Source organism: Theropithecus gelada, chromosome 2 (assembly GCF_003255815.1).
Source record: "Theropithecus gelada isolate Dixy chromosome 2, Tgel_1.0, whole genome shotgun sequence".
Taxonomy (NCBI): domain Eukaryota; kingdom Metazoa; phylum Chordata; class Mammalia; order Primates; family Cercopithecidae; genus Theropithecus; species Theropithecus gelada.
In genome coordinates, this window is record NC_037669.1 from 98,027,778 (window position 1) to 98,099,866 (window position 72,089).

The 72,089-nt window shown below is 41.2% G+C and overlaps 2 pseudogenes; both read right to left on the reverse strand.

The window, feature by feature from the left end:
* Positions 1–779: 779 nt before the first annotated feature.
* LOC112619349 lies at positions 780–2,581 on the reverse strand (annotated as a pseudogene).
* Positions 2,582–22,891: 20,310 nt separating this feature from the next.
* Positions 22,892–46,671, reverse strand: LOC112619350 (annotated as a pseudogene).
* Positions 46,672–72,089: the final 25,418 nt, after the last annotated feature.

Consider the following 72,089-nt stretch of genomic DNA (forward strand, 5'->3'; position numbering starts at 1 on the left):
ACTAATTCTTAAACATCCCATTTCCTCAGTGATTTGAGACACCTTTAATATGTACTGAATTGACACACACACTGGGTTTACTGTAGTTCTTTTTATTTTGTTTTATTGATCTGCCTGTTTTTAAGTACGTCAGTTTAATTACTGAGGACTTTTAGTATGTTTTAGTATTTGGCAGAGCTGGACACAATATTTCCCAGCATTTTTAAAATTTTTGTTTCAGAATTCTCCTGGCCAATTTTGCCTTTTTATTTCTCCACGAGAACTTCATATTCATCTCGTCATGTTCTTGCAGGGCACGGGTGGGTGGGGGCGGGGGCAGGGATTTTGGTACTTTTATAGGGATCGCATTCTATCTTTTAAATAATTTGAGGAGTGTTAAAATCTTTATGATTCTATCTTCCTATCTAAGAATACTTCATATCTTCCATTGGTTCAGGTCCACTTTTTGGACTTTCAGGGAGTGTTGTAGAGTTTTATAAATAAACATTTACATTCTTGTTATTTAATTTATTCAGATATTGTATCTTTCTGATGCTAAAGAGTGGTGGCAATAGTTACTTCCTCACATTGTTTATTTCTCTGGCAGAAATGTCTTCCGCATTTCCAAATTAAATAGGAAGCTTGCCTTTGGGTTGAGACGTATCTATTTGATCAGAACTTGACCCTGATTTTTTCCTCCCCCAGGAGGTGGTGATGTTATTTTGTCTTGTCTGGATAGAGGTTTGCTTTGCTCTTGAACGCTCCAGGGTGGAGAGAGACTAGGAGAAAGCACAGGAGGTCTATTTGGTGTAATGTGCTCCTTCCTTTTCATCTTCACCATCAGCAGAGACAGCAGCACACTTGCTTGCAGAACTGAACTTGGAGGCTGGATTTTCCTCAGGTTTCTTTCACTCAGGTGCAGATCTGCAGACTTGATCTTTTTTGTCATCTTTCCTGTCTGACTCCTTCCAGCTGTCTTTGTTCCCTTCATCTCCTGGACCATGGCCCGAGTTCCCAGGTTGGACTTTTGGACATTCATTCCATCTACTTTATTTTCATCTTTCTTTGCTGGTCCTTTCTCTGAGGGTTGAACTGGAGGTACTTTTCCTTCACTACCTGTAGGGAATTGCTGCTCTGTGTCTGGGTTCTGGGATGGAATACGAGGATTAGAACTTCTTTTCACCGAAGCAGTTTCCTTTGGTGGAGGGTCTGGCATCACCTTTAGGAGTTGATCAGGTTTGGGAGGCTTAGAAATTGGAGAGTGGCAGTGTTTCTCTTTATTGAGTGTTTCATTTTCTAGACACTTCTCACTCTCTCTTCTTCATGCATCCTGGTCTGACGTGCTTCTGCCTGATGCGGCTGGGTCCCAGTCTGCACTGGCTTTCTTCCTGTCCTCCACCATTCCCATTACTGAGTTTCTTCACTTTGCCAGCTTGGATGTCTCTCCAGAGGCCACTGTTCTAGGTTTGGCTCATCCAGCTGCCACTATAGTTTCTCTTGTTTCTTCTGTAGCTGTTCTGCTTCTCTTTTTCTAGCAACTGTGTCAATGGACTTTCCTCCTCCAAAGATAGAAGCTGCTCAACTGGGGTGGAGGGTGCTAGAAGAGGAATCGTCTTCCTTATGAGTGCTCTGAGGCTTTAGATTCAGTTCTGATCTTTGGGAGGGACCCCTATCCTATGCCTATAGTCACCCCAAGAGTAATCATCTCTGGAGCTCCATGATCAATTGTCCTGTCTGTCTTACTGGTCTTCACCTGCCTCTTCAGTAGTCATCATCTCTGAGGTACCCACTACCAAATACTCTTCTACGACTGACTGTTGCAGAATCACAGCCTCTATCATAGTCGCTGTTGCCTCAGTCATCATCTTAACCCTGGCCCCCACGTAGATCCATATCATGGTGTGAGCCATCTCTAAACCCATCCTGATACCCATCAGGATACTGGTCTGAACCGCATGATCTTGATACTTGTCTCCAAAGCTATCATCACCTCTTCTAGGCAGGTAGTCATCAAAGCTGTCTATGGCAGGATGGGCCTCCAGTATATCTGTTTTGTCAGTATCCTGATTTCTATCCTGACCAAGAGAACAGTCATCCCTATCTTTATCCTGTGCTTGGTCAGCAATATCCACTCTAATTATCCTGTTACCTAGAGACTCTCCATTGAGACCCAGGGAACTGAACAGGGAATCCAGGTCCTCAAATAACTAAAACTTTTCAGCCTCTCTGGATTGCTGGGTTCATGTGGTCAGTGCGCTGTACCAACATTTAATCCTCTAAATAATTCCTTAATTGAGTCTTCTATCACATCATAGAGCAGGTTCCCTAGAAGAGCATTGTAGGATGGTGATTTGGGAAGATGGCTCCAATCAATATGGGGTTCCCCAGCAACCTGTGGAACAGCGGGAAGAATGGAATGGTCAATTGGAGATGTCCTACACACATTGTCATCATTACTGTGCCAAGTGGTTGAAGCATTTCCTCTGGCTCATCTGTTTCATCAGCCCTGTCTGGGGATATAGGTGCTTCCTCCACCAGTCTGCCCATCCTCAGCCAAAAAGTCTATTAGGAAAATTGTCTTCTCCTTCTCCTTCTCCTCCTCCTCCCCCTCCTCCACCTTCCCCTCCCCCTCCTCCCCCTCTCCCTCCTCCTCCCCCTCCTCCTCCTCCTCCTCCTTCTCCCCCTCCTCCTTCTCCTCCTTCTCCTCCTTATTCTTCTTTTCTGAGGCCGCCATGTTGGGAGACAGAGAGAGAACACCAAGGCTTGATTTTACTTTTGAGGGTTACTTTTAGCAAGGTGGAGATGTTGGAAAATTATATCCCAGGATTGTGTAAAAGAAAAGCATAATTAGAGAATCATAAGACATTTAATGTGGCTAGAGAGTAGATTGCCTGTTAAGGGAGAGACAGGAAACATAGATGGAGATCATTCAGAGGCATCTCACAAAGACCCCACAGGCTATGCTGTTCAACTTGGACTTTCTCCCATTGATAATAGAAAACCATTGAAAGGTTTTAAGCAAGGGGATGGCATTATTAGATTTATATTTTAGTAAGATTCTGGGGGCAATGACTGATAAATTCCACTGGCAAAGCATTTCAAACATGACTGCAAATCAGACCAGATATCATCCAGCCAAATAAACCGAGAGGAAGAACAAGAACAATCACAGCCATATCACTTTTATTTTTCTTAAAAAATGACTTAAAAATTATAGAGTAAGTAGACTAACAATGAAGACCATATATTAATGTCTCCAAAACCTGAGGGTTCTGCAAGAGATACCGAGCTCCAGATGATGATGCTGGGTCTTTCTCCAACCTCAGCATAAGCCAGGAGTGGGCAAAGCAGGTCTGGGAGAGCTCTGCCTGAAAGAGGACTCCAAGCTCCATGCTAGGGGCCTGGGCACCCTTAGAGCAAGCCACAGAATCACTTTCAGCCAATGAGGATATGCCTCTCTTTTCTCCTTTTCTGTTTTTCTGAGTGGAGTATTGAAGAGTCAGACACAAAGCATAGCATAGTGGACAAAGAAAGTAATGTTTATGTTCATGAAAAATTCAACCCTAATTATACCTCTGGGAGCCAGTGGGAGTAATGAAATAGTGTGCCTGGGGTGTTCATTTTGTTAATAGATGCCAATCACAGGGTACTTATTTTCTGTGCCGTTTATAAAGCCTTTGACGGACAGAGCTGCTTGCGTCATTTCATACAATTATAAGATATAAAGGATATTATGGTAATTCTTTGGGATGATGTTCATTTAGTATCTGGTCATGAGAATGCCGTTCCGCCTGTTAGTGCCATATTGCAGCCAATGCAATAGGCAGCTTAGCAGGGGCTCTCAAAAGTATACACATTAACTTTGGCTCAGACACCAGGGATACATTCTGCTGCCATTTAAGATTAACTATTTGTAATATGTTTGTTAAGAAAATGGTTTTAAAATTTTATTTCTGTCTCTCAATTTAGGAGTAACAGCTCTTAGATTTCAATCACGTGGACTGAATGACATATACAAGGGTTTTTGACCCATCTGAGATGGAGAAAGCTCAAAGTATGTTTTCCAATGGCAAAAGCAGGACTAGATCCACTTTTTCCAAGACGACAGCCAGGTTTCCAAGAGAAAATGACCAGTGAGGTGAGGTGAACAGGGAAAAGTGAAAAGATAAAACTAGCTAGTTGTGTTGTTAGAGGGACAGAGGATATATATAAGCAAGGTTCTTTGGCCCAAAACCAAATTCAGCAACTCAACCAAATTGACTTTTGCCCATATTTCTTTAGGTCGAGCCCTATAAAAATTCCTGATGTTATACTGGTTTTGACCAACAACATCAATGATTGCATATGCTTCAACCTAATGCTTCAGGAACAAAATCATGGCCACCTAGAACTTGGCATAACCTGCAACTGCCTTAACTCCAAAGCCTTAAATGCCATGGCTGCAGCCTCCTGTCCTCTAAACCTCTCATTTCCTCACCTCTATCACAAATCTATGTAAAGCCAGATTGGTTTACAGCTCTTCAGGCCCAGTGAGCCACAAGTCCCCTCGGCATCTTTACAAGCAACTCCCACAGATACCTCAGTATAATTATTTTAAAAATATGTTTCAGGAAATTTTTTACTTAAGCCACAAGGCTTGCCAAAATACTTCTCAGAAAATACTATTTTGATAGTATTAGAATTTTACCAATGACCTTAAGCAAGAGGCACAAAAGTGGAATGACCTCCAGCTATGAGTTTTGATGAAACTGAAAAATGCTACCTAAGCCAAACCACGGGTTCACGCATTCAGCTTTCACCATAAAATCCCAACCCCATTTTAATCTAGGGTCAGCTGTCCTCTAGTTGCTCTCTGATATGTATCAGTTGAACAAAGTCTTTAATCTCTCTGATGTGTATCAGTTGAATAAAGCCTTTAATCTCTATTTAAGTCACTTAAATAACTTTCTTTTGGCATTCGATACCCAGAAAAATGGATTTGGAATGCTGTTTGGGTTGTCTGTCCTCAAAGCTGTCTACTGGTATGTGTCCAGTGGTGTTAGGGTGGGTAGAATGGGATCAGCCTCTCTCTACCATGGTATTGAATTTTGCCTAATGTTGCTTTACTAAGAACACTGCTGTACAGGACAGAGCAAGTTTGAGGATGGACACTGTATGAGTTAGATGGAGCGCCAAGGTGCTGATTTGTTTATGCTGTCTTTAAAACCATTTGCAAAGAAAGAAGGTAGAATGAAATAGGGCAGAAGGGAATTTAAATATCCTTGGGTGTGTGATGAGTGTACATTTCAGCTCATGAACTAAGGAGTCCAATAACTAGAACTTGCTTTATAGTCCATGACTCTACTTAATTTCTGACTCAAGCCCTAGGCCCTCAGGCTGAGCAACCGGGTGAAACTCTGTCTCTACAAATAATACAAATATTGCCCTGCTGGGCTACAGGAAAAACAACCTCAGCTTTTCTTGGGAACCGCACACAAGCCTAGGGTCTTGCTAAGGCATTGGGGATAGGGGAAAGCTATTTGGTCTTCAGTCATCAGTGCCTATGGGAAGTCACAATGACATCTGTTATCCTGTCCTCCTGACTCCTTCAAGGCTAGGCAGGCCTCAACTATTCCTGTGCTGGAAGCCTTTCTGAAATGTGTCTTTCTCTGGATTCTTGCTCTAACAGGGCTACCAAAAAAACAGGGTAACGCACCTCTACTCCTGCCACATCTACTCCGGCTGCCATAGTACTCTTCTCTTCTTCCCAGCCTGGAAAAATCTTTTTTTTTTTCTTTTTTCTTTTTTTTTTCTTTTTTTTTTTTTTGAGAGGGAGTCTCGCTCTGTCGCCCAGGCTGGAGTGCAGTGGCCGGATCTCAGCTCACTGCAAGCTCCGCCTCCCGGGTTTACGCCATTCTCCTGCCTCAGCCTCCCGAGTAGCTGGGACTACAGGCGCCCGCCACCTCGCCCGGCTAGGTTTTTTGGTATTTTTTTTTAGTAGAGATGGGGTTTCACCGTGTTAGCCAGGATGGTCTTGATCTCCTGACCTCGTGATCCACCCGTCTCGGCCTCCCAAAGTGCTGGGATTACAGGCTTGAGCCACCGCGCCCGACCGCTTTTTTTCTTTTTTCTTTTCTTTTTTTTTTTTTTGAGACGGAGTTTCGTCTCACTCTGCCACCCAGGTTGGAGTGCAGTGACACGATCTCGGCTCACTGCAACCTCTGCCTCCCGTGTCCAAGCGATTCTCCTGCCTCAGCCTCCTGAGTAGCTGGGATTACAGGCGCCCGCCACTACACCCAGCCAATTTATTTTTATTATTTTTATTTTTTTTTAGTAGAAACAGGGTTTCGCCATGTTGGCTGGGCTGGTCTCGAACTCCTGGTCTTGTGGTTTGCCCACCTTGGCCTCCCAAAGTGCTGTAATTATAGGCATGAGCCACCACATCTGACCAGAGCGATCTATTTTTAGTCCGGGGGAAATCCTTCTCCTTTCATGTTTATTCAACTAAATTATTCTCAGGAATTCACTTCTTCTAAGTATAAAAAGCCAGCAAGACTTCTAGGGTAGTTCTGTTTTCTGACTTGCCACATACCTCCCATGAAGCAATGACCACCAAGCTGACTTAAATGAGGTGAAGAGAAGGGGGAAACAGAGGGAATAAAGAACACATACATTGATGTATCTTTTGATTTTTACTTCCCTTCCATGATGTCTTTTCCATGCTGAGTCTGGCAACTTGGGCTTTGGAATTTACTGATTGGGTAATGCTCCCTGGAGCTGAGAGTGGGTGCCCCTGCCCAAAGGCTTAGATAGCAATCAGGAAAGGGTGGCTCTCCAAAGTGACTGTTACCACAAAGGAGGCAGAGAGAATTAGGGCAGCAGTAAATACCTGGTAGAAAACTAAGCAGTAAAGCCTGGTAGTCTTTTGTGACCTTCTGCCATCCCATAATGATTGGATGTTTCTCCTGTGCCCCCAGAACACTTTCTTCTATTGCCATAGACCACATTCTACTGGGATGGCCATCTTCATTCCTGCCTCCTTCTATACAGAAGGGAAGCTCCTGAGCTGAGGACCTATATTTGTTCATCTGCACACCATAAGCCCCTAAAAGATGGAGACTGAATGAGCAGAGATTGAATGAGTAACTCCTTGGAACATCATGGACTCTGTACCAGCCACAGGTGACTTGCATACCCTGGGTGAGCAAGGCCTGCAGATGGAAATTGTGGGTAACAGCAAACTGTGCTGCTCAACAAAAGGAAGATCAATAGATAGGAAGCGCAGGCCAAAGCACACCAGACAATATTTAAAGCTCACAAATATAAAATCATGGACTTGAATTGTAAAATTCAGCTGGAATAGAGGTGATATGACTAAAGAGCAGTGCACATAAGGAAGACACAAAGATTTTAGTTGTTTCCCAAGTTACTATGAGTAAATGGCTCAATGTAACTGACAAAAGAAAAACAGCAACAACAAAAATGAGTAACCTGACAAATAGCTGCATCTGGAGAGGTACACAATCTAAAACAAATGGGTTCACAGTTTTGCTGGCCATACAGAAAGCATAATGCTGGCCTCTGCTCAGCTTCTGGGGAGGCCTCAGGAAGCTTTCAGTCATGGCAGAAGGTTAAAGGGAAGCAGGCACATCTTACATGGCCGCAGCAGGAGTAAGAGGGTTGGTGGGAGGTGCCACACACTTTTAAACAACCAGATCTCACTAGAGCTCACTCATTATCAGAACACCTCCCAGGGAATGGTGCTGCCCCATTCATGAGAACTCCACCCTCATGAGCCAATCATCTCCCACCAGGCCCCATCTCCAACACTGGGGATTACAATTCAACATGAGATTTGGTGGAGACACAGATTCAAACCATATCATGTCTTTATCTGCAATTTCAGTTTCCATGGTTTCAGCTACAGCTACCCATGATCAACTGAGGTTTGAAAATAGGTGAGTACAGTACAATAATATATGTTGAGAGAGAGAGACCACAGTCACACAACTTTTATTACAGTATATTGTTATAATTGTTCTATTTTGTTATTGTTCTTGTTAATCTACTTCTTGCCTGATTTATAAATTAAACAATACCATAGGTATGCATATATAGGAAAAAAATAGTATATATAGGGTTCAGTACCATTTGTGGTTTCAGGCATCCACCAGGGGTCTTGGAAAGCATTCCCCAATGGATAAAGGGGAACTACTATATAAGAGAAATTATGCAAATCCTGGAGATAATGTAAAAAAGAATCACAGCATAGCCTATCAATGTCATACTAAGAGTATTACCCAACAAACCTAGTGATCATAATTCTCTAGGGGATATAACTTTGACTTTCAGTATTTAGCATAAATATTTAATTAGTATTTCATATTGTAACCAAATGGGGACTTTAGCTCCATGATGAACTGGCTTTGGAACCTGAGACAGGACATCCCATGTTTGTTTCATATTAACTGAACTGTTCTTTCTGCTGTACGCCAGCTGGGGTATTTCAGTATGGTAGTGAATTTCAGCATTCTTAAGAGGAAGTCAGCTCAGGAGAGGAGAAGGGGGTTTGCTCCCAGCGAAGGAAACAGCTTGTGTTAGAGGAGAGAACTCCTGGCATTCACAGCTCACTCCAGGACCTGCAGTGGATCAACACAACTGAAGGGCAGGTGGCATGGGTAGGCTTGGCATCTGAGGCTGAAGCGGTCACAAGGGGTGGTCAGGAGGGGACTAGTGCACAAGCCCAGGGGTTTACCCATGGCAAGCACATTAGAGCAAGTGTCAAGGTGGCCTGGGAAGAAAGACAAATTTGCTGAAGAGGAGGTGATACGGCGCAGAGTGAAGCTGACATGGCAAGTTTCTTCTACATTACTCAGTAACTAAAAACCATATAAACATTTCAAGGTATTAAAAATGGACTTACTGTGAAATAACATGACCTACCAACATAACTTATCCCTTCTAAATGCCTTTTGAAGTTTAAACAGAAATCAATGCGCCAGCTCCCACCCTAAAGACTGAAAGAGATGGGCAGGGACATTGGCTCGCCGGCAGCAGGTGAAGAGGTCTAGAGATGTGAGGAGAAAAAACAGATGTGTTTCCCTCCACTCTCACACCACAGCTATCAACACAGACTTCTGTGGCCAAATGTGTGTGTTGTAGTGCAGGGGGAGTCGGGGGACGTCCCCCATACACCAAGCAAGCAATCAATTCTGCAGCAGACACCAGCTGGGGGTCCTCCAACCCTGTTCAATTCCAAAACTATGCCCCTGGAGATAGTGCCACATCCCACAGGGTGAGGCTCAGTCCCATAAGACTGCTTCCCCTGCTGCGATGCTAATCGCAAGCCCCAGGCTGTTTTACCTGTGCTTCTGACTGTAAATCAAGGATCCTACGACCCCCTCCCCAAGTTCAATTAATTTGCCAGAGTGGCTCACAGAACTCAGGGTAAGACTTACATTTACCAGTTTGTTGTGAAGGATAGTCTAAAGGACACAAATAAACGGCCAGATGAAGGGATACATTGGAGAAGCCCCAGAAGTGTCCTGAGCACAGGAGTGTCTGTCCCCATGGAGTTGAGGTGTGCTTTCCATGGGCTCTCAAAACTCTGTCCTTTTGGGCTTTTGTGGGGGCTTGATTAGCTAATTGGCCATTAGTGAACTTAACCTTCGGCCCCTCTCCTCCCAAGAGGTTATAGGTGGGCTGAAAAGTCTCAACCCTCTTAATTGTGCCTTGGTCTTCCCTGTGATGAGCCCCCATCCTGAAGCTACCTAGGGATTGCCAGCCACCAGTCTCAATAGCATACCTCGCTTTGGAGATTCTAAGGATATTAGGAGTTGTAAGCCAGAGTATGGGGGCAAGGGTCAAATATTTAGTTCTCACTATCACAGATGGGTCCCAGAAACTTCTTAGCAAATTCCCATTTTATCCAATCCATTAAAAGCATCATCATAAACATGAAATTACTTGAAAATTTAGAACAGTAACAGTAGAAAACCCAAATGCAGTGCTAATTAGATATAATAGCAATAAGTATTTTTAAATTGCATATCCAGAAGAGAGGTGGTGGTTAATATGAGAGTGTAATTAATCCATTTGCTGAATTAATTACCACTTTCCTCATCATCTGGGCTAGCAGAGGGTTAGACAAATAAGAGGAACATTGTCAGTCAAAACATAAATATTAGAACCAACCTAAAGTGTAGATGAATAGTTAAATAAATTATTTATAAAATACTTTGTACCTGTTTTTCAAAGTGAGATGGAGTTCCTTGCTGTGCCCTAAGAAGGTATCCAGGGTTCTTAGTCCCTGGCATAGAGACATCACCAAAAAAAAAAAAAAAAAATTAAGAGACAGGGTCTCGCGCCATCACCCAGGATGGAGTACAGTGGCACAATCATAGCTCACTGCAGCCTTGACATCCTGGGCTCAAGTGATTCCCTTGCCTCAGCCTCCCAAGTAGCAAAAATTACAGGTGTCCTCCACCATGCCAACTAACTTTTAAAATTTTTTTTGCAGGGCTGGGTTCTCACTATGTTGCTGAGGCTGAAAAAAAATTATTAAATAACTAAGTAGATACACTGTTTAGTGAACAAAAGTAAACCATACATAGAACATAATTCCAAACAAAAAGGGATACATGTGTTTAAAGTTTTTTTTTTTTGTATCTGTATAAACACAGAAAATATTTGGATGAATACGTGTCAAATTGCTAAAATGGTTACTTCTGAAAAAGGGATTGCAAAGACAGAGAGAGGGTTTTTCACTTCAAAATAAAAATGTCAGGCTTAGAAGAATACATGCTCAAGGTATGTGAAATGAAACATGGAAGATATAAAACTTCATATCAATACAATCACACTTTTATAAGACATCTAGCATATATTCTTTTTAAAAGTAAAAGAATGCACAAAGAACGAAGAGTAGTCATGTTCAGATGGTGAATTATGACTGATCATTGTTTTCTTTGATGCTTTAAAAATTTTTCTAAAATGTCTGCAATAAAAATGTATTATGTTCGTCATAGACAGACCCACACTTTCTAAAGAAAATTTTTAAAGGAAGCATTATCCAAGCTCAGTTTTGTTAATGTGAAGGCATCCCCCCTCCACCTGTAACTAAAGAGGAATTTCTCTGGGTTCCTTGTCTATCAAACAAGAAAAACTTTCCCAGTGGTAGGGATGGAGATCTTCCCAACAGCTTGCAGTCCTTCGTAGCTGATGCTCACAAGTACCTGGATGGCAATGAAACAAGCCTCTATGGCTAAGCTTCCCCAGACTTGCTCACGCCACACTTCATTTATCCATTAAGCCCACATGCTGAGGGCTCTCATGCATTTATGGTGTGTGTCAAGCTGCCCCAGCCAAAGTGATTTCTGGCTCATTATGCTGCTCCCAATGAATTTGGGTATTGGTCAGTTTCAAAACAAAATTGGGCAAGTTATATATATATAGGCAAACAACAAAAATTGAGTTCTGTGTGTTTATGAAGGGGTGGTACCTACCCAGAAGACAGTGTGACAGGACAGAATGCAAGTTCCAAAATCACTAAAGATAGGCCCTGCCAGTTAAGGATCCTCTCCAGGCAGCTTTGCAGGCAGCAACGGGAACAAATAGGAAGAGAAACGAAGACAAAGGCACATGGCACATGGCAGTTTGTGAACAATACGAGACAAAACTTTGAACACCGCCCCCTGCTGCAAAATAAATGGGGCCACTTTCAAGGGGTAAGTTCTGATATATGGCTGATAAACTAATAGGCACTTTATTCATACAGCTAAATCTTCAAACAACAAGAGTAAATAATAGCTGAGTGCGGTGGCTCAAACCTGCAATCCCAGCACTTTGGGAGGTGGAGGTGGGAGGATTGCTTGAGGCAAGAGTAGCCTGAGCAGCATAGCAAGACCCTGTCTGAAAAAAATAAAATAAAATAAAATAAATTATAAGAGACAAAAAGTTCCAACCTCCTCTTTAGAGCACTGCATTCTAGAAAGCAGTAGAATAACATCTGCAGTTCTGCAGTGTCTGGGAGGAAAGTGTTGGGACCAAGGACTCAGCATGCACCAATTTTCTTTCATGAATAAAGAAAATAGATATTATCATAAAAGCTTGACCCTACAACAGATAGAGTGTTGTGGGTTCCCAGACACAGAACACGCAAATGTGGGCAGACAGGGGACATCCATGAGACAGAGGATCCCTACCGTAGAGGTTTTCTAGAGACCTGAGTTTGATTCCTGGGACCTGAGGTAGTGCATCCAATATCCAGTGAGGCTATAAACAGATAAAACCTTTCTAGAGTGTGATTTGTTAAATATAGAATGAAAGCCTTAAAATATATGTATACTTTGATCTAGAAATTCCGCTACCAAGAAGAAAAGAAACCAAGCAATATTTATTTAAAAGGATGCTAATTATCATAAAAGAGAAAGCAGAAATATAATAAATGTGAAAATATGGGGGACTGGTTCAATAAATTACAGCACATGTATTTGTAGTAGTCATTAATGCTGCCCACTGAATATTTCTGGCTGATTTTTCACCTTTGGGATACATCATAGGACTGCATTTCCTGGCCCCTTCTAGTTGGGTAGGGTCATGCAACCTGTTCTAGCTAATGAATTGTAAGCAAAAATAACATGTGTTCATTGCAATCCAAGTGTTTGGTTAGCAGTGCTAGACCTTCAAGCCCTCTGCTCACTCCACTATAGTGACCAGCAATGTTCTAAATATGGTTGCTCTGTAAGCCAGGGTTTAGGAATAATGTTAACAGTGACATACAGCAGCAGAGTCCTCACAAGTAACCTGAAGAAAAATTCACTGTGAGATTTGGGGATTGCTTGTTACTGCAACATAACCTAGCCTATCCTGATGAATACAAAGGAAGTATGATGCAACCACTGATAGATATGATCTAGTATATTTATTCCTGTATTTATTGACAGAAGCACATATTCACAGTGTACTATTACATCAAACAGCAGCTATAAAACATCAAATACAATTTAAATCAGTTTCATATATTATACAATTAAAAATACTGAAGAATATTCCCCAAATTTTGCTGATTAATGAATTGTGAAACCACATAAGCCTCTGTGAGTGTGTATGTGTGTGCGTGTGTGTGTAAGATGAGGCAAATCAATACCTTCTTCCTAAGGTTTTATGTCATATATTCTAAAAGCTAAAAATGCTAAACAAATTCTGTAATTCCATTGCAAATAAATATCTAAACCACCTTTCTTATATTTTACCTTTTTTAAACTATACTCACCCTACTATCAGAATATACACTTGAATACTTTTCAGATGTATATTCTAACTTTCATGTATTTTGTTAGTTTGTTTGTTTAAATACAAGGGCCTCCTCCTATAGCTCTTGAAACACTTTCTGAAAAGTGGGAGGAAATCTTGTGTTATATTTACAAAAGAAATGAGGTGAAACTGTCATCTACTTCTGGCTGGAGGAAACTCCCCCAAAAGTCACATTTCAAAATTTTTCAAGTCTATGGTTTTATTCTCACAACAGTATTTCTCTATATACTTTTTTATTCAAAATTTCAACAATGAATATGCATTATTAATATAATTGGGGAAAAGTTATGTTGAAAATTACTTGGGATGAACCTAGGTCTCTGTATTTTAAAAAGACTCTCAGATGATTCTAATTTATACAAAATTTTGGGAACCATTCTTCTAAACCTATTCTTTAAAACCCCTCATCCTTTTTCAAATTTCAATGATGATGGTCAAAGAAATATAACTGAAAGCTGGGAAATAATACTTCCCAATGCCAGAAACATGCAGGAATATCTTCACGGTGAAATGAGATCAGATCCAGAGATGGGCTGACTGATGCATAACCCACCACAAGTAAAGGAAGCACTTGTGGTGAGAAAACCATGGAAGACCTGCAGCCCAACAGGACTCCACTAACATCCCTTGGCTCCCAGCCTGGGAGCTGGAGAAGAGTGCAGGCCATGAGATGCTTTGGATGCAGTCACTTTCTTTTATGTTTATTTTTACTTATTTTATTTTATTTTATTTTATTTTATTTAGTTTTTCAAGGAGTTTCACTCTTGTTTCTCAGGCTGGTGTGCAGTGGAGTGATCTCGGCTCACTGCAACCTGTGCCTCCTGGGTTCAAGTGATTCTCCTGCCTCAGCCTTCCGAGTGAATGGAATTCCAGGCACGCGCCACCATACGAGGCTAATTTTTGTATTTTTAGTAAAGACAGGGTTTCACCATGTTGGCCAAGCCGTTCTCAAACTCCTGACCTCAAGTGATCCACCCGCCTCAGCCTCCCAAAGTGCTGAGATTACAGTCATCAGCTACCACCACCAGCCCTTATTTTTATTTTTTATTTTTTTTTTGAGACAGGGTTTCACTCTGTCACCCAGGCTGGAGCACAGTGCCTCAATCTCAGCTCACTGCAACCTCATTCTCCTGGGATCAAGCCATTCTCTCACCTCAGCCTCCCAAGCAGCTGGGATCACAGGCATCTACCACCAAGCCTGGCTAGTTTTGTTTTTTTGCATTTTTTTTTTAAATTTTACTTTAAGTTCTGGGATACATGTGCAGAATGTGCAGGTTTGTTACATAGGTATACATGTGCCATGGTGGTTTGCTGCACCCACCAACCCATCATCTAGGTTTTAAGCCCTGAATGTATTAGGTATTTGTCCTAATGCTCTCCCTCCCCTTGCTCCCCACACCTCGACTTTTTGCATTTTTAGTAGAGACAGGATCTCACCATGTTGCCCAGGCTGGTCTCAAACCACTAAGCTCAAGTGATCTGCCTGCCTTGGCTTCCTAAAGTGCTGGGATTACAGGCATGAGCCACCACATCAGCCTGTGCAGTCAATTTCTAACAATACCTTTATATTTTATGAAAGTTCTTTCTATTCCTATTTTGAGTGCTTTCATTTTGCTTTCTGGAATGAGTTGATTTTTATCAAATATTTTTTTCACGATGTATCAAAATGTGCATATGTTTTTCTTCCTTAACATGTTAATACAGTGACTTACATTGAAATTTGCCTAAAGTTAAGTCATGTTTGCATAGCTAGAATGAACCTGATCGTTAATATGTTGCTGGATTTAATCTGCCCTTTTTTCTCCCATAATGCTGCTCTTTATAAAATGAGCTAGGCTTATAGCTTTCTTTCCTTCTTTCTTCCTTTTTCTGATTTTGGTATCATAGTTATGCTAGACTTGCAAAATATATTGGGAAGATTTCCATATTTTTACTTGATTAAGTAAAATAGAAATTTTACTTAAATAATATGAAACTTTTAGTTCCTTGAAAGTCTGGTAGAACTTGCCAGGAGAATTAAGTGGACTTGGTGACATTTTGGTAGATATTAGATCCCTTTCCTGTATGTGTTTTGGTCTCTTTAAATTTCCTATTTCTTTTGCCAATTTGGTCATTTGATTCCTCGAAAATCATGTGAATTTTTTCCTCCAACTATGAAATTTGCTATTATAAAATTGTATATAATATTCTCTTCAATTTTGTGAAATTCCACTGTATTTGCAGTTATGACAGCTTCATCATTCCTAATGTTCTTTATTAGTGTCCTCTCATTTTATCTTGATTAAACTTGTCACCACTTGTCCATTTTATCTGTGTTTCCCCCCAAACGAAAAAGAAAAAAAAAAAGTACCCTTATGGGTTCTATTGTTCCATTTCCTTGGCCTTCGTTTTTATATTTATTGTTTACTTTGAAGATTACTTTGATTTTTTTCCTTAGCTTCTTCAGTTGAAACCTGTTTACTTATTTTAAAAATATCATATTTTCTAATAAATGTATTACGGCTGTACTTATTTTTAGTATGGCTGACTGCATCCCAGAGATTTTTATATGTAATGCCTCTTGTCATTAATTTCTAATTTAGTCTATAAGTTGTTTCATTTTTTTCTTTCTGACATTCAAATATTTTGGAAGGATTATTTCTATTCTAATCCAATAAATCATTTTGGGGAGACTTTAAATTTAGTTCTCCTTTTTTGCTATAATTTGTTTATTATAAATTTGCTTATACAGTTTTTCCTTTTGGAAAAAAATTGAAAAGTGCTATTAAGCCTAAAATATGCTTATTTTTGGTGAATTTTCCACATTTGTTTAAAAAGAATGTTTCTGCTTTGATGTTGGGTACAGATTTCTTTGTATAGCTGTTACATCAAGCTTGTTATTTAAATCCTTTAAAGTCCTACTGATTATTTACCTATTGATTTCTATGTTTGATCTTAGCCAAAAGGCCAAAAAGCAATGCCTATTGATTTCTGGAGATATGTGCTAATCTCTATATCAGTTAGCTATTGCTGCAAAACAAACTGCCTCAAAACTCAAGCACTTAAAATAATCATTTGTTATCACTCATGTACCTGTGGTCAGCTGGGACTCAGTTGATCTGTAATGCACTTGGCTGAGTGCCTCCGATCTAGGCTGTAGTGGCCAGGGGGGCTATTGTGGCTCCTAACTGCATGTCTATGGGTCAACTAAGGTGGCAGTAGTTGATTCTGATCCCTACTGCAAGTCTGTGGGTTAGCTGGAAGAACAGATCAGCAAGGAATAAAACTGCCCTTACCAAGCCAACTTGTTGATCCAACAATCAGGAGAACATGTACTTGTGTCAAGAATTCTGTTATATCCAGTTTTATAATCTGTCCTGAGCCTTACTTAACACTCTAAAGACCTATGTGGTGGGTTACATAGTGGTCCCAAAAATATACGTACAAGTCCTAAGCCCCAAAACCTGTGAATATGGCCTTACTTAGAAATAGTCTTTGCAGATATAATTAAGAATCTCGATATGATGTCATCCTGTATATAGCGTGGGCCCTAAATCCAATGACAAAATGTCTTTTTTCAAAGACAGAGAAAGAGAAGACACAGAGACACACAGAGGAGAACATGATGTGAAGATAAAGGCAGAGATTAGTAATGTATCCACAAGTTGAAAATGCCAAATATGGCTGGAAACCAGCAGAAGCTAGGACAGAGGCATGGAATAGATTCTCCCTCAGAGCCTCTAGAAGGAGCCAACCCTGCTGACACCTTGATTTAGGACCTCTAGCCTCAAGAATTGTGAAATAATAAATTAATGTTGTTGTAGGCTACTGGTTGATGGTAATTTGTCACAGCAGTGTCTTAGTCTGTTTGGGCTACTATAATTGCCATAGATGGAGTGGCTTATAAGCAACATAAATTTATTTCTTAGAGTTCCAGAGGCTGGAAATCTGAGATCAGAGTGCCAACATGGTCAGGTTCTGGTAAGGGCCCTCTTCCAGGTTACAGACTGCTGACTTCTCATCGTGTCTTCTCGTAGTAGAAGGGGCAGAGCATCTCTCTGGGACTTCTTTATAAGGACACTAATTCCATTAATGAGGGCTCCACACACAAGCTCCCCAACAAATGTCCCCTAGGTCTAACTGACACACAGTAAAAAGTTCCGTAAGTTCCCTTGACATTTAGGCTATTTCTTCTCCATCGAGGTTGTGCTGGGGTCTGTCTAGTTTTTGGCCTGGAAGAAATGACAAATAATGGCAGCAAGTCTTGAGAATCAGTACCTCTTTGTGAGGCACTGAGGCACTCAAGTGAGGTTAACATGATTTCCAGGCAAGGGGCAGCTATTCTCTGGCAGAGGGAAGAGATTGCTTTTGCAAACTTGGGGAGTTCAAAGGAATGTTAGGGTTTAAGATAGTTGCATTCAGCTACCAAAATGTTCCCAACTCAGGTCTCAAGCTCTCACAAGACTATGTGACCACCTCTCATAGTCTTTTCTGCTGTGCTGCCATCATAATCAGATTCTGGGTCTGATTTTCAGCACAATCTGACCTGTGACTGCTTCAGACAGTGATCTCCTTAAAAGCTGCCATAGATGTATGAGAAGTCAGGATAATAGTTACTGTTGAAAGAAGGATAAAGTAATTGGAAGATGGCATAAGAGGGCCTTCACAGATGCTGATAATTTCAAATTTATTAATCCAGGGACTGGTCATATGGTTGTGCTTGCTTTGTGAAAATTCATAAAAGTCTGTAGTTATAACATGTGCACTTTTCTATAGGTTATACATCAATAAAAAAAAAATCCTTGTAAAAAAAACCCTTTAAAATAATAAAAGCTGCCATATAAGCTCCCTGGCTTTAAAAGTATGTTGACTGCCTTGATCCAACCATTCTCTTGTATTGTCATAAATAATCAAACTATTATACATTGATTTTAAAAAGCATTATTTCCATAGCAATTAAGAGAAGCTATCCAGCCTCTTAAGATGTTGCCCTATCAGCTGGGCATGGTGGCTCACAGCAGTAATCCCAACACTTTGTGAGGCTGAGGTGGGTAGATCACCTGAGGTCAGGAGTTTGCGACCAGCCTGGCCAACATGGTGAAACTCAGTCTCTATTAAAAATACAAAAATTACCTGGGCATGGTTGTGGAAGCCTGCAATCCCAGCTACTAGGGAGGCTGAGGCAGGAGAATTGCTTGAACCTGGTAGGTAGAGGTTGCAGTAAGCTGAGATCGTGGCACTACACTCCAGCCTGGGCTACAAGAGCTAGACTCCATCTCAAAAAAAAAAAAAAAAAAAAAAAAAAAGGCTTACAATGAGTCCTTGAGAAATCAGAGGCTGGGGCAAGGATTAAAGTGCTAACACTTTACTTTGAAGATACATACCCATAAGAGTGAGGGAGAAGTAAATAGGAAGTGAAACAAGAAAAAATGTGTGAGGCAGTGCAAGGTAATTAATTACTGCACTGACAACTGCTTCACAATGAGGTCACAAAGAGACACAGTAGGTCCATATCTGACAACTTTTATGTTCCACTTCAAATCTCAGCTCTATTTCCTACTGCAATCACTTCTGCAGCAACAGTTCTACACAGGTCTCAATCACTTTTATACAGGTGCAACCTGAGAGTATCTTTCTTCGGTTTCTCTCCTCCCGCTCCAGGGTCACTCTAATGCCAATGTGGGATGCTGGAAGAGCCCACTCAGCACTTACACATGTACAACCTGGAAGTACTCAGATGCATGTACAACCTGGAAGTACCCAGGAGTTAACATCCATGGGGAAATAGGAGCTGATGGATAAGTGTTCCCCTTTCATGTTTCCAGGAGGATAATTCTTAGATGCACTTCACAAAGCTCCTTAGATCACCTGACATCACTGAGCATCAATCACCACCCATAGTGGTGCCTACTTAATAATGTATCTTTGTACCAGCTTTCCCACCTTCTCTGTTTCACTCACAGTGTCTCTCATTCCTACTTCTTGGGATCATTTCCCAAGTAAATTATCTGTTTGCTAGCTTTGTCTCTGGCTCTGCTTCAGGGTGAACAAACAAAGCAAAATCTTTCAACAGGAAGTTTAGTCAGCATGCACAACAGATCACAACCAGCAACTACGCCTTGAAGTGGTCCACAGGAGAGATAGGATCCCTCCTATTTCCCATTTTCACTGGTCAAACCTTACCTCACAAGGAGACAACTCCTAGTCTTTCCAGGTTGTGTCATCTGGTCCATTCTCAATCATTCAGGAAGTCTAATCTCATGTTTGAAGGGTGACCTGATGGGATAGGGTGGGAGGTGGAGAAGGGATGGATCAAAGAGATCCAATAAGGTGCACAAGTTTATTGTCCCATACAACGAAGGAAATTATATTCAGAAAAGCAAGAGAATGGGAAGTTGGCAGAGTTTGAGAGTCTACAGAACAGTCATATGGAGAATCTGTCCAAAAAGCTGTTGAAGCTCAGATCTGGAGCTCAGAAGAGAGGCCAGAGCTGGAGATTTGGATTTGAGAATAGTTAGGACACAAGAGGCTTGGAGGCTGTGGTGAGGATAAAGTCAATCTAAGGAAGAGAACAGAGAAGAGTCCATGTCAGAGCTTAGTATCCGAGTGGGGCAGAGAGTGCAGAGGAAAGGAACCAAGGGGAGAAAACAATCTGAGTGAGGAGAACAGGCAGATGTTCTGTTGGTAGAAGCAAAAGGAGAGAGGGTAAGAGTGAACAAAATGCTGTGAGAGGGTCAAGCAAAAGGAAGACTGAAAAAGAATCTGTCCTGTGTGGCAATTAGAAATCCATCTGTAAATCCTATGAAAATTCTGCTACAGTGGGAATATGGGCATGTAAGCCAGACCACAATGGGCAGGGAGAAAACAGGAGGCAAAGTGGTACCAGCCTCCGTAGATGCTCTCAGAGGAACTTTAGAATGTTGGCCGGGAGGGGAAGCTGCTAAAGTCAGGGAGGGAAAAGAGGAGCTAATATTTACCTGGCAAGAGTCTTCCACAAAAGTCCTCACCAACTGTACTCCACAATCCTGGGAGAAAGGGATCACCCCAGAAGGAGAAAAGAGGAAACCAAGGCTCAGTGACATTGCTGGTCCAAGGTCACAAGACCACGAAGGGGTGAGTTTACACCCAGGAAGTTGCACCTAAGATTGTATGATTCTGATTTTTCTGCTACATTATGCACTGCAGAAGGAAACAAAGATCTGGGAAGGACACTTCAGGCTGGGAGGGACTGGAGTTCATGTACAAGTGAAGAGAATACATGGTGGAAATCGTGCCACAGGCAGTGGGAGGTGAGGGGAGAATGCCGTAGGTACATAATTGGTTGAAAAATTCAACAAATAACAAAACCATGGACATGCTTTTATCCCTGTTTTGGGGGATTCCCTTTAATTTCAATCTCTAAATTAATGGATAGCCCCTAGATTCCTTGCCCAGAAATTAGGTTATGTTGCCTCCAAAAATAGCACTGGACCTGGAAAAGCATAAGCAAGTGGGTGCAAGGAGCCTCTTACTCACAGGCCCAGGCCTAAAATATTTCTCTCTAGGGATGAAAACAATATTATATAATGAACAAGAAATACCAGCATTGCTGTGGAAGTGGCAAAAAATGTAAAAGAAACGGTTTCTTTTCTTGTCTATAATTTTTAAGTTTTAATTTTGAAATAATTACAGATTCACAGGAAGTAAAATAACTAAGTTTTGAAGGGGAAAAATTCAAAATGTGCTTTCCAACAGAGAGACAGCATCAGCAGGTACAACAAAAGGGGTTTCTCCATAGATCATACATTCACAAGGCATTATTAGCTCAACAGTGAGAAAGCCACCGGTGTGTTTTCAGTGACATCCATTTCACAGTCTAAACAGGTACTATTAATGTGTTCACTTACAATTCCAGAAGAAAAGGCACAACTTGGCAGGAATAATGATAATAATAATATCTGGGGAATCCTAAAGTCAGGTGCAATAACTAAGAGACAACACCTTGACTAACAGTCTTGGATCCACTTTTTAGTCAGAGCCTTCTACCTAGAGGGAAAAGACTTTTCTCCCAGAAGCTAGAATCTTTCTTTCTTTCTCCTTTCTTGCTAAACCATGAAAGCAATGTTTCATTTGCTCAATAGTACACTTACAAAAGGAGATTACCAAAAAAGGCATCACAAAAGCCTCTTGGACGTTCAGCTCTTCCAACCAATACAACTCCTAGGTTTCAGACAGGGCCTGGGAATACTTCATCGGTCTTAAAATAGGAAAACAGACACTATGGCTACAAAAGAATTTAAAAATAAATGAGGTAGATAAATTAAAGCTTTCACACCCAGGAATTGCCTATTCCAACTTCATAGCCTTCATGAAATATTCAGGAAGAAAACAAAAAAAACTTCATAATTACTTGGCTTAAGTCCCAATTTTGTTGAACTAAGGAAATTCAACAAAAAAATTAGTATATGAACCTGTGATAGGAAACACACCCTTCCATGAGTTTCTTCTCAAGAATGAAAACCCAGTTATTCAACAGAGTAGGCACTGACAAACTAAATTAAGTCACCTGAAATTCCCTGCTCAGGTGCCCACCTCTTCTGGGGTTCAGGAAGAGGACAGCACCTGGGAAGTGTGGGGAGGACACTGGCACTCTCAGGGCTCCAACTGAACTGCATTTAAGCAGCAACACACAGACTAACTCCCTAAGGACTACCATAAGTCCATCTGAGGGCATCCGACTTATGGTTCTAAAGTTGAAGCAGGATAGGCATGGTGGTTCACGCCTGTAATCCCAGCACTTTGGGAGGCCAAGGTGGGCAGATAATTTGAGGTCAGGATTTTGAAACCAGCCTGACCAACACGGTAAAACCCCATCTCTATTAAAAACACAAAAAAAATTAGCCAGGCATGGTGGCACATGCCTGTAGTCCCAGCTACTCAGGAGGCTGAGGCGGGAGAATCACGTGAACCCAAGAGGTGGAGGTTGCAGTGAGCCGAGATCACGCCACTGCACTCCAGCCTGGGTGAAACAGTAAGACTCCATCTTTAAAAAAAAAAGTTGAAGCAATTTTATAATTCTACAACCTTAGTTTTTTTTTTTTTTTTAAGTACATTCAAAAAAACAAACAGTAAGATGGGGACAGGGTTGGGGTCTATAAATAGGCCCCTAAATAGATGGCAGACCTTGTCCTTTTACCCACATACAGTCATCATGGAAGTATACAGTACCCCTCTCCCCTCAATTAGGCTAAGTCATTGTCTTTTCCATGTTGGTTCAATAAGTTCCAATGGTTCTACCTTGAAATAGGTAACCAGTCTTTGGAAAAAATTCTAGGTTGTACAAAGGCTCTATGTATACAGTTTGTCACAAGTACAAAAGCTACTTTGCAAGACCCATTTCTTTCCAAAAAATTTTTTAATGCTAGTCTTTATTTGTTTTGATATGAATATTTTTTGTTGTTTGATTTTTCAATTTTTTGCAAAGCAGCATAGCAACAGTCGTGATTGTAGGACTTGCCTGAGGTTGCGGTCACAACCTTCAAAAACATCATTTGCATATCAGTAAGAAAAAGAAAACAGGAGATGAGTGTTTACCAAAAAAGCAGCTTCTAGAGATTTCACTGTGTCTGCATTTCTCCTTCCATGCAAGTTCTCCTTTAGCTTAGCTGACTGCAATCTTGTTTTCTTCCAGGAAGTGAGGGAACGCTGTCAGTAACACCTGGTTTTTCCACATCTGCACTGATGTCTGATTGGGAGCCATCCATCTCAAAGATGGTGGTGTTATTCACAGTGGAGCTGGCCCCCAAGGAAACCAGGAGGTTAGGAACACCTCCACTCCGGATCACAGAGATCTCATTGGTCTTCATGGCCAGACTGCCACTGGGCATTCTGGTCTACTGGTTTCACACAACAGGGTCCACGTTCACCAAAGGGGCCAGGATTTCCTTGGGAAACATTTCTGAGACTTTTTTCTGTCTGTACTTAACAGAGCCATGGTATTCTCCATGGCCAGCTTCCTCCCACAGCGGGCTGAGTTATTGTTCGCCCCATGGATCATGTAAAGGACTTTGAAACTGACTTTGGTGGTAAAACTCGCCCACAAATGTTGCATACAAAAGACTTCTCTCCAGTGTGAGTCCACCCGTGAATCTGAAGAGTGCCAGCGGAGGAGAAGTTCTTTCCACACCACATGCAGCCATGTTGCTTGCGCTGTCGGTGTGGCTGGGCCTGTGGGCGTGGCTGGGCTGCTAACAAAGCAGTCATCCTGGGGACAATGTTAAGGGTCCCACAAACATGCCAGGAACTTCAACTTTGACACAGGTTGGCTGGGCTCAGATAAACATGGAAGGGAGACTGCTCTGACACTTGTGCTTGTAAAGGACCGCCTGGTCTTTGGGTTTGACGTTGACTGTGGAGATGCTCGGTGGCTTCCCCTTCCCTTTCTTGGATGAGTCTAGTGCCACAGTGGAGAAAGGACTCTGGAAGAGCACCGAGCCCGGCGTCTGAGGAAGCAAAGCACTTGGGAGAGGAGACATGATGTTTGGGAACAACCTGGTTCCATCTGGCTTCAGCGCAAAGGGCATCAGCCCTGGGGACAGAGAGCTGGCGGTAGAAGGGATGTTGGCAGAAGGGATGTTGGCATGAAGTAGTTTGGCTTGTTTCAACGCATCCGGAGACAGACCTTGGCTTCCAGCTTTCTGGCTGAGCAAAGTCACAGCCATAGAAACCTGCTGGGATATGCGGCTTCCCAGGGTCGTCTCCCACCGCCAAAGTGGAGAGCATGGGAGGTCCACATGTGCACCTGAATGCGATCTGCTGGGTGAGTTGTACCTGCTGTCCCTGCTGCTGCAGACACAGAATCTGCTCAAGCACAAATGGGCACTGGGACAGGCAGCACATCTGCACTCTGCTGATTCATCACCACCTTGGTGCTTCAAGGTCACATTTGTGTTAGCCACTTTGCTTTTGGGTAAATAGCTTATGTCTTGGAGGCGGGCAGCAGGACGGTCTCTGTCTTTAGGTACACCACAAGGTCCATAACTGGTTTCTTCCTGTCCCCTGAGCTGACACCATTCTCCCTGTGCCCATCCTCACTGCTTGATCTGGGTGGTTGGTAACTAAGTACAGCTCTGGAGAAGTCTTCTGAAGACACTGGCCCCTCCCTGTCATTCATGATGAGAACAGGTAGATTTTTAGTGTGATTTTTTTCTTATGTTCCAGAAACTCAGAGATGCTAAAGAACTCTGCAGAGCATTTCTCACAGACACACGTCTCCTCCCGGCAAATCCACTGTACTGTGGCTTCATTCTCACTCACCTCATCATCATTCCCTGGGTGGGTCACTGGAGCACCCGCTTCCCCCGCTGGAGCCACAGGAACTGACCCCGGAGTTTGCAGATGTGGCTCCAGCAGCAGTGATATAGGACATTGTGATATTATTTATTTAATATCAAAACAAGCACAATATAAATTATCTTCCTAGCTGCATTACTGTCAAAGAAAAGAAATGAGAATGAAAGATGAGAATCAATATGGAATCTCATTGTATTGATATTGTTTTACTACTTTGCCATGAGAAAATATTCATGTGTCATTTGTGTGTTTAAATTTTTTTGAGAATGAATGAGAAGTTCTAGCATGATGATAGCTGCATGAGATAACATCTTCCTTCTTTCCCTTATAATCATGTTAAAACTTCATTTTAAGAAAAACTAGACTCCTACTATTCCTACCCAAAGTTCAGCAGTTTTTAATAAATAAATGCTCTTCATTTTGTTGTTTGCCTTTGGTCTATTCCAAGCCCTGAAATGATTTTTTTTACAGTTTTGTTCAGTTTTATAGTTGTTTGTGGAAGAGAGCATTTGCTGACCTTTTCACTCCATAACACTGGAACTCAATCATTTAATTTTTATTTGTGCTTATGGTTTTTTTTCTGAGCCAATGATTTTATTTTTAGTAGAGTCTGTATTCTTTTTCTAAGACTGTTGTAACAAGTAACACGTGGCCGGGTGCGGTGGCTCATGCCTGTAATCCCAGCACTTTGGGAGGCCGAGACGGGCGGATCACGAAGTCAGGAGATGGAGACCACCCTGGCTAACACGGTGAAATCCCGCTCTACTGAAAATACAAAAAAAAAAAAAAAAAAATTAGCCGGGTGCAGTGGAGGGTGCCTGTAGTCCCGGCTACTCGGGAGACTGAGGCAGGAGAATGGCGTGAACCTGGGAGGCAGAGCTTGCACTCCAGCCTGGGCGACAGAGCGAGACTCCGTCTCAAAAAAAAACAAAAACAAAAAACAAAAAACAAGTAACACGCACTGGGTGCCTTGAAACAACAGAAATTTATTTTCTCACAGGAAACTAGAAGTCTGAAATCAAGGTGTGAGTTGGGCCCTCCTCTCTGGGAAGGCTCTAGGGAAGAATCTGTTCCATGCCTTTCTCTTCGCTTCTGGTGTTGCTGGCAATCCTCGGCTTGTGGACACATCACTCCAGTCTCTGCTTCTGTTGTCATATTGCATTCCATTTGTGAATCTTCAGATCATCTTCCCACTGTGTACGTCTGTCTGTCTCTTCTCCTCTTCTTATAAGGACACCAATCACGTTGGACTGGGGCTGTGAAGGTTGTCAAAATAAAAACAAAGTCACTTGTGTTAAAAATCCTCACAAATAGAGCCAAGAAATGCCACGAAGGAAGAGTTCTCAGGCACAAATACCTGATAACAAGAATTATGACAAAAGACTGCAAAAACTAAAGCTGTGCACAAAGGCCATCACAACCTTACACACACAAAAATTCTTCTGCAAGGATATCTGCCCAGCAACTGCCTATCTAATCTTGTACTGGCACCACTCTTATTATTGATTCTTGTAGCTGAGGATAATTATTCCAAAACAATCATGTAATTATCCTCATTTTTTCTTTAAAAAGTTGTCTGTCTTTACCTCCCTAAATATATGCATAGTTTACTACAGCACACATGTTCCCATTGCAGTGCCCTATTCTCAAATAAACATTTTTCTCTTAGAGCCTCCCTGTTTGTTATTTAGATTAATAAAATGATATCTCAGAAGTGGGACCCAAGTGCACCCACCTCAGAGGAATCAGCAGCCCCTGGTATCAAGTGAAGTATCAACTGAGCCCTTTGCGCTCTATGCTGCCGTGAGTTACATTTTCTGCTCTAGTAAATATCCTTTTTATTTCTTGGACTCCCTTCCTTCAGTGAATTCTTTTTTGCTTTCTGAGATAATACAAGATGTGTTGTCTTTTCTGGCAGGTGCTATCCGGAATAAGAACAATGCTTTTCTGATTTGAGTCCTCTGGTTTCTACAGAATTTATATTTTGTCTGGGTCTGCATGTCTGGCATAGTATTTTGTGTGGTCTGCATGCCTGGCTTAAAATTTTTGTGAACACTCTTATTTTTTGTTTCATTTGGGTTTGGTCATGTGCATCTGTAAATCATCTGGCTCCTTTTTCCCCCTTGCTTGTTTCTAAACATTTTCTGAGAGCAAAAATAAACACTCTAAATGGTGGGCACAAGACAGCCAATTAAAAACCACTAGGACAGTCACCACTATCTAAAACATCCGTCCAAACTCCATGACAGGAATTACAGAATTTTCTTCACTCTTGAGAGATTAATATAAAACAAAAATGATATTCTCAAACATTAAGCCATGCCAGGTTTTTGGGGACTCCTGCCAATTACATGATTTTCCTCATGCATTTTTTTATGTTTTTACTTTTTATTTATTTATTTTTGTGTGTGTGGAAATGGGGTTTCACTATGTTACCCGGGATGGTCATGAACTCTTGGCCTCAAGTGATTCTCCTGCCTTGGCTTCCCGAAGCACTGGAATTGCAGGTATGAGTCACCATGCCCGGCCATGTTTTTAAACCAGTGGCCATCATGGGGATCATTCAAACTCCCCAAGCTTGTTTTACTTAAAGTTGAATTAGAAACTGTAACTGCAGAGTTAACGTGTAGAGCCTTCTAAGTTTTCTATGTCTCTATTTTTTTTCTGCCAACTTTGAATCTGCTAATTTTTCTACTTGTATTGAGATAAACACACTGCTTATGGCATTCCAGACAAGATTTTTTTACAGTCTTAAAAGGCTTTCAAACTAATGGCTTTACAACTTACAACAGCTCCATGGCAACCAACAATCTAGACACAAAATGTAAATTCTAGTTTGCCTGAAAAACAATTGCTTAGGGTGAGGAACAGTTAATTAAGGGATTGATATTCTAAAATAAAATAGACTACCTATCAGGGTAAATAACATTTAGCTATATGACCAGACCCCACTTTCTAAGAAATATAATTTGTATCCAACTATCTTTTATAAACCAATAAGTATATATTACAGTGTATTTAAAATTCTAAAGTTATGTTAAATTAAGTGATACTTATAGAATGTCCAAGTCATTTCCAAGTAAAATAAATTCCAAAACATAAATAAATGTTTATAAGTTAGGCTCTCAGATTAAACAGGTCAAAATCTTAAGCTCAGAGCAATAATATGAGGTGTCTCTCTGGCATAAAAATGGCTTTGTCTCCCATGCCCAGAAAAAGCAAACAAAGCAAAACAAAAAACCTGCTAAAGTGCTTTCTTACCCACATTGATTAATCAAACAAACCAGACAAAAAAACAAAGCATACCCTTTGCCCACTTTTTGATGGGGTTGTTTGTTTTTTTCTTGTAAATTTGTTTGAGTTCTTTGTAGGTTCTGGATATTAGCCCTTTGTCTGATGAGTAGATTGCAAAAATTTTCTCCCATTCTGTAGGTTGCCTGTTCACTCTGATGGTAGTTTCTTTTGCTGTGCAGAAGCTCTTTAGTTTAATTAGATCCCATTTGTCAATTTTGGCTTTTGTTGCCATTGCTTTTGGTGTTTTAGACATGAAGTCCTTGCCCATGCCTATGTCCTGAATGGTATTACCTAGGTTTTCTTCTGGAGTTTTTATGGTATTAGGTCTAACATTTAAGTCTCTAATTCATCTTGAATTAATTTTTGTATAAGGAGTAACGAAAGGATCCAGTTTCAGCTTTCTACTTATGGCTAGCCAATTTTCCCAGCACCATTTATTAAATAGGGAATCCTTTCCCCAGTTCTTGTTTTTCTCAGGTTTATCAAAGATCAGATGACTGTAGATGTGTGGTATTATTTCTGAGGACTCTGTTCTGTTCCATTGGTCTATATCTCTGTTTTGGTACCAGTACCATGCTGTTTTGGTTACTGTAGCCTTGTAGTATAGTTTGAAGTCAGGTAGCGTGATGCCTCCAGCTTTGTTCTTTTGACTTAGGATTGTCTTGGAGATGTGGGCTCTTTTTTGGTTCCATATGAACTTTAAAGCAGTTTTTTCCAATTCTGTGAAGAAACTCATTGGTAGCTTGATGGGGATGGCATTGAATCTATAAATTACCTTGGACAGTATGGCCATTTTCACGATATTGATTCTTCCTATCCATGAGCATGGTATGTTCTTCCATTTGTTTATGTCCTCTTTTATTTCACTGAGCAGTGGTTTGTAGTTCTCCTTGAAGAGGTCCTTTACATCCCTTGTAAGGTGGATTCCTCACTTCTCAAAAGAGGACATTCATACAGCCAACAGACACATGAAAAAATGTTCATCATCACTGGCCATCAGAGAAATGAAAATCAAAACCACAATGAGATACCATCTCACACCAGTTAGAATGACAATCATTAAAAAGTCAGGAAACAACAGGGGCTGGAGAGGATGTGGAGAAATAGGAACACTTTTACACTGTTGGTGGGATTGTAAACTAGTTCAACCATTATGGAAAACAGTATGGCGATTCCTCAAGGATCTAGAACTAGATGTACCATATGACCCAGCCATCCCATTACTGGGTATATACCCAAAGGATTATAAATCATGCTGCTATAAAGACACATGCACACGTATGTTTATTGTGGCACTATTCACAATAGCAAAGACTTGGAATCAACCCAAATGTCCATCAGTAACAGACTGTATTAAGAAAATGTGGCACATATACACCATGGAATACTATGCAGCCATAAAAAAGGATGAATTTGTGTCCTTTGTAGGAACATGGATGCAGCTGGAAACCATCATTCTCAGCAAACTATCGCAAGAACAGAAAACCAAACACCGCATATTCTCACTTATAGGTGGGAACTGAACAATGAGATCACCTGGACTCGGGAAGGGGAACATCACACACCGGGGCCTATCATGGGGAGTGGGGAGGGGGGAGGGATTGCATTGGGAGTTATACCTGATGTAAATGACAAGTTGATGGGTGCTGACGAGTTGATGGGTGCAGTACACCAACATGGCACAAGTATACATATGTAACAACCTGCATGTTATGCACATATACCCTAGAACTTAAAGTATAATAAAAAATAAATAAATAAAAAATAAAAAATAAACTTTTCAAAAAAGAATCAGATCTTAGTAGTTTGTAGAGTTCAACAGCCTTTGAAATTCCTTATTATACTTGGTTAGTAAGGTTTACTATATATTTTTTAGTCAATATTTATAAAATATTCTCCTGGAAAATATTTGATTTCCCCCAAGATATAGCAATTTGTAATAATAGAATTCTATTTTTCCTATATTTTAAAACTACTTCTGTTGAATAAATATGGCCATTTTTGTTTAAAAAAAAAAAACAAAAACAAAAACAAAAGCATAGATTTGTTACTAAAAAACCCAAGCCTATTTGGAGATTTGATTTTTCTTACACAATTCAAGCTGAAAATAAGCAATTGAATGTTTCATTCTAAATTCATTTGAAACTGATAAAAAAAAAAAGAGGGGGGTGTAAAGGGGCAAAAGAAATTTAAAAAAAGAAAACCAAACTGTTTTGTTCAAAATTTTGGTCCACAGCCTTCGTTAGACTACCTATCAGGGTAAATAACATTTAGCTATATGAACAGACCCCATTTTCTAAGAAATATAATTTGGATCCAACTATCTTTTATAAACCAATAAGTATATATTACTATGTATTACTATCTCATGACTAAAATTCTAAAATGAAAGCTATAAGATGTTTATTGTGGTATGTGTATCTATATGTGTTTACACATTCTGTATGTTGCGTCTGCATGGCAAAATCTGCCATAGTCAGCTAGAAATCCCTTAGGAATTCTATTCAGATTGGCTTAGATAAATGAGTGCTTATATAAATTATGGAGTAATCAACCCAAATGCCTTTTAGTGCATGTGACGTAATTATTTCTTTAATAAATAAGCTTGTTTTAAATTTGTTGATGAAATAAAAATAAAAATGTCTTCAGAATTTCAGCATACATTTTTGTCTGTGTTTACTAGTCAGATAGGATTATATTTGTCTCTGCTAGGTATTTTAAGATAATAAAACTATAAACCCAGCCTAAAAACATAATGATCTCTGTCTGTGTAACTCTTTGACAAGTAAGACTAATTTAATAGTGTTGGCTTAATAAAAACAGCTATGTCTTTTAAGTTATCAGCAAAATACCCATATAATTAACTTTCAAGTTCTTACTTAGGTGAACACCTGATATTCACAGACTGTACACATGTTTAACAGGGAAATTACTTGAAATGATGAGTAGCTTTATCTCATATCTCAGCTTTCATAAGTAATTTAGGTAATATTGATAAAAATAAATAAATTAGGTAAATGTAAATGGAATAAAGATTTGTAAGTGAATTTTTGTAGGATTTAAAATTCTAAAGTTATGTTAAATTAAGTGATACTCATTGAAAGTCCAGGTCATTTCCAAATAAGATAAATTCCAAAACATAAATTGTTGAACATAAATATGTTTTTCCTTGACTTCTTAAATTTTATAGAAAGACTAAGTATATTTGAGTCTAACAATACACACAAATTACATTATGGGGAAATGTTTCTAAAATAATAAAATTCTCATTTATAAAATACTGATATGTGACAGACAGTTCAAAATTGCTCCCTTTGCTTGGCAAAGAATTTATGACTAAGTCCTCAAAAGCAAGTGAAACAAACATGAAAATACACAAATGGGACTTAATTAAACTAAAACACTTCTGCACAGCAAAAAAAAAATAATCAACAGAGTGAAAGACAACCTACAGAATGGGAGAAAACATTTGCAAACTATGCATCTGACAAGGGGCTAATATTCAGAATCTGCAACGAACTAAAATATCTCAACTACAACAAAAAACAAATAGCCCTGTTGAAAACTGGGCAAAGGACATGAATAGACATTTTTCAAAAGAAGACATAGAAATGACCAAGAAGCAGATGAAAAAATGCTAAACATCACTAATCAGTGGAGAAATGTTCATTATAACCAAGATGAGATGCCATCTTATATCAGTGAGAATGGCTATTATTAAAAATGGCTATTATCAAAATAATTACAGATGTTGGTGAGGATATGGAAAAAAGGGAATTCTTAAACACAGTTGGTGGGGATGTAAATTAGTACAACCTCTATGGGAAACAGTATGGATATTTCTCATAGAACTAAAAATAGAACTACCATTTAATCCACCAAGCCCACTACTGGGTATCTACTCAAAGGAAAATAAATCATTACATAAAAAGGATATCTGCACTCACATGTTTATTGTAGCACTATTCACAAAAGCAAAGATATGGGATCTACTTAAATATCCATCAATGATTGGATAAGGAAAATGTGGTATATATATATCATGAAATACTCCTCAGCTATGGAAAGAATAAAATCATGTCTTTTGCAAAAACACAAATGAAACTAGAGGTTATTAAGTGAAATAACTCAGAAACAGAAAGTCAAATACTGCATGTCCTCAATTAGAAGTGAGAGCTAGGCTGGGTGCAGTGTAATCCCAGCACTTTGGGAGGCTGAGATGAGTAGATCACTTGAGGCCAGGAGTTCAGGACCAGCCTGGCCAACATGGCAAAACCCCACCTCTACTAAAAATACAAAAATTAGTCAGTCTTGGTGGCAGGTGCCTGTAATCCCAGCTACTCAGGAGGCTGAGGTAGAAGAATTGCTTGAACCTGGGTGGCAGAGATTGTAGTGAGCCAAGATCACACCACTGTACTCCAGCATGGGTGATAGAATGAGACTCTGTCTCAAAAACAACAACAACAAACAAACAGTGGGATCTAAATAATGTGCACATATAAACATATTGAGTGGAATAATGGACATTGGAGACTTGGAAGGGTGAGAGGGTGGAAGGAGGGTGAGGGTTGATAAGTTATTTGATGGTTACAATGAACACTATTTGGGTGATGGCTACACTAAAAGCTTGGACTTCAGTGCTATGCAATATATCCATTTAACAAAACTGCACTTGTACCTCCTAAATCTGTTTTTTAAACTGCACTTGCATCTCCAAAATCTATAAAAATAAAAACACTTCAAAAATAAACATGTTGTCATAACATTTTAAAAATTTTCTTGCTTCCTAGGTTTTCACTAGAAATTAAGGTTACTAAGAATTGAAAATTCTAATTAATATATAAAATTCTGTATATAAAGCATGCCAAAGATTTTTATGAGATAAAATGTAAGAAAGGCATAAAAATGTGTTCTTCATTTAGAATTAAAAAAACACGTGTTCTAAGTTCAGAGGTTATTAAAGGTTATTTCAAAATATGAATTTGGGAAGGAAATATAAACAAGATAGAAATAAACCAGTAAGTAGGACAGAGAGAGATGTAAAGAAAGTTGTTAAGTATGAGGATATAGTTTTGGTAAAGAGTTAAAAAGAAAAAAGAATAATTTTGTATGGGAAAGAATTATGTGTGGTAAATTTTTGTCTGAAAGTCAAATGACTGGTTATTTAAGAAAGAGGGAGTATAATTCAAAGCAGAAAGTCTAAGCATGTCGTGGAAGGTATGTGTACATCACAAAATGTTTGTGAAGCATGAATTTATGAAAGACGTTTTTGTGTGTGATCAAGTTGGCTATAATTAGAAGGAAATTATAAGTCCTTCTAAAAATTGAGCTGTGATATTAAAAATACAATGATAGGGCTGGTTGCAGTGGCACATGCCTGTAATCCCAGCACTTTGGGAGGCCAAGGTGGGCAAATCACAAGGTTAGGAGATCGAGACCATCCTGGCTAACACAGTGAAACCCCATCTCTACTAAAAAAAAAATTTTAAAATTAGCCAGGCATAGTGGCAGGCACCTGTAGTCCCAGCTACTCGGAAGGCTGAGGCAGGAGAATGGCATGAACCCAGGAGGCGGAGCTTGCAGTGAGCCGAGATTGTGCCACTGCACTCCAGCCTGGGAGACAGAGCGAGACTCCATCTCAAGAAAAAAAAAAAAAATACAATGATAGAAAACAAAATAATCTGCTCTCCTATGTTAAAACAACAAAGTTTTCTTGAAGTATTGATTTGCTCTTAGTAACACTGCAAGGAGTTTTGATTTTTAATTCTGAAAGCTGTTTAACAGGTGTATTACAAACTGCAGCTTCTTCCTGTTTTACAGTTTCTATTTCTGCTGAGTTTCTTTCTGAGATGCATTTAATTTCTCTACTTTCAGGTTGGAAATGCCTTCTTTGTTTAGAGTGGTTATTTAATTTCTCAAGGTAGAGAAGTTCTCTAAGGCTCTTAAGGCTTCTCAAATTCATGTCTCAGAAATTCAACTTTTACTGCATTTTGCTGCACGTGATTTGCAGGTCACACACACACATCTTCTGGTTTGGCTGGGGTGATAACTCTTTTAACTTTCCTGTCAGCTCTTGTAACTTTTTTCTTCAGTACTAACTCTGCTGTTATGACCTGACACTGAAATGCTCTATTTTGAAGGCCTGGGAAAGCAATGTTTTCCTTCTGCATAACAATTTCTTGATGTGTCCTAATTGCTCCATGTAACAAGGAGACATCTCATGCTTTTCCTAAGAGCCATGCATTTCCCTGTACAAGGTACTAGTTTTCTTGTTTACATTTCTCTCTAATATGATACAATGCTCATCACCTTTGGGCCCACACTCTTACTATATCTGATAAAATGCAAGTACCTTTTCATCAGGTTCAACTTCCAGGTACCTGAATGGGCTTCCTATGAGAAGAGATAATCACATTGAAGGAGGTTTTTCTTTATCTTTTTGGTAACTAGCCTAAGAACAAAATGTATATGCTTTATGAAGACACTTTCCTGTGTTGTCTTTATTAGGTTTTCTGATTACTTGGGAAAACCAGGCTTTGAAAGGGTCAAAGCATTTTTTCTTTTACATCAGTGTAAGTTTCTGTTTTGTGTTTGAATTCTGATTATCACTCTGGTTAAATGACTTACTATTATTCAATTTTATTACTTAATTAACAGTGACCTGTTATCCTGTCTTTCTTTTTTTTTTTTTTTTGAGACAGGGTCTCACTCTGTCACCCGGGCTGAAGTGCAGTGGCATCATCACGGTTCACTGCAGCCTTGACTTCCTGGGCTCAGGTGATTCTCCCACCTGAGCCTCCTAAATAGCTGTGACTGCAGGGGCACACCACCATGCCCAGCTAATTTTTGTATTTTTTATACTGACAGGCTCTCGCTATGTTGCACAGCCTTGTCTCGAACTCCTGGGCTCAAGTGATCTGCCTGCCTTGGCCTCCCAAGAGTGCTAAAATTACAGGCATGAGCCACTGTACTCAGCCTGTTATCCTGTCTTAATCAAGGGTTTTAAACATTTTGTCATCTTTAACAGGCCTCCCCATTATCAAAATTCTAAATTAAGTCTTTTTGACCTATAATCAACTTTGGGATATTACAGCCAGATCCCTGGAGAGCATCAAAGGATGTATCTCTCATCTTTAGAGATATTAAATGATTAGCCTTATTTAGTAAGTTACATGGGAAGCATTGTCAAATAAATGACACTAGATCTTCTTTCAGTTGCATCTATGTGTTATTGATATGAATGTTCCAAAGTGTATAAAACTCTTAAAATCCAATATATCATCAGTTATAATTCTGCTTATTATGTTATATGTCACAGAAATAATCAATTTCCTTATCAATTGCTGATTATAATGAACTTCTATCAGATTTTTAACCATGGTTCTTCTAAGTTTTTGTCATCTGTAGTTATTGTTTTGATTTTTCTCTAACAGTATTTGCAATCAGATTTGTGAAAAAGACTCTGACAAGTACTCTTCAATAGAGGTTTGGGTTTGTTTGTTTGTTTGTTTGTTTCTTGTTTTTTGTTTTGAGATGGACTTTTGCCAGGCTGGAGTGCAGTGGGGAAATCTCAGTTCACTGCAGCCTCTGCCTTCTGGGTTCAAGTGATCCTCCCACCTCAGCCTCTTGAGTAGCTGGGATTACAGGTGTGCACAACAACACCCAGCTAATTTTTGTATTTTTTATAGAGACAGGGTTTCACCATGTTGGCCAGGCTTGTTTCAAACTCCCAACTTCAAGAGATCTGATTGCCTAGGCCTCCCAAAGTGCTGGGATTACAGGCATGAGCCACAGCGCCTGGCCGGAGGTTTTTCTTTGGTTTTTTTTTGTTTTTGTTTTTTTTTTAAATAACTTTAAGAACAATTGACTAAATAAAAAACTTCAGAACTCAGAAACTGGTGACTTGTGAGACAACAAATCAAGGTCAAGCACAACAAAAATTAATTACAGGAGATTAAATAACTGATGAAGATAATGTTTTTATGACTTTTATTTGAAACATTATTGGTTCTTCACTTAAATGTTTTGTTTTCCAGATTTAAGAAAATGTTCTCTCAGCCGGGTGCAGTGGCTCGTGCCTGTAATCCCAGCACTTTGGGAGGCCAAGGCAGGTAGATCCCTTGAGACCAGGAATTTGAGACCAGCCTGGGAAACATGGTGAAACCCAGTCTGTACTAAAAATATAAAAACATTAGCCAGACATGGTGGCACCCGCCTGTAGTCATAGCTACTTAGGAGATTGAGGTGGGAGGATCTTCTGAGCCTGGGAGGCAGGGGTTTAAGTGAGTCGAAATCACACCACTGCAGTCCAGCCTCAGCAACAGAGCAAGACCCTGTCTCAAAAAAAAAAAAAAAAAAAAAAGGAAAAAAAGAAAAAAGAAAATATTCTATCTTAAGCTGTCTGCATTTTTAAGAAATGTGGTAAAGTATATTTTTATGAACAAAGGTAGAAGCATTTACTTCTTTCTCCCTACTTGAATTCTCCAAAAGGTGGAAACTATCTGTGAATATTCATTTAGTTTTCTGCATAATATAGTTATATAGTTGTGTGTGATATAGGCAATATAGTTATTTGCATAAGTTCAATAAAAATTTGCTCTCTTTGTAACAGCATACAACAGGAAACATTTGTTATATTACCAAAGCTCTGACTGGAATATTACGTTTGAGAATGTGTACAGAATGCCTGGTTTCAAGGGTTCCCAGTCTTACAGAGAGTAAGTAAAAATTGTCATTTCCTGGCAGGCTCAGGAACCTTAAGACTGGAAGTAAAATCTGAAGTCTACTTTGGTTTGGCTTCTTAGCCTCAGAATTTCAAATATGAGATTATTATGTGATCAATATAGACAGAAAAAGTTATATTTCTAAGGAAAAGCTATAATACACTTATTTATTAGATTGTAGTCCTATGCATTATTTTGAGTACTTGTTATGTACCTGTAGACTTACATTCTAAATTATTCTAGGTTTCTTCAATCCAACTTCTATAAAATTATGAAAACTGGGAACTGTTCTATTCCTGAAGCCCTACAAGCAGAAACTAGGTAATCTTAAGAAACAAGTCTCATGCCTGATGTATAGGCCACTCTGAAAGTTCAACAAGCCACCCTATAGCATAACCAGAGACATTCAGACTGCGAACTAGGCCAAGAAGTTAACAACTTCATGCTGTGGGCAGCTTGTCCCAAGATGTCAGCACAAGACTGCATACCATAATGAGACTCTTTTTCACTTGGCAGGATAATGTGCTAATTGAAATTTCACAATCAGGAGGGTGGAGCAACATGGCAGAATGGAAGCCTTCACCATTTGTCCTCCCTGCTGGAACACCAGGCTTTAACAACTATCTCCACAGAGAAAAGCACCATCATAGGAAACAAAAATCAGGTAAGCAATCACAGTACCTGGATTTAACTTTGTATCGCCAAAAGAGGCATTGAGGAAGGCAGGAGAGAGTCTTGAATCACCAGGAGAGTGCATTCACTGGGGGACATTACATTGAACTCTGTACTGCCCTGCCATAGAGGAGAATAAAGCCATGCTGGGCTCAGCAAGTGCCTGTGAATGGACCAGACTGAGCCAGAGGGGAATAGCCCATCCCAGCGGTCAGAACTTGAGTTTCTCAGCAAGCCTCACTACTGTGGGCTGAAGTGCTCTGGAGTCGTAGGTGAACTTGAAAGACAGTCTAGGACACAAGGACTGCAATCCCTAGGCAACTCCTAGTGCTAGGCTGGACTTAGAGCCAGTAAACTAGGGTTAGTAGTGACCTAGGGAGACGACACCAGCTGATGTGGCTAAAGGAATATTTGTGCCATCCCTCCTTCCATCCCAGGCAGTGCAGCTTGCAGCAATGAAAGTGATTCTTTCCTTCTGTTGAAAGAGAGGAGAGCAAAGAGTGAAGAGGACTTTGTCTTGCACCTTGGGTACCAGCTTAGCCACAGTAGGATAGGTAATTGGTTAGAGATGTAAGGCCTCCATTCAAGCCCTGGCACCTGGACATTTCTAGACACACTCTGGACCTAAACAGAACCTGCTACCTCGAAGGGAAGGATCCACTCTTGGCAGGATTTATCACCTGTTGATTAAAGAGCCCGTGGGGCCTGAGTAACTACCAGTGATACCCAGGGAGTATACCATGGGCCTTTGGTTCTGACATGTGTTGGCTTTGGGGTGATCCAGCACATTCCCAGCTATAATGGCTACAGGGAAAGACTACATCTGTTTGAGAAAAGCAGAGGGAAAAGTAAAGGGGACTTTGTGTTCCACTTTAAGTGCCAACTCAACCACAGTGGGACAGAGCTCTTAGAGGTCCCAAGTTCAGGCCCCTAGGCCTACTCTTAGACAGCATTTCTGGACCTGCTCTGGGCTAGAGAGAAGCCCACTGCCCTGAAGGGTGAGCCCCAGGCCTGGCAGCATTCACCACAAGCTGATGGAAGAAACTTTGGGCTTTAAGTGGACATTAGTGGTGGCCTGACAGAACCCCGCCATAGACCAGTGGTGGTGGTGGCCACAGGGAGAGACTTCTCTGTCTGTGGAAATGGGAGGGAAGAGCAGGAAGGACTTTGTGTTGTGGTTTGAGCACCAGCTTAGCCATGGAGAATAGAACATCAGATAAATTGCTAAGTTTTTGACTCCAATTCCTGGCTCCCAAATAGCGCCTCCAGATATGCCTGGGACCTGGTGAAACTCACCACCCTGAAGGGAAGGGCCTTAGGCAAGGTCCAGTGTTGTGCTGGCTTCAGATCTGACCCAGAGCAGTCCCTGTGGTGATGGCCACAGATGTGCTTATATCATCACACCCCCAGTTACAGGTAGCTCAGCACACAGAGAGAGACTCTGTTTGTTTGGGGGAAAGTAAGGGGAAAAAAAAAGAGACTCTTGCTTGATAATCTAGAGAAGTCTTCTGGTTCTTATCCAAGACCACAAAGGTGGTACCTCTGAGTCTATAAAAACCACAGTGTTATTGGGCTTGAATCCCAAGTCCCTTTGAATACATAGAAAGCCTTCCCAAGAAAGACAGGTACAAACAAGCCCAGGCTGTGAAGACTACAACAAATACCTAACTCTTCAATGTCCAGACACTGAAGAACATCTTCAAGTATCAATACCATCCAGGAAAACATGATCTCACCAAATGAATTCAATACGTTATCAGGGACCAACCCTGGAGAAACAGAGATATATGACCATTCAGACAAAGAAATCAAAATAGTTTTTTTGAGGCAACTCAAATAAAATGCAGAGAAGGAATTTAGAATTCTATCAGATAAATGTAACAAAGGGATTACAATAATTAAAAAGGATCAAGCAGAAATTCTAGAGTTGAAAATGCAACTGACACATTGAAGAATGCATGAGAGTCTCTTAATAGCAGAATTGATCAAGCAGAAAAAAGAATTAGTGAACTTGAAGACAGACTTTTTGAATATACACAGTCAGAGGAGACAAAAGAAAAAGGATTAAAAAACAATGAAGCATGCCTACAAGATCTAGAAGATAGTCAATAGCCTCAAATGGACCACTCTGAGAGTTATTGGCTTTAAGGAGAAGGTAGCAAAAGAGATAGGGGTAGAAAGTTTACTAAAAGGGGTAATAACAGAGAATTTCTCACACTTAGAGAATATATCAACATTCAAGTACAAGAAGGTTATAGAACACCAGGCAGATTTAACCCAAAGAAGACTACTTCGAGGCATTTTATAATCAAACTCCCAAAGGTCAAAGATAAAAAATTCTAAAAGCAGCAAGAGAAAAGAAACATGTAACATACAATGGAGCTCCAAAATGACTGGCAGCAGACTTTTCAGTGAAACCTTATAGGCCAGGAGAGAGTGGCATGACACGTTTAAAGTGCTGAAGGAAAAACTTTTACCCTAGAGTAATATATCTGGTGAAAATATCCCTTAAGCATGAAGGGAGAAAAAAAGACTTTCCCAGACAAACAAAAGCTGAGGGATTTCAACACCAGACCTGTCCCACAAGAAATGCTAAAGGGATTTCTTCAACCTAAAAGAAAAGCATTGACCAGGCGTGGTGGCTAACACCTGTAATCCCAGCACCTTGAGAGGCCAAGGCAGGCAGATCACTTGAGGTTAGGAGTTTGAGACCAGCTTGGCCAACATGGTGAAACCCTGTCTCTACTAAAAACACAAAAAATTAGCCAGGTGTTGTGGTGTACGCCTGTAGTCCCAGATACTTAGGAGGTTGAGGCAAGAAAATCACTGGAATCCAGGAGGAGGAGGTTCCAGTGAGCTGAGATCATACCACTGCACTCCAGCCTGGGCAACAGACTCAGTCTCAAACAAACAAACAAAAAAAATCCTTTATATTATCTAATATTCATTTTATATTTATATGTTCCCAATTGTCCTCCAAATGACTTTTTAGCTAATTGGTTTGAACAAACATCCAATCAAGGTCCACAGATTGCCTTTGTTGTTGCGTCTTTCAAATCTCTTTTCATCTAGAATATCCTCTTTCCCCCCTTTTTAGTGTTTAATGACACTGACCGGTTGAAGAGACCTGATCAGACAGATGTCTTATAGAACAACCCATCTTCTGAGACTAAAAGTTATTTCTAAATTAAGGTTAAAATATTGGGAAAAAATATGTCATAGCACTGTGTATTTCAAACTGCATTATATTAGGACACACATAAAGTCTATGTGCTATAATAATCGTTGTCCCATTATTGCTGATGTTACAATTATAAATTGATTTTAAAATCAGCTTTAAAAGCAATATTAAATACATTAAAAAGATAAAATATATATTCCTTAATCCAAAAATCAAATTCATGGAATCACACTTTAAGGAAATAATGAACCCATGGGGGGGCGGGGAAATCTATTCATGAATAGTTTAAACACTTACCTATTTTATGAAAAAGCTAGAAAAAATATGAATATTTTTGACAGTAGTAACTCTGGTTCATTCATTCCTTTATTCAATACATGTTTATTTAGTTCTTGCTATGTATTAACACTGGGTTAGCTACTAAGAATTTAAAGACAAATATGGCATGGCCTCTGCCTTGGGGATCAGCTCGGGGAGCAAGCAAGCACACAGACACTGACACCACAAAGTGAGGAAAACCACAAAGGGGAGAATTTTCCACCTTTAATGACTTCAGAGTACTTCCCCCAGTACTCCACCTCCTCCCCAGATAAGGAGACACTCAAGGATTGATTACCAATTCATTTGACATTAATTTCTAACGTAATTGCAATGTGGTTTTATAAAAGATAAACAAAATGATATTTCAGGTAGCAAATAGTGACCACCTGTAGCCCTGAAACACTGAAGAGAGCCAAGATATCAGAGTTGTTATTTGTTCAACAATAGAATTGTATCCATCAATTTTTTTTATTGCTTGAGAGAGAATGTATGGGGGAAGTCTGAGCATGATTTATTTGTACATGTAAATAATATCAGTTTTAATGATGCCTTCTTACAGTTTTAATGATGCTACTTACTGAGCCTAAAATTATGTTTCAAAGGCAGTTTATTGACAGCAATGGTGGGTCATGTTTGCCCTGTCTCTAGTCCCAGGACAGCAGCCGAGTGTGCACACTGCAGCTGGCATGCGGAACAGACCCGTGTCCCACATCACTGCTGATCTTGACACAAAGGTTTTACCACTCAGTCTCAAAATGGACCTTGTCAAGTTAAGTTCAGGCACTTTTAAATGTTCACTCAAGTTGCAGTGAGTTGAGATCGTGCCATAGCATTCCAATCTGGGTGACAGAGCAAGACTGTCACATAAACAAATTAAATAAATAATATTCACTCAATTAACTACTTTTTTTTTAGACTGAGTCTTGCTCTGTCACCCAGACTGGAGTGCAGTGCAGTGGCTCAATCTCCGCTTACTGCAACCTCTGCCTACCAGGTTCAAACAATTCTCCCACCTCAGCCTCCTGAGTAGCTGAGATCACAGGCGTGCACCACTACGCTCAGATAATTTTTGTATTTTTAATAGAGACGGGGATTTCACCATGTTGGCCAGGCTGGTCTCGAACTCCTGATCTCAGGTGATCCACCTGCCTCAACCTCCCAAAGTGCTGGAATTCAGGCGTGAGCCAGCATGCCCGGCCAGCTACTCTTAAAGTATGTCTGTGTAAAACATACTTTATGACAGTCAGACCTGGATGAGATTTTAGAATATCTTTAGTCCATTCCTCTGCCTTTAGACTGGACCACGGCTACTTGGAGTCATAAAGATAAGAATGTATCTTTTTAAAATAAAATGGAATGCCACAAGGAGCAACTTCACCATTTCTGCCAGTAACTTGCTTCATTGTTTAGAGACATTGGCATTTAAAGGCAATCCTCCTACATTCCTTGTGCTTGAGTTTAAAGTTCATTTCTTTGATTTTAACCTTGACAAAGGTGTAGTGCCCAGGATCAGTCCCTGTCTACCTCTCACCCTCCTTTCACATTTTTCCTCTCATCTTCCACTCCATCCCCCTAATATGCTTGGCTCTTCCTCGCTAGCTCCTATTGCAAAGTTTCCATATCACACACCACCATCCCAGCTAGCATATGGCTTGTTTCTCAAGGGACAGTGAGAGGAAAACTAGGAATTTAGAGCGGGCAGAGTGCCTCTGCCCTCAACTGGACAAATTCAGGGGAGCTTTCCCCACCTGTTCAGAGGAGGTAGCCCTGTCTTATTTAGACACTGTTTTAAACTTACTCTGACATTGTTATTAGTAATTCTAAAAACTGGAAACTAATCTATAGTAATGGAAAAGAGATCAGGGGTTGCATGGGGAGGGGGTTAAAGGAGGGAAGAGACACCGGAAAACTTTGAGGGGAGATGGAAATGTTTGTTTCCTTGATTGTGATGATGGCTTCAAGGGTGTAGACAGGTGTACATTCTAAATATGTGTAGTTTATTGTACTTTAATTATATGTTAATGAAGGTATAATTGTTTTAAAAATTCTTATTAGCTCTTAATTCAACTTATTTCAGACCTAGCCTAATTTCAGAAGGCTGGTTTTACTAATTTGCAAAGCCAATAGTCTGTCTCCGCAGTCCTCAGAGCTTGAAAGCACAGCAATAACATCTTTGCACAAGCCCTACTTTGTAAATCAGCCTTAGTTCCCTGTAATCATGCAGCCACTTCACTGTCAATGGGGCTCAGAGAAATTAAGCAGACTGCAGTTTGTTCCTACCAGAGAGCACCACACTTGCAGTTCAGCTGTGTGTGGGCCACCCGGTGACGTTGGAGAGGCAGACCTGGCTCAGTACAAGGGACATTTCATAGGTGACTATTCTGAAGAGGACATTCAACATCATACATATGGATGATCATCCCCCCTACCCTCACCAAAACATTCTCAAGGCCATGGCTAAGTCTTACGCATTCTAAACCTTTGCTGAAATGAAATGGGGTTCACGAACTGTTTCCTTCCCAGCAGCATCCCAGCTGTGTGTTAAGGGGAAGAGATCTAAAACTCTCTCCTCCACATCTACTCCGTCAGCGTGGAGGAGGAGAGAAGAGAGACTGTGAGAACCTTGAGCATTTTACAACTCCAGAGCCTTCCAGACTGAGGGCTCAAATTGCATTTAGCTCCAGCACAAGGCAGAAGATGGCAGGAAAAGACAATGATCAACACAATATATGCACATTTAAATGGCCTTTTCCAAGGAGGAGTGTGAATCTTTGATTTAGTCACAAATATCCTTCCCACCCCAAGAAAAAAGATTTCTTCCACCATTCACCTGGATAAATGCAGTACAGAATTTATAGAAGTCAAGGTTCAAATGTAATTGAATGTAACATGAACGTGGCTCAAATGAGCTTGCACAAAATTGGAATTTATTAACTACTATACATAGGAAATCCAGTTATTGGTCTCCATTCAGGCATAGATGGATTCAGGTGTTAAAGGATGCTGTCCAACCTCTGTCCCTTTCCTTTTCTCTCACCCGTGTCAATCCTCTGTGCTGGCTGCATTATAAAGCGGACCCACTCATCCTACTTTATCCAAGACAAAGACGGGACAGCTGCCTCATTGTTAATATAACGAATCTCGTGGAAGAACTTTGATTGTCTGCTTGGATTAGGTGCTCATTTGTGGACCAATCACTGCAACCAAGAGAATGAGGTGCTCTGACTGGCTACATCAGTGGTCACTGTTCATCCTGTGACTAGGACTGAGAGGGTGGGAGGAAGAGAATTATAGGTCCATCCAAACTATATGGACTGGTTTTCCCAAAGTAAAGAAGAGTTCTGTTGGCAGAACAAGGACAGAAGAGCATGCTGGGAAGCTGTCACAGTCCACTAAAAAGAGGAACAGAAAGAGCTGGCACCCCCAATCAGAAAGGCTGTTGTCTGAAGAAAAAACCCCTCTTCCACTTCCTGCCACCTGGAGGGTCACAGAGCTTTTCTCTGTTGCGAACCTCCACAGTTCTCATTCATCTGGGGAAAAAGATTCAGCTTTGGTGGAAAGGTGAATGCCCTGCCTCTGCCTCTGCTATCTTGCTTCTGCAGCAGGAGGAAAGGCCATGGGCCTGCCCTCTCCATTCACAGGAAAATCACAATGCCAGCTTTTAATTTATTCAGAGTGGAGAGAAACTCGACCTTCACAGAGAGGAAAATCACTCTGAGGGTGAGGGAAGTACTGATGAATGAAATATCACCATTCTTGCCTTGACCTGTGAGACTTGGATATACGATAACAGATATTCATGACAGAGTGGTGGAACCTATTATATAGTCACCTTCTGTGACGAGTTTGAGGTTTGGTCTCTCTGAATGTCCACAACTTGAGATTCTTTCTCCTCCTTCCTTACTTAGCACTATTCTACCCGAGAGAAAGAAGGAGACATGCTAGACCTGCTTTTGAGTCACAGGGACACTAGCTAAAACTCCCTGTGACTCAAAAACAGGTCTAGCTTAATGCTAGGGCCTTTCTTTTACCATTGAACCTCACACCTCCCTGGTCCCCAGTCTGCCATTTTACTGTGTGGCCTTTGGCAAGTATTCTGATCTCACCAAGTCTGTTCTCTCAAGGTCAGTGGAAATAATGAGACCTACTTTTGCAGGAAGACACACCTGAAAAAGTTTCTGTAATTCCTTTATTTCCTGAAAACCTAACACAGTTGTTGGAACCTCATTTTTAACAGACTGCATTAGTATTATGAAACATATACTATATACCAATGAAAGTTAACATCCACAACTCCTAAAATGTTAATTAATACACATTCTACGTCTCCGTGCTATGCTGAGAATTGTGTTTTTATCGAATGCTTTTCTCAAGTCCATGTACAATTGCATCCCATTTCTCCTGACTCTGATGCACAGCCAGCCTACTTCCTCATTAGTATCACTGTGTTAGTCCATTCTCACATTGCTATAAATACCTGAGACTGGGCAATTTATAAAGAAAAGAGGTTTAATTGGCTCTTGGTTCTGCAGGCTGTCCCGGAAGCATAGGAGCTTCTGGGGAAGCCTCAGGAAACTTTCAATCATGGCGGAAGGTGAAGGAAAAACAGGCATGTCTTACATGGCTGGAGCAGGAGGAAGAGAGAGAGCAAGCAGGTGCTATATACTTTTAAACAACCAAATCTCGTGAGAACTCTGTTACAGGAACAGCACTGGGAGATGATGCTAAACCATTAGAGACCTCCCCAATCCAATCACCTCCCATCAGGCCCCACCTCCAACCATGGGAATCATAATTTGACATGAGATTTGAGTGGGAACACAAATCCAAAACTTATCAACTACTGAGGCAAAAATGGGAGAAAAGAGGGAAAAGAAGAGTGTGTGCGTGCGTGTGTGTGCGTGCGTGCTGTGTGCATGTGTGTGTGGGGACATACATTATCTGGTAATGTAGACACCATGATTATTATTTGAGCCGTGCATTTTTTGTCATGAAGAAAGTATTTTGGCACATTCCCCATCTGGGTTCCACTCCCATCAGGACCCTTCATGGGAGTCTAGTGACTCCATAGTGTCAGGGGGAATTCAACAAGTTCTAACCTCACACCTAAAGGAGGAGACGCCTTCTGCAAAATTATCCTACTCAAAGAAGAGCAGAAAAGAAGGAAACCCTGCACCCTGATGTCATTCTCTCTGCCCTGTTTTAGATCCTGACTGCCAAGTAGAGAAATACATAGTTTAGGCTTGGTTGGAACAGGATGTGAGAGCACAGATTTAAAGACCACTTCAGGAATTTATTTTTGAGTGACTCATGGGAAACTGGGTGTTAAGTGACTTTTGGGGGGCTGGGATGTGGCTGATACTGCCAGTCATCAGAGAGCACCACTTGGTGTCCCTGTGCCTCTATGGAAAAAGGGAGAAGCCAGCTGCATACTTTTTGTAGACTGGACAGGTAGATGGTGTTACTTGTTCATCATCCTTTGTTGTCCTTGCCAAGGCTTTCTTGTTGGCCATGTGTACACCCTTGCTCCACTGGTTTTGGGTTTGATCTGTGACTTGGAATGTGAGTAGAGGTACCATATGTCCATTCAACCACAGGCATTAAATGTACTTGCATGGTTTGGTTTGCTTTCTTGGGCTTCTGCCATCTGTCATCAGAACAGCATTCCCCAGGAAGCTACCTCCCATCCAGCCTGGGTCCCAAAATAAGTAACATGGAGAAAATTAAACTCAACCCACAGCCTGAAGCAGTGTCTGGAGGTCCTTCCCATTGCATGTCTTCCCGTCCTTCAACCACCTCCTGCTCTCTCCTGGCTTGGGCCGTGTGGACATAGTCGTAGCACTGCATGGCTAAACTCTCCTCAAGAGGATGAATTCCAATCTCATCCGACCCCTTCATGACTACCCCACTGATGTTTCTCATCTCCCTTGAGTCACCCTACTGTGACCTTTCTCCCTTCCTCTCAGAAGATGACACACCATACACTGTACTAGAAAGATGAAAGCTTTTCTATCTGGTTTAGGTTTCACCAAAAGCAGACCCTCAAACAAGAATTTGGGTGAGGAGGTTTATTTGTGAGGTGATCCCAGGAAACAGATGTGAGGAAAAAGGGAAAGTAAGACAGGTAAAGGAGACAGGTCAACAAATGGTGCTAAGGTTTGAATGTGTCCCCTCCAAAATTCAGATGTTGCCAGTTACATGACAGTATTAAGAGGCAGTGCCGTTAAGAAGTGATTAGGCCGTAAGGGCCCCTCCCTCATGAATGGGATTAGGGGTGTTTGAAAGGAGCTTGATGACAGGAGTTCTTCCTGCTTCCCCTCTTCTGCCTTCTGTCATCTAAGGACACAGCAAGAAGGCCCTAATCAGATGCTGGTGTCTTGATCTTGGATTGTAAGAAATAAATTTCTGGGTTTTTGTAATAAATAACTCAGTCCCAGGTATTCTGTTATAGCAGCACAAAATGGACTAAGAGAGATGGCATTAGTGAAATTCTGGGCAACTGGAGCTCAATCCATTGCATACCCTCTGAGGAACTATATAAAATGTGCCTCCAATTTTCCCCCAGAAAAGGACCAGGGACACGATCTCATCAACTATTGATTGAGGATTGGGAATGGTAACTCCCTTGTACTTCTGGGATGTGCCTACACCTGGCTAAGTAATCTCCTGCCTCTGATATGAAAGCCTGAGGTTTTGTGTGGAAGCCGGTCACAGCAGGCAACTGTCCACCACAGTGCTGAAACTAGACAAGCCAAGGGAATCCAGTTTCAAATTCTCTATTCCTGTGCTCTCCATGTCCCTGTGTCTCTGGCCAAGTGGCAAAAACAGATCTAGAGTGAGATATAAGAGGCAGAGACAGAGACAGACAAACTGCCGGTGGTATTCAATCCTGGTTCCAGGCATTCCTCTTGACACGGAACACTCCTAACTTTCCCTTGGTTTAGAGGAGGATCTGCCAGTTTCCAGCAAGAAACAGAGGGTAGTCTCAAAGGGTTTTAGCGAAGAAAGTTAATTATTCTCTTGTCCTACTATTATTCCTATAGATCAGACACAGCAAGGACAAAAGTTTGAAGAAAAGTTATATGAGAATAACTTGAAGTGATGAAAGTCCTAGAAAAATTGCCAGATTTAATTTTACTGGTGGATTCCAAGTTTGGTTATTTGAGTTCAGATGGTCACTGAGTTTGAGAAGTCTTCTGTTCCCCTCCAGTCCATTTGGCCCTAGAACCATAATAATTTCTTCCCCATGGTTGCCAAACAAGGATACATAAGATGGTTCCACTGTCCTGGGTTTAGGCAGAGAGAGATGTCTTGTCATCCTTTTCTTGGATTTAAATGATTGGGTTCCCAGACCACTAGTAAATCTTTGGACAGTTAGCCTGATGTGGGCTGGGGAAGGGATGAATGGCTTGATATTTTCCTGGAGACCCTCATCAGGATCAGGGGCCTAGCTAGGGGCACAATTCTAAATTGGCATTTATTTTTCCTCAGTACCTTGAGGACATTAATCTATTGTTTCCTGAAATTTATTAATATTTTTACTGTTGAGAAACTGATTGTCAAGCTCATTATAGTTATTTTGCATGATTTTTATTTTTTCTTTGAATTTTTTTTAAAATTTCTTCATCCTTAATGTTCTGCAGTTTTCATCAAATGTGTGTACATATGGATTTATTTTTATCTGCATAATTTTTAGTACATACTATGAATTCAGGGATTTATGTCTTTCTTTAATTCTAGAAAATTCTAAGCATTTTCTTAGAATATTAATTTTCTGCATTCTTCTAATCCACTTCTTGGACTCCTTTTACTTATTTATTTATTTTTCAGAGACAGGGTCTTGCTGTGTCACTCAGGATGGAGTTCAGTGGTGTGATAACACACATTGCAGCCTTGAACTCCTGAACTCAAGGAATCCCCTTGCCTCAGCTTCCTGAGTAAGTGCGTAGGTGCACCATCATGCCTAGCTGTTTTTTCCTCCTTTTTGTGGAGATGGAGTCTTGCTATGTTTCCCAGGCTGGTCTCAAACTCTTGGCCTCAAGAAATCATCCCACTTTTGCCTCCCAACGTGCCAGAATTACAAGCAGGAGCCTCTGCACCTGGCCTGGAACTCCTTTTAGATGTTTGCTAAAGACTGTCAAACTACTCTATTTTTGTGTATGTGTTTTATCCTTCCCTCTTTCTGTGCTACATTCTGGATTCCATCCTTTAGGACTAATTTTCCAATTGCTTAGTATAATATTAGAGTTTGTCTTGTCTATCGGACCTTTATTTCAGTGACCTTATTTTTCAATTTCTAAGATTTCTATTTGGTTCTTAGCATATTTACCTGGTCTCACTTCTGTTTGTTTGTGTTCAGTAATTTCTCATTCTACAGCTATTTATTCATCTCTTGAGAATTCTTAGCGTATATGGTTTTCAGATTGCTCTATAGCTGTTGACTCTCGGACAACACAGGTTTGAACTGCTCAGGTCCACTTATTTTCTTCCGCCTCCACCACTCCTGATGCAGCAAGACCAACCCCTCCTCTTACTCCTCCTTCTCAGCCTATTCAAAGTGAAGATGACAAGGATGAAGACATTTATGATGATCCAATTCCACTTAATGAATAGTAAATATATTTTCTCTTCTTTATAATTTTTATAGCATTTTTCTTTCTCCAGCTTATTTTATTGTAAGAATATAGTATATAATACATATGACATACAAAATATATGTTTATCAACTGTTCATGTTATTAATAAGGCTTCCAGTCAACATTGGCTATTAGTAGGTAGGTTTTTGGAGAGCCAGAAGTTATATGTGGATTTTTGACTGCATGGGGGTGGGGTGGTCAGTGTACCTAACCCCATGATGTTCAAGGATCAACTGTATTTTCATTTTATCTGGTATGAATTCATCGCTTGATTGTTGATTTATATTGCTGTTTTTCTTTTTTTGGTTTTTGTTTTTCCTCGGGTGTTTTCAAATTTATTTTTTAGCCTATCTTGAAGTGATGTCCCTCTTCACTCTCTTTTCTCCCTGTTTCACCCTACCCCTCAAGTACATTACTTCCTACTAACTGGTTTGCTGCTGCCTCTGTTCATCCTCCCGGGACATCCAGCTGCCTTGTGACGATATTAGAGATCCTGCATATCCATTTACCCAGGCTTGGTCTAGGTCCTGGCTGTGAAGTTCTGTCTCCTTCCTCTGCCCACCCTGGGAAGGTAGATGAAGTAAGACATAATTCCTGGAATTGATGGGGAATGATTTTCCTTCCTCACATTGTTTCTTAGGCAAGGAAACCCCAGACCAGCTTGTGGCTTGCACAGGTGACCCTGGATCTGAAGCCTTGCCTTGTATGGAGCTATTTTAGCTTGTACTTCCTTGAGTAATGTGAAGTCCTGCTGTTGCCTGTCTCTGCACCTGGAGGCCCCAAGCCTGTACCTTTAGCCCCAGCTCACCACCATATGTATCTATTATGTTTCCAGTCCATGTATCTACAGATTTTGGTTGTAATGGTAGCTATATCTTCCTAATTTACATGTTTTACATTTTACCTATCACCCTTTGGAGCAAAGGGAAGCCCTTGAAGCAAAAACTTACAAAAAGAAAAGAGGAAACTTACTCCCCCAAGGCCACACAGCTAAGAACCATGGCCCGATGTTGGCTCCCAGCCTGTATGACTCCAAAGTGAATCCCACACAAATATGGACAAATTATTAAATGACTCATTTATTATAGATAGCTTAATATTTCTTAAATGAATTTAACAGTTAGGGTATTAGCCAACTGGGAATCTAAATTGCCACAATAAGTACCTTTTGCAGGTCACAACTGATCTCATTAATACTTGAATAAATGATACTAATTGTAATTAATAATGATACTATTAATAAAGATAAAGTTAAATGCACCAACAGCGCCAAACATCTGTATGCCAGGCACTGTTGTATGTTGTAGGCACTGAGATAAGAAAGGAATATAAAATACACTCCCTGCCGTCAGGAATTGGACAGAAGTTTCTAAATTAAAAAGTGCATACAGGCTGGATGCAGTGGCTCACACCTATAATCCCAGCACTTTGTGGAATCTGAGACCTAGGTGGGCAGATCACCTGAGGTCAGGATTTTGAGACCAGCCTGGCCAACATGGCAAAACTCCGTCTCTACTAAAAATACAGAAATTAGCCAGGCGTGATGGTGCACATCTGTAGTCCCAGCTACTCAGGGGGCTGAGGCACAAGAATTGCTTGAACCAGGAGGTGGAGGCTGCAGTGAGTCAACATTGTGCCACTGCACTCCAACCTGGGCAACAGAGCAAGACTCTGTTAAAACAAACAAACAAACAAACAAAAAACTCATATAATACATTAAAAGATAATCAAAAGGAAACAAGGAGAGATGCATCATGGTCTAAGATGATTAGAGAGGCTGCACTGACTAGATGAACGTTAAGACAAAGTTTTAAGAGAATGGTACCGCCACACCTACCTGCATGGTTTATTTTATTTATTCGTATTGGAAAATCCCTGCTTCAACTGAGAAATACTGTAGCACTGTTGTTTTTTCATTACATTAATATTTCTGCCTGGCTCAACAGTCACTAACTTTATGAAGATGTGATAAAGCAGACTAAAATTATTTTATTAACTCCCAAAGCCAGAATAGAGTCTCAGATAGCATCTTTAAATCATGAACAGCATAAACAATGTGACTAACTTTAATTTCAAGGAGCATCTTGGCCACCCAAGTTACATGGAAGTCAGTAAAAATTGAAACATTCACCCAGAAACACACACACACACACACACACACACACACACATTTTCCTGACAGCAGGGAAAAAGAAAAGGATTTGAATCTACATTTTAAATAAGTCCCCCTCAAAATTGAAATTGATTTTAAATGTTTTTAATTTAAAAGCAATTGACGGAATAAGGCCATATTTTGATTGTGGGGTTTTTCTTTTTTTCTCTCTCACTTATTTCCCCCACCCCCACCACACACATGCCTAATCACTATCTCACATTTTTCCTGCTTGGAGGAAAATGAGAGGTTGAACAAATTCAAAAATCCTGGTAAATGTCCCATAGGCATGTAGTAATTACTACCTAAGTTACCTTAGTTATCTAAGTCAACTATTTGTCAAAGTATGGTCTAAGGCCACTCGTGAGACATGGGGGTCCTTCTGAAGGCCACAAAAACGAGAGTGTTACACTGGAGTTCTGAGATGAACCCTAGAAAAGTTGAAATAATTTAAAAAGTAATACTTAGTCAGCACTGAGAGAGGCACTTTATATTTATCTCCTTTAATTATCACAACAGCTCCAAAAGGAAGACACTATTGTTTTTGTCCTCATTTTGCTGATGACAAAATGAAAGCTCTGAAAGTATAAGTAATTTTCACAGCTAAGGAGAAAGATCAGCATTTGATCCCAGGCAGTCTGGATCCAGAGTCTGTGCTCTTAACCACCACAGAGCACTACCCTAGTAAACTGAGTAACCCAGAGCTATTTTTTTTTTTTTTTTTTTTTTTTTGTGGTGGTGGTGGTGTGTTTCTTGGGGATTTTTTTGTTTGTCCATTTGGTTTTTGTTTTTTGTCTTGTTTTGTTTTGTTTTGTGAGACAGGGTCTAACTCTGTCATCCAGGCTCCAATGCAATGGCTCAATCATGGCTCACTGCAGCCTCGACCTCCAGTGCTCAGGCAATCCTCCCACCTCAGCCTCCCAAGTAGCTTTGACTACAGGTGTGTGCCACCATGTCCAGCTAATTTTTACGTTTTTTGTACATATGTGGTCTCCCTATGTTGCCCCAGATGCTCAGAAACTCCTGAGCTAAAGTAGTCTGCCTCCCAAAGTGCCAGAATTACAAATGTGAGCCTTCAAATCCAGTCTTTTTTTAAAAAATAGAGACAATGTCTCATTATGTTGCCCAGACTGGTCTCAAACTCCTGGCCTCAAATGGTCCTCTTGCTTCAGCCTCTCAAAGTGGTAGGCCTCCCAAAGTTCTGGGATCATAGGCATGAGCCATTGTGCCTGGCCATTTTTTTGTTTTATTATTTCCATTTCTAGTCTACTGATCTATTCACTCATTCTATACATCTTTTCTTAAAACTTTAGACAGATTTTTAATAACTCTTTTAAAATTTTTGTCTTCTTATCCTTCTATTCTCTCGTTTGCCAATCCTTTTTTTTAAAACCCTTGAACATACTTATAATAATAACTTTAAAGTCCTTTGCTAACTTCAACACCTAGGTTATTTCAGAGTGTCTATTTAGTGCTTTTTCTATTGCTTATGGTTCTGTTTTCCTGCTTCACATGTCTGATAATTTTTGATCATATGATGGACATTGTAAATGATACCTTGTACAAAGTCTGAACTATGTTGTCTTCCCTTAAAAAAAAAAAAAAAAAAAAAAAAAAGCTAAGTTTTTCTGACCAGTGGTTAAATTACTGGTAGATTCTCTTGATGCAGTCAGAATTTAGTAGGCTTTGTTAGGGCCAATCTATTTCAAGTTTTGTCCATAGTCCTAGAAGCATGGCTTTCAATCCAGAATGTGGTCCTTACTCCTAAATTATGGCTTTTCTGACATCTCAACTGAATGCTTGAGGTGTTCAGCAAGGTCTCTGAACACTGACTGTGTGGGAACTCAAAAATTTCCCAGGACTTCACTACTTCTGTGGTCTTGACTTAGTTCTCTGCATTCCAGTACAGCCTTGCTCTGCCCACAGACAGCCCAGAATGCTCCCCGTTGTGCACTCTCTCCTCTTTAGCACCCTTCTCTACTAATTCCAAACACCCCAAACTTCATTCTCTGCCTTCTCCACCCAGCAAGACCCCTGTGTTCCACTGGGGCTCAACTTTTCTGCTCCAGCCTAGGAATGGCCTGCAGGAGCAAAGCAAATGTGAATTTCTCTTTTTTCTTTTTTGTCTTTTTGTTTTTTAATTATACTTTAAGTTCTAGGGTACATGTGCACAACGTGCAGGTTTGTTACATGTGCCATGTTGGTGTGCTGCAACCATTAACTCATCGTTTACATTAGGTATATCTCCTAATGCTATCCCTCCCCCCTCCTCCCACTCCACAATAGGGCCCGGTGTGCGATGTTCCCCTTCTTGTGTCCAAGTGTTCTCATTGTTCAATTCCCACCTATGAGTGAGAATATGTGGGGTTTGGTTTTCTGTCCCTGCGATAGTTTGCTGAGAATGATGGTTTCCAGCTGCATCCATGTCCCTACAAAGGACATGAACTCATCCTTTTTTATGGCTGCATAGTATTCCATGGTGTATATGTGCCACATTTTCTTAATCCAGTCTATCATTGATGGACATTTGGGTTGGTTCCAAGTCTTTGCTATTGTGAATAGTGCCGCAATAAACATATGTGTGCATGTGTCTTTATAGCAGCATGATTTATAATCTTTTGGGTATATACCCAGTAATGGAATGGCTGGGTCAAATGGTATTTCTAATTCTAGATCCTTGAGGAATCGCTACACTGTCTTCCACAATGGTTGAACTAGTTTACAGTGCCACCAACAGTGTAAAAGTGTTCCTATTTCTCCACATCCTTTCCAGCACCTGCTGTTTCCTGACTTTTTAATGATCACCATTCTAACTGGTGTGAGATGGTATCTCATTGTGGTTTTGATTTGCATTTCTCTGATGGTCAGTAATGATGAGCATTTTTTTCGTGTGTCTGTTGGCTGCATAAATGTCTTCTTTTGAGAAATGTCTGTTCATATCCTTTGCCCACTTTTTGATGGGGTTGTTGTTTTCTTGTAAATTTGAGTTCTTTGCAGATTCTAGATATTAGCTCTTTGTCAGATGAGTAGATTGCAAAAATTTTCTCCCATTCTGTAGGTTGCCTGTTCACTCTGATGGTAGTTTCTTTTGCTGTACAGAAGCTCTTTAGTTTAATTAGATCCCATTTGTCAATTTTGGCTTTTGTTGCCATTGCTTTTGGTGTTTTAGTCGTGAAGTTCTTGTCCATGCCTATGTCCTGAATGGTATTGCCTAGGTTTTCTTCTAGGGTATTTATGGTTTTAGGTCTAACAGTTAAGTCTTTAATCTGTCTTGAATTAACTTTTGTATAAGCTGTAAGGAAGGGATCCAGTTTCAGCTTTCTACATATGGCTAGCTAGTTTTCCCAGCACCATTTATTAAATAGGGAATCCTTTCCCCATTTCTTGTTTTTGTTGGGTTTGTCAAAGATCAGATGGTTGTAGATTTGTGGTATTATTTCTGAGGGCTCTGTTCTGTTCCATTGGTCTATATCTCTGTTTTGGTACTGGTACCATGCTGCTTTGGTTACTGTAGCCTTGTAGTATAGTTTGAAGTCATGTAGCATGATGCCTCCAGCTTTGTTCTTTTTGCTTAGAATTGTCTTGGCAATGCGGGCTCTCAATGTGGTCTGAGACAGTTTGTTATAATTTCTGTTCTTTTACATTTGCTGAAGAGTGCTTTACTTCTGACTATGTGGTCAATTTTGGAATAAGTGCGATGTGGTGCTGAGAAGAATGTATGTTCTATTGATTTGGGGTGGAGAGTTCTGTAGATGTCTATTAAGTCCACTTGGTGCAGAGCTGAGTTCAATTCCTGGGTATCCTTGTTAACTTTCTGTCTCGACCTGTCCAATGTTGAAAGTGGTTTTTTGTTCCATATGAACTTTAAGTATTTTTTTCCAATTCTGTGAAGAAAGTCATTGGTAGCTTGATGGGGATGGCACTGAATCTATAAATTACGAAGGGCAGTATGGCCACTTTCACGATATTGATTCTTCCTATCCATGAGCATGGAATGTTCTTCCATTTGTTTGTGTCCTCTTTTATTTCATGGAGCAGTGGTTTGTAGTTCTCCTTGAAGAGGTCCTTTACATCTCTTGTAAATTTGATTCCTAGGTATTTTATTCTCTTTGAAGCAATTGTGAATGGGAGTTCACTCATGATTTGGCTCTCTGTTTGTCTGTTATTGGTGTATATGAATGCTTGTGATTTTTGCACTTTGATTTTGTATCCTGAGACTTTGCTGAAGTTGCTTATCAGCTTAAGGAGATTTTGGGCTGAGACGATGGGGTTTTCTAAATATATAATCATGTCATCTGCAAACAGGAACAATTTGACTTCCTGTTTTCCTAATTGAATACCCTTTATTTCTTTCTCCTGCCTGATTGCCCTGGCCAGAACTTCCAACACTATGTTGAATAGGAGTGATGAGAGAGGGCATCCCTGTCTTGTGCCAGTTTTCAAAGGGAATGCTTCCAGTTTTTGCCCATCCAGTATGATATTGGCTGTGGGTTTGTCATAAATAGCTCTTATTATTTTGAGATACGTCCCATCAATACCTAATTTATTGAGAGTTTTTTAACATGAAGGGCTGTTGAATTTTGTCAAAGGCCTTTTCTGCATCTATTGAGATAATCATGTGGTTTTTGTCTTTGGTTCTGTTTATGTGATGGATTACATTTATTGATTTGCATATGTTGAACCAGCCTTGCATCCCAGGGATGAAGCCCACTTGATCATGGTGGATAAGCTTTTTGATGTGCTGCTGGATCCGGTTTGCCAGTATTTTATTGAGGATTTTTGCATTGATGTTCATCAGGGATATTGGTCTAAAATTCTCTTTTTGTGTGTGTCTCTGCCAGGCAGTCTTGGGAGGGTGTATGTGTCTAGAAATTTATCCATTTCTTCTAGATTTTCTAGTTTATTTGCATAGAGGTGTTTATAGTATTCTCTGATGGTAGTTTGTATTTCTGTGGGGTCGGTGGTGATATCCCCTTTATCATTTTTTATTGAGTCTCTTTGATTCTTCTCTCTTTTCTTCTTTATTAGTCTTGCTAGTGGTCTATCAATTTTGTTGATCTTCTCAAAAAACCAGCTCCTGGATTCATTGATTTTTTGAAGCGTTTTTTGTGTCTCTGTCTCCTTCAGTTCTGCTCTGATCTGTTATTTCTTACCTTCTGCTAGCTTTTGACTGTGTTTGCTCTTGCTTCTCTAGTTCTTTTAATTGTGATGTTAGGGTGTCAGTTTTAGATCTTTCCTGCTTTCTCTTGTGGGCATTAAGTGCTATAAATTTCCCTCTACACACTGCTTTAAATGTGTCCCAGAGGTTGTGGTATGTTGTGTCTTTGTTCTCATTGGTTTCAAAGAACATCTTTATTTCTGCCTTCATTTCATTATGTACCCAGTAGTCAATCAGGAACAGGTTGTTCAGTTTCCATGTAGTTGAGTGGTTTTGAGTGAGTTTCTTAATCCTGAGTTCTACTTTGTTTGCACTGTGGTCTGAGACAGTTTGTTATAATTTCTGTTCTTTTACATTTGCTGAAGAGTGCTTTACTTCTGACTGTGTGGTCAATTTTGGAATAAGTGAGATGTGGTGCTGAGAAGAATGTATATTCCATTGATTTGGGATGGAGAGTTCTGTAGATGTCTATTAAGTCCACTTGGTGCAGAGCTGAGTTCATTTCCTGGGTATCCTTGTTAGCTTTCTGTCTCATTGATGTGTCTAATGTTGACAGTGGGGTGTTAAAGTCTCCCATTATTATTGTGTGGGAGTCTAGGTCTCTTTGTAAGTCTCTAAGGACTTGCTTTATGAATCTGGGTGCTCCTGTGTTGGGTGCATATATATTTAGGAGAGTTAGCTCTTCTTGTTGAATTGATCCCTCTACCATTATGTAATGGCCTTCTTTGTCTCTTTTGATCTTTGTTGGTCTAAAGTCTGTTTTATCAGAGACTAGGATTGCAACCCCTGCCTTTTTTTGTTTTCCATTTGCTTGGTAGATCTTCCACCATCCCTTTATTTTGAGCTTATGTGTGTTTCTGCATGTGAGATGGGTCTTCTGAATACAGCACACTGATGGATCTTGACTCTTTATCCAATTTGCCAGTCTGTGTCTTTTAATTGGAGCATTTAGCCCATTTACATTTAAGGTTAATATTGTTATGTGTGAATTTGATCCTGTCATTATGATGTTAGCTGGTTATTTTGCTCATTAGTTGATGCAGTTTCTTCCTAGCATCGATGGTCTTTATATATTGGCATGTTTTTGCAGTGGCTGGTACCAGTTGTTCCTTTCCATGTTTAGTGCTTCCTCCAGGAGTTCTTGTTAGGCAGGCCTAGTGGTGACAAAATCCCTCAGCTTTTGCTTGTCTGTAAAGGATTTTATTTCTCCTTCACTTATGAAGCTTAGTTTGGCTGGATATGAAATTCTGGGTTGAAGATTCTTTTCTTTAAGAATGTTGAATATTGGCCCCCACTCTCTTCTGGCTTGTAGAGTTTCTGCCAAGAGATCTGCTGTTAGTCTGATGGGCTTCCCTTTGTGGGTAACCCAACCTTTCTCCCTGGCTGCCCTTAACATTTTTTCCTTCATTTCAACTTTGGTAAATCTGACAATTATGTGTCTTGGAGTTACCCTTCTCGAGGAATATCTTTGTGGTGTTCTCTGTATTTCCTGAGTTTGAATGTTGGCCTGCCTTGTTAGGTTGGGGAAGTTCTCCTGGATAATATCCTGCAGAGTGTTTTCCGACTTGGTTCCATTCTCCCTGTCATTTTCAGGTACACCACTCAGACGTAGATTTGGTCTTTTCACTCCCATATTTCTTGGAGGCTTTGTTCGTTTATTTATTTATTTATTTATTTTCTCTAAATGTCTCCTCTTGCTTCATTTCATTCATTTGATCTTCAATCACTGATACCCTTTCTTCCAGTTGATTGAATCAGTTACCAAAGCTTATGCATTCATCATGTAGTTCTCGTGTCATGGTTTTCAGCTCCATCAGGTCATTTAAGGACTTCTCTACACTGGTTATTCTAGTAGCCATTTGTCTAATCTTTTTTCAAGGTTTTTAGCTTCTTTGCAATGGGTTCGAACTTCCTCCTTTAGCTTGGAGAAGGTTGATTGTCTGAAGCCTTCTTTTCTCAACTCGTCAAAATCATTCTCTGCCCAGCTTTGTTCCATTGCTGGCAAGGAGCTGCGTTCCTTTGGAGGGGGAGAGGTGCTCTGATTCTTAGAATTTTCAGTTTTTCTGCTCTGTTTTTTCCCCATCTTTGTGGTTTTATCTACTTTTGGTCTTTGAAGATGGTGATGTACAGATGGGGTTTCAGTGTGGATGTCCTTTCTGTTTGTTAGTTTTCCCTCTAACAGTCAGGACCCTCAGCTGCAGATCTGTTGGAGTTTGCTGGAGATCCACTCCAGACCCTGTTTGCCTGGGTATCAGCAGTGGAGGCTGCAGAACAGCAAATATTGCTGAATAGCAAATGTTGTTGCCTGATCATTCCTCTGGAAGCTTCATCTGAGAGGGGTACCCGGCCGTGTGAGGTGTCAGTCGGCCCCTACTGGGAGATGCCTCCCCAGTTAGGCTATTTGGGGGACAAGGACCCACTTGAGGAGGCAGTCTGTCCATTCTCAGATCTCACACTCTGTGCTGGGAGAACAACTACTCTCTTCAAAGCTGTCAGACAGGGACGTTTAAATCTGCAGAGGTTTCTGCTGCCTTTTGTTTGGCTATGCCCTGCCCCTAGAAGTGAAGTCTACAGAGGCAGGCAGGCCTCTTTGAGCTGCAGTGGGCTCCACCCAGTTCAAGCTTCCCAGCCGCTTTGCTTACCTACTCAAGTCTCAGCAATGGCGGGTGCCCCTCCCCCAGCCTCACTGCTGCCTTGCAGTTAGATCTCAGTCTGCTGTGCTAGCAATGAGTGAGACTCCGTGGGCGTGGGACCCTCCGAGCCAGGAGCAGGATATAATCTCCTGATGTGCTGTTTGCTAAGACCCTTGGAAGAGCGCAGTATAAGGGTGGAAGCGACCTGATTTTCCAGGTGCTGTCTGTCACAGCTTCCCTTGGCTAGGAAAGGGAATTTCCTTCCCCCTTGCACTTCCTGGGTGAGGCGATGCCTTGCCCTGCTTTGGCTCTCGCTCAGTGGGCTGCACCCACTGTCCAACACGCCCCAGTGAGATGAACCCAGTACCTCAGTTGGAAACACAGAAATCTCCTGTCTTCTGTGTTGCTCATGCTAGGAGCTGTAGACTGGAGCTGTTCCTATTCAGCCATCTTGCCTGGATGGTCTTTCTTACCGTAAGGTTCACAGGGCAGGGGTTATGACTCTTTGATTCACTTCAGTTTTCAGAACCAGACATGAGGGTTCACAGTAGAGACTCAAATAAATGTTGGCTCTGAGTTCATCAGTGGGGGATTAAGAGTCCTGACAGCCTTCACCTTGTCTGGCCAGCCAAGGAATATCAAATTTCTCTTCTTTCAAGAATCAGAGACTTGCATTGTCTGCTGTATTGTGCTGAAAACATTTGCCTCATAGGTTTTGTCTAGTTGTAGAATTGTTTACAGGAGGGACCAAAAAACAAAGGAAGCATGAGAGTTTTGTGGGGGCAGAGGAGCCTGTTTTGTGTACAATTGCTAAATGTATTTTCTAGGTGATGACAGCATTTGCTGCTAATGAATATGTATGTGTCATTTTCAATGTACTATATTTCATGGACTCTAAGACTCAATTGATTATAAGATATACCATTATTTTAAAAACACTAAATGTGCTGGGCACCATGGTTCATGCCTGTAATCCCAGCAATTTGAGAGGCTGAGGCAGGCAGATTAATTGAGGTCAGGAGTTTGAGACCAGCCTGGCCAACATGGTGAAACCCCATCTCTACTAAAAATTATCTTGGTGTGGTGGCATCTGCCTGTAGTCCCAGCTATTCGGGAGGCTGAGGTGGGAGAATCACTTGAACCCAGGAGGCAGAGGTTACAGTGAGCCAAGATTGCACCACTGCACTCCAGCCTAGGTGACAGAGTGAAACTCCATCTCAATAAATATATAAATAATAAATAAATAAAAACACTAAAGGAAAAAGTGTCGCTGTTAAACACAATTCCTTGAGAATCATCCTGCATAATGCATAAATCAGTCACGCCTACCTCTTGTTGCCTTGAAGTTTCTTTTATCTAATCCAAGGAATTTGGCAATTTCTCCTGCCTGTAGGTACATGGCTTGATGTGTACTGAACAATTCTTTTGCAAGTATCTCAATACAAAACACAGCACAGTTTCATCTACTTGTGGATGATATGGTTTGGATGTTTTGTTCCCTCCAAATCTCATGTTGAAATGTGACCTCCAGTGTTGGAGGTGGGCCTAGCAGGAAGTATTTCAGTCACGGGGGCCAGTCTTTCATGAATGTCTTGGTGCAGTTCTCCCAGTAATGACTGAGTTCTCACTCTATGAGTTAATGTGAGATTGGATTGTCAGGAAGACCCTGGCACCTCCTCCCTCTCTCTCTTGCTCCCTGTCTTGCTATGTGACACACTGGCTCTTCTTTGTTTTCCAATATGACTGGAAGCTTTCTAAGGCCCTCGCCAGAAGCAGATGCCAACTCTATGCTTCATGTGCAGCCTGCAAAACCATAAGCCAAATAAACCGTCTTTTTTTATAAATTACCTAGTGTGTTAGTCCGTTTTCACATTGCTGATAAAGACGTATCCAAGACTGGGCAACTTGTAAAGAAAAAGAGGTTTAATGGGCTCACAGTTCAATGTGGCTAGAGAGGCCTCACAATCATGGTGGAAGGCAAAAGGCATGTCTTACATGGCAGCAGGCAAGAGAGAAAAATGAGAGCCAAGTGAAAGAGGAAATCCCTTATAAAAACATCAGATATCATGAGACTTATTCACTTATATGAGAAGAGTATGGGGGAAACGCCCCCATTATTCAAAAATCTCCCACCAGTTCCCTCCTACAACACATGGGAATTATGGGAGCTACAATTCAAGATGAGATTTGGGTGGGGATACAGCCAGACCATATCACTCAGTCTCAGGTATTTCTTTATAGCAACACAAATGGACTAACACAGTGGGTATCTGCTTTTTATGATATATATAAAGCATTTGTTTATTGCTTTCTGGAATTGCAGTCATTTCTCCAATAATGAACATTTATTTCACTAACAACATCTCTAGATTTTACTGCTATTTTTGTGCCTTTCTAGGCCACAAAAACCTTTCATTCAATGCCAGATTGTAGTGTAACCTTTCTGAAGGCATTTCAAATAGCATTTAAAGTTAACACACATTGGCCGGTGCAATGACTCACACCTGTAATCCCAGTGCTTTGGGATGCTGAGGCAGGCGGATCACCAAGACCAGCCTGGGAAACATGATGAAACCTCGTCTCTACTAAAAATACAAAAAATTAGCCAGGTGCACGCCTGTGGTCCCCTCTACTCAGGAGGCTGAGGCAGGAGAATCACTTGAACTTGGAGGCAGAGGTTGCAGTGAGCCTAGATTTTGCAACTGTACTCCAGCCTGTGTGACAGAGACAGACTCTGTCTCAAAAAAAAAAAGTTAGCACACATAATACCAGTAACCCACGCCGACGAAGTGATGTCAGTATGAATGACCAAGATAACACTCAGGTGAAGTGATATCAGTATGAACAAGCAAAGTTAAATTTGTGTATCTTCAGGCCATGACAATGACAGACCATCTTGTTCCGATGATCGTAAGATGCCATAGATTGTGACACATATCCTGATTTCAGTAATCTTACAATGTGAAAACAAAATCTATGACTTAGAATTGACAAAATATGGTAAACATAATTTTTATATATATGTACTTTATGTCATATATGTTTATATGACATAAAGCCATATCCAAAGGAAATAATGTACTCACAAAAAGGCCCTCTAATTGCTGTTCCCATTTTGACAACTTCAAGCACCCTTCAAAATTGCATCACCATTGACCTGCTAGTTAGCCTAGTTTTGTAAACTGGACTACAATTTAAGCACACTTCTCATAAAATGAAAATAATTACTGTGTGGCCATTCTGAAGGGCATTCCTTGTACTCACCACACATACCCAGTGGGGAAAGTGTAAATCATCCTAAATGTATGTCCTTTGCTGTAAGGACTGACTTTAGCTAAGGGTTGCTTTCTCAAACTAAGTGATTGCTGTGAATGTCCCTGCCCTAAGATAAGGGGCAAAGATGCTTCTCTTGGACTTGTAGTCTCTCTTGGAAGCAAGACCAAGGCACTTTCCAGCTGTAGACTGAGTCCCATGGGTGAGACACTGCAGGTGACCACAATACCACACCTTCTCTCCAACCTTCAACCCTGGAAACATACGTGAATGATCCAGGCCTCTTAAAACTGGCTTTAAGTGCATTTAACTTTTCTAAAATTGGAAACCATCTAGGCAAGCTGAAAGTTTATTTCCTTGAGACAACCCTAAAAGTGGTTTTTGACTTTTCAAGTTTCCAGAAAATTTGTTCAAAAGACTCAGGATATCCCAACCAGCAAAATGCAAGCTTTAATTTTCAATGATTATGGTAATAGTTGGTATATATGATGTGTGGTTATATGTTGGAACTTCATGTACATGATCTAACCCTGAGAGCTACCAAGAAAAGTAGGTGTCATCATAATGCTCATTTTGCAGATGAAAAACAGGATCAGAAAGACAGAATAACACAGGCAAGTCCACACAGCCAATAGGGACAAAGCAAGTGTTTAAACTTTAGCTTATCTGACACCAAAGTCCATGCACTTACGGCTAAAAGAATGTTCTCCCCCAATGCACATGCTTCCTCATCCAAATCCTTTTCAAGTATAATCTGCCATTTCAATTAAAAATACTTTTCCAGGTTGAACCCATGAGTTTGAGACCAGCCCAAGCAACATGGCAAACCGTGTCTCTCTAAAAAAAATACAAAAATTAGCCAAGCGTGGTGACACACACCTGTAGTCCCAGCTACTCAGGAGGCTGCAGCAGGAGGATCGCTTGAGCCAGGGAGGTTGAAGCTTCTGTTAGTCATGAAAGCACCACTGCACTCCAGCCTGGGTGACAAAGCAAGACTCTGTCTCAAAAAACAAAAACAAAAACAAAAACTTTTCCACCCAAAGGACTGTCTGAGAAGGTGAGAAATAAATGCTAAGCTCATACCTCGAAGTGCAGAGTGAACTAACAATTGGCTGCAAGTGTCCTATCCTAGAAAAGTTGGGGGAAGCTCAGCTGGTACCCTATTTTTCAAGTCTTGGTCCTTACCTGATTCCTCATCCTCAGCATCATAAACAATGAGTTCCTAGCTTTCCAGAACTCACTCAATCCCTTAAACTAATTTTTGCCTGAAGAAGGGATATGAGAATATGCCCTCAGGTGTTCTTGGCCATATTTGGCCAAGTGCGAAAGGCAAATTGGAAAATTTAGCTCACAGTGAATAGGGAGAAGGAGAGGCTCCAGGGCTGAAAATTAGGGAGAGGCTCCAGGGCTAAAAATTTAGGCTCCAGGTGGAGGCTCCAGGGCTGAAAATTTAGCTAACAGTGAGTAGGGAGAGGGAGAGGCACCTGGTCCCAGAAATATTCTTCCTTAGATGCACTTACTTGGGCTTGGCCCCAAATCTCAGGCCCACAGAAAGGACAGATGCAGGTGGGGAAACTGTAGTCAGGAGAATGCAGAGGTCACTACCAGAAAAAGTTCCTGAACAGGTTCATGTTGGGGTGATTAGTAATGTAGCAATAAATATTTAAGTAAAAGAAGAAAGGAGGGAGGGAAAGAAGTAAAAGAAGGAAAGGAGAAAGAGGGCTGGATTTAAGAGACTACAATAAGAGCCCAGGTAAGAGACAATGAGGACCTGAATTATATGAATTGAGAGGAGAGGTAAGCCCACTTCTGATTTGACCCAGAAAGCTGAGAGCCTGTAAGCCCTGACAGATACTCAAATAGTCCAGCAGTCACAATTTCCATTGTCAAAGCCTTCAAAATTGAACAATAAAGCATCAGACATTTTGGAAGCTGCCCCAGAAAAGGGTCTATTTGTGTATTTTCCCTGAAAGGAAAAGCGTGCTTTCATTTACAGAGGTGATCAGGTGCTAGCCGCATAGACTCCGTTGACCTCATTGACAAGTCCTTCAAAGGAGTGTTTTTGAGAGGTAGTTGCCCTCAGACACAGATGAAAATGTGAGTGAGGGGAGGATGTGTTACGAGGCCTGTGGTACCTGACATCCCTCCTTCCCTTTCCTAAGTGTATCCACTCTTTTTTGTTTTTCCATAACAATTTGGCAATTCATTTCATTCTTTCCTTTCCTTTTCTTTCTTTCTTTCTTTCTTTTTTTTTTTTTTGAGAGGGAGTCTCTCTCTGTGGCCCAGGCTGGAGTGCAGTGGCGAGATCTCGGCTCATTATAACCTCTGCTTCCCAAGTTCAAGCGATTCTCCTGCCTCAGCCTCCCATGTATCTGGGATTACAGGTGTTCACCACTGTGCCCAGCTAATTTTTGTATTTTTAGTAGAGACAGGTTTTGCCTTGTTGGCTAGGCTGGTTTAGAACCTTGACCTCAGGTGATCTGCCTGCCTCGGCCTCCCAAAGTACTGGGATTACGAGCGTGAGCCACCACACCTGGCTGGCAATTCACTTCTTTTTTTCTTATTTGTATAAATGTATGGACTACAGTGTAATTTTGTTACATGCATAGATTATGTAGTGGTAAAGTAAGGGTTTTTAGGGTATCCATCACCCAAATAACATACATTGCACCCCTTAAGTAATCTCATCATCCACCCCCCCTCCCATTCCCTTATGCTTCCAAGCAATTCATTTATTTTATGTGGGCAAAATCTCTCTTCCACCAAAAAAAGAAATAATCATAAGCCTAGTTTTCCCAGAACAGTCCTGCTGCTTGACATCAAGACAACTGCTTAGAAATAAAAGCCTGTGAAGTGTCTCTCTCTCAGCATTCAAATAATTACAAGCAGCCTCTCCATTTGGAAACCTGTAGGGGATTGGGATGTCCTTTATAGCATCTGTAGGGAAAGGAGGAACTTGGCAATATGCCCTAGGGCTTCCATTCCCTTCCAGCAGAGAGAAGCTTTGAAGGTTTCACTCAATTATGCTTTCTCTAATGCTGGGCATGTATATGTGTGTGTGTGTGTGTGTGTGCGTGTGCGCGCACGCAGGCGTGCGTGTGTGGGTTGTGTACACTAAACATTACCCACCACACAACTACAAAAGATGATAATGCACATCTCAGTGGTGGGGAGATCTCAAAAAGAGCTGGCTAGGAGCCAGTCCATCTGGAATTGCTAAACTAAAGCCCACCCCACCCCATCCCCACTCCATGATGGGGAAGGGAGATGAGGGTCCAGTATCCTGATGTCTAATCACCTGCTGTAGTGGGCACTGTGTTCTGCTTAGAGGCCCTGGGATCCCTTTGCTGCTTCTGTCCTTCCCTCTTACCGATCCCTTTGCTGCTTCTGTCCTTCCCTCTTACCGATCCCTTTGCTGCTTCTGTCCTTCCCTCTTACTTCACTAACTTCCAATGCCTTCCACTTGTGACTCAGTGTGTAGGGCTGTGCTCAGGCTATGAGAATCTCTCTGCCTGAACCTACAGAGAACCAGAAGTACCTCAAGTCAAGCCCTTAGCCAATGACTGACAAGTTCAGGAGTAGGAGAGTCCAGCCTCATTGCCTCAAGCTCCTGCAGAGCTCCCCTGCAGCATCAGGCTGGTACTTTGACCGGATGGGACTTTATCAGAGACCACACCCTTCCTTGGCATCCTGTGTCTGTCCCCAGGTAGGCTTCTGGGGAGCCCAGCCTAAGGCGTTCCAGTAGCCAGTTAAAAAGCAGATCCTGGCCCTACCTCCAGAGATTCTGATGCAGTAGGCTCTGCCTGTTTAACAAGCAATCTCAATGATTCTGAAATAAAGGATCAGTGGATCCACACTGAGAATGATTGGTCCTGTTAACTAAAAAATCCCATGGTCTTCATAAATTGGGAAAGGAGAGCTTTATTTCTATAAAGGATTATGCCCTGAAAGATGGTCATTTTGACGAACTAGGAAGCATAGCCTCTGGTAAAAGCCCAGAAGCAGGCACTTGGAAGAAGGAGGAGTTGGGCAGGAGCTTTATGCTGAATAGGTTAGCTCAACATACATATTCATCAGTTTAAAGAAGAAGGTATGAATATTCACTAAGGGGATCCAGATGCAAGCATTGGGGTGGAGAATTAACATTTAAATATATTACAATTAGGCCCTGTATATCAAAAGGCTTTTTTCAGAACACAAAGGTACTCAAGTGTGTAGCCACTGTGTCCAGCCAGAACCAGTCCATGGTCAGTGGTCTTCTTATCAGGAGAAAGTTACTGAAATCAGTCTCTTGTCTCATCAAGGCTGGTGGAACAGGGAGTCAGTTAGCCAGCATTTGGCAGTGGATGAGCTGTAAATTGTTTCACCATTGCTTATGTCAAGGTCAGTGCTTCTTTAGCTGCTAGGGAAAAGGAAAAACCTTGTGGCAGTTAAAACATAGTTTATTCTTTAAGTGTAGGGGCAGGGAGTGACTTGACCCTTGCCTGGAATGGCCTCAGATCCTGTTTATAGCTTTGTATCCTACTGCTATAAAGAGTCTGTTCTGTCAGCCTTATGGTTATTTTAACATTAATATTGTTAAGTTGCATCTAACCACAATAGGGAGGGGACATAATGAGGCGTGTCTGACTTCCCATCCCATCATGACTAGGAACTCAGTTTTTAAGTTTTCTCTGGGGTCCTCTTGGCCAACAGGGGGTCCATTCAGTCAGGTGGGGAACTTAGGATTTTATTTTTAGTTTACAATCCAAAACAAGTGACTCTTTGTATTAATCCATTCTCATGCTGCTATAAAGATACTACTAGAGACTGGGTAATTTATAAACAGAGGAGTTTTATTTGACTCACAGTTTCACATGGCTTGGGAGTCCTCAGGAAACTTACAATCATGGCAGAAGGTGAAGGAGAAGCAAGCACATTCTTCATATGGAGGCAGGGGAGAGAAGTGAGAATGCAGGAAAAAAAAACTGCCACTTTTAAAACCACCAGATCTTGTGAGGATTCACCCACTATCATGAGAACAGCATGGGGGAAACTGCCCCCATGATCCAGTCACCTCCCTCCCTTGACAGGTGGGGATTACAATTCGAGATGAAATTTGGGTGGGGATGCAGAGCCAAACCATATCATTACACTCCTGCCCCTTCCCAAATCTCATGTCTTTTCACATTTCAAAACCAATCATGCCTTCCCAACAGTCCCCCAAAGTCTTAACTCATTCCAGCATTAACCGAAAAGTCTGAGTGTAAAGTCTCATCTGAGACAAGGCAAGTCCCTTCTACCTGGGAGCCTGTAAAATCAAAAGCAAGTTAGTTACTTCATAGATACAATGAGGATACAGGAGTTGGATAAATGCTCCCATTCCAAATGGAAGAAATTGACCAAAACAAAGGGGCTACAGGCCCCATATAAGTCCAAATTCCGGCAGGGCAGTCATTAAATCTTAAAGCTCTAAAATAATCTCTTTTGACTTCCTGTCTCACATTTGGGGCACACTGATGAAAGGGCTGGACTCCCATGGTCTTGGGCAGCTCCACCCTTGTGGCTTTGCAGGGTACAACCCCTGCTCCAGCTGCTTTCATGGGCTGGTGTTAAGTATCTGCAGCTTTTCCAGGTACACAGTGCAAGCTGTCAGTGGGTCTACCATTCTGGGAGCTGGATGACAGTGGCCCTCTTCCCTCAGCTCCACTAATCAGTGCCCCAGTGGGGACTCAGTGTGAGGGCTCCAACCTCACATTCTCTTCCACACTACCCTAGCAGAAGTTCTCCATGAGGATTCCACTCCTGCAGCAAACTTCTGCCTGGACATCCAGGCATTTCCATACATCCTCTGAGATCTAGCCAAAGGTTCCCAAACCTCAATTCTTGACTTCTGCGCATCCCCAGGCCCAACACCACATGGAAAATGCCAAGGCCTGGGGCTTGTACCTTCTGAAGTCATGGCCTGAGCTGTACCTTGGCCCTTTTTAACACCAGCTGGAGCTGGAATGGCAGCAGCTGGGATGCAGGGTGCCAAGTTCTGAGGCTGCACAGAGCAACAGGGCCCTAAGTCCAGCCCACAAGACCATTTTTTCCCTCCTAAGCTTCCATGCCTGTGATAGGAGGGGCTGCCCCCAAGATCTCTGACATGCCCTGGAGACATTTTCCCCATTGTCTTGGCTATTAACATTTGATTCCTCATTACATATGCAAATTTCTATAGCCAGACTCAATTTCTGCCCAGAAAATGGGCTTTTCTTTTCTATTGCATCATCAGGGTGCAAACTTTCCAAACTTTTATGCTCTGCTTCTGTTTTAAACCTAAGTTACCATTTCAAAACATCTCTTTGTGAACACGTAAATCCAAATGCTTTCAGAATAATCCAGGCCACATCTTGAATGCCTTGCTGCTTAGAAATTTATTCCACCAGATATCCTAAATCATCTCTCTCAAGTTCAAAGTTCCACAGATCTCTAGGGCAGTGGCAAAATGCCACTAGTCTCTTTGCTAAAGCAGAGCATGAGTGACTTTTACTCTAGTTTCCAATAAGCTCCTCATCTCCATCTGAGACCACCTCTGCCTGGACTTCACTTTTCCACATCACTATCAGCATTTTGGTCAAAACCATTCAACAAGTCTCTAGGAAGTTCCAAACTTTCCCACATCTTCCTGTCTTCTTCTAAGCCCTCCATACTGTTCCAACCTCTGCCTGTTACCCAGTTCCAAAGTTGTGTCCATGTTTTTTAGTATCTTTATAGCAGTACTCCCCTCCTGGCACCAATTTACTATATTAGTCCATTCTGATACTGCTATAAAGACACTACCTGAAACTGGGTAATTTATGAAAAAAAGGAAGTTTAATTGACTTACAGTTCCACATGGCTGGGGAGGCCTCAGGAAACTTACAATCATGGCAGAAGACAAAAGAGAAGCAAGAACCTTCTTCACATGGTGACAAGAGAGAGAAGTGAGAATACAGGAAAAAAATGCCACTTTTAAAACCAGATCATCTGAGGATTCACTCACTACCACAAGAACAAAATGGGGGACACTGCCCCCATGATCCAATCACCTCCCTCCTTTGACAGGTGGGGATTGCAGGTCCCTCCCTCAACATGTGGGGATTACAATTTGAGATGAGATTGGGGTGGGGACACAGAGCCAAACCATATCACTCTGATTCAAGGAAATGTACACTTGGGGGCTATCATTTCTTTAGGGGCTGCTAAAGAAAGATTGAGGGTCTGGATATTGGGGTGAGGCCACCCCTGAGGGAACATTAGGGCCCATGAAACATTCAGCAAATGGTTTATCAACTTGTGTAAAAGCAACCTTCTCAACCTGCCAAGATAAGTCCTAGTGTTCACATCCACACATCAGGCCCTGGCCCCTGGCCAAAGCGGGAGCACCACTGCGCCGTTTATCCAGGATCCTAGGACTGCGCAAATCTCTTAGCCAAGTGGCCAGAAGGAAATTCATTGCCTGTGGACAGGGGTAATACAGGTGAAGAATATTTTAAACTCTGGAACATGATTCAGGTTAATGGAAGCTGAAAGTTCAACCATTGTAGTTTGCATTTTCCCAGAAGTAGATGCTGAGCAGAAGCTTTGAGGGCCAGTGATTTGCTTGGGAGGTGATCCCAGGAAACACAGGTATGAAAATGAGGAAGTGAGACAGAGCAGAGAATTTCCACCAATAAAGGGCACATTTCTGCACATGCTACCACAAAGGGCCACTGGAACTGAATCCTGCTGGGGAACTCCAGGAGCCAGCATAGAACATGGCCTGTGATCTTCTGGAAGCTTCGGAGAGCTGAGGTAACTGTCCACCAATTCCCATTAGTTACTGGTTGAGGGCTGCTCCCAGGGGGGGCAATAATCCTCCAACACTTGAAACCTGGCTCCCCCCTCCAGAAAGAACACTGGAGCAAAGAGTCACAGGGTCAGGGAGCTGGAAGTCAGGCCAACCTCGGAGAATAGATGTGGGCAGGGCACCCAGCATCTGCTAAAGGATCAATGTTAATATTTGCAGGCCTGCTGTGTAAAGGCAAGCTCTTTCCAATCACACTGCCTATGGTATGGTCCTTTTTAAAGCAAGAAAGAAAATAGTTATGAGTAGAAGAAAAAGAAACATAACACATCCATGAAACCGGCAGCATCTTCTCTAAACCAACCCTGTAGGCCCATCTGTGTCTCCTCAAGGAAAACAGATTGCTTTGTAAGTTCCAGGGCTTTGGCTGATAACAAACCCCACTGCTGGCTTCTGATTTTCTCGGCTGTGTGCACAGTACATGCGTATGCCTTTAGCAGCCTGGCACCTCTCACAGCAATTAGGGCCGCCAAGAAATAGCTGCACTTTCTCTCCTGCTCTCTGCAACCATAATGTATCTTTAAAATTAGCATCTCATTATACAAGGGGTCGTCCACAGGGAGCCCAGAATAAACCTCCTGCAACTTTATCGTTTTAGTGGACTTGAGCTTTTAGTGTTGTTTTCCCTCTGCTTTTACCTCAAGAAGCCACTGTTCTCAGAAAAGAGAGTGAGTGATAGTGCTCTGGAGCCTTGGGATGGATTTACATAACCGAGACAGTCCCAGGATGCCTGTCACCTCTATACCACCCTCCCATGAGCTGTTTCTTCCTCAACGTCTTATTCAGAGACCAGCCTTTTGTTCTAAGAGCTGAATGTGGAAAATGACTGCAAATGCAAATGTTCTTGATCCTAAGGCCTCACCTCACATGGCTATAGTTCAGCCCCTTCAGACCTCACGGTGTTCTAGGGAGTGGTTCCTATCCACCTCATTTGACAGTTGTGCAAATGCAGGGTCACAAAACCACAGTTACTTGCTCTGAGTTACACAGATTGGACGGGAGACCTAGGACTCAAATCTAGTATCATTTTCACTATGAAATTCCCAGGGTCAGGGAGGAAAGAGAGCAGTGTTTGGCATGGAAAAAAGAACACATTTCTTGAGCATTTCTCCAGGGCTAAATATTTGTATGCCTTGGTGCATATATTTCCCCAAAACCAAGAACAAAAGAGTTACGCTTGTGTATGTTTGCAGTTTGGGAATGTAATAGGGTCTTTCCTGAGGTTTGTGTTTAGGGGCTGTGGGAGACACTGTTGATTCTGCACCCCAGGGCACCTCCACCCACCCTGGTTCACCTGCAGCTGCAGGAGACTGTTCCAAGACAAGCTATTGGCTTCCCACACTGAGTAGCAGCACCTTTCTCTTCTACCCATCTTAGCACTAGCAGGCTCCTACCAACCCTGACTGCTGGAGTAACCCTCAAACAATAGGAGACAGGGGCCATGGATAAATGCTCCAGTGGGACAATTCTAGGGTGTTCATCTTCTGAAAGGAGCCCTGGCAAGGCTGAGCCCCAGTTGTCACCAGCAGTCACCTGCTTGTTGACTCACAAATTATTGATTTTTCTCGCTTTCGTGTCTCGTCTAACTTTCCACCTCCTAGTTCAGCTCTCTGGG